This window comes from Hemitrygon akajei, chromosome 11 (assembly GCF_048418815.1).
Source record: "Hemitrygon akajei chromosome 11, sHemAka1.3, whole genome shotgun sequence".
NCBI classification, from domain to species: domain Eukaryota; kingdom Metazoa; phylum Chordata; class Chondrichthyes; order Myliobatiformes; family Dasyatidae; genus Hemitrygon; species Hemitrygon akajei.
In genome coordinates, this window is record NC_133134.1 from 113,590,220 (window position 1) to 113,662,308 (window position 72,089).

Below are 72,089 nucleotides of genomic sequence, written 5' to 3' on the forward strand. Positions count from 1 at the left end.
GAAACTCCAGCCATCACTGTTCTGCCAACATCCCTTTCCAATCAGCTTTGGCCGTGTCCTCCTTCATGCCCTCTGTAATTACCTTTATTCCACAGTAATACTGATATATCTGAATTTATCTTCTCCCTCTGAAGCTATAGAGTGAATTCTATCATATCATGATCACCGATTCCTAAGGGTTCCTTTACCTTAAGCTCCCTTTACCTTAATTCTTTAATCAATTCTGGTCCATTACTCAACACCCAATCTAGAATTGCCTTTCTCCTACTGGGCTCAACCATAAGCTGCTTAAAAAGCTATCTCGTACACATTCTACAAATACCGTCTCTTGAGATCAAGTACAACCTGATTTTCCCATCAACCTGCATATGGAAATCCCCCATGACCATTGTAGCATTCCCTTTTGATACGCCTTTTCTATCTCCCATTGTAATTCGTACCCCACATCCTGGCTGTATATAACTTCCATCAGGGTTTGTTTTATCCTTGCAGTTTCTTAACTCTACCTACAAGGATTCTACATCCTCTAATTTTATATCAATTCTTTCTAAGGATTTGATTTCATTTTTTACCAACAGAGCCAACATTTTTTACCCTCTGCCTACTTGCCTGTCCTTTGGATACAATCTGTATCCTTGGATGTTAAGCTCCCAGCTATGATCTTCTTTCAGCCACGACTCAGTGATGCCCACACGTCATACCAGCCAATCTCTAACTGTGCTACAGCACAAATCTACCTTATTCCCTATACTGTGTGCATTCAAATATGACACCTTCAGTCCTGTATCCATCAATCTTTTTGACTTAGCTCCCATGTTATGCTTTGACTCATCCCACTTACTGCAATGTTGCCCTATCATCTACCTGTTCTTCTTCCAGTCTCACTACAAACTGCATCTTCTTGTATACCAACAACCCCATCCTCAGACCTATCACTTCAGTTCCCATCTCCCTGCTAAATTAACTTAAACCCTTCCCAACATCTCTAGCAAATTTGCCTGAAAGGATATTGGTCCCCCTCGGGTTCAGGTATAACCCATCCATTTTGTACAGGTCATTCTTTCCTCAGAAGAGATCCCAATGATCTAGAAATTTGAAACCCTGCTCCTGCACCAATTCCTCAGCAACGGAATAATCTTCCAAAGCATCCTATTCTTACCCTCACTGGCACATGGTGTAGGCAATAATCTACAGATTGATACGCTGGAGACCATGTTTTTCAGCTTTCTGCCCAGCTCCCTATATTCTCTCTTCATGACCTCCTCCTTTTTCCTACCTATGTTGTTGATATCAATATGTACCATCCTTTGCCTTGAGTTGACAAGTTAATTTTGAATCCACGCAACCAAGTTTCACAAGATTACATACCTCCTAACTTTCTGAATGTGCCTGCTGTAGGAGCCATGTATCTATTTTCTGGCTGTATTGTATTTTGTGATGTGTTTATTATAGTAATCTGTCACATGGGTTGGGGCGAGGTAGAAGCAAATGAGTATAGTTAGGTATTCACACTTGGGGTTAATTAGTTGCTAGCCAGAGGGAGTGAGCCACGGGCAATGATTTTTTTTTGTAGAATGCTTAAATATACTAACTTCACTAAATAGAATGCTAATTTAGTTCAACCACTAATTACGCTGAGTATCGCTTAGTTATATTGCTATTTAGAATGTTTAGTTACGCTGATTTGAATGCTAAGATCACTATATAGCTTGTCTTTGCTGGTTTTGTAATAAAGGATTGAACACACCTTTTTCGATTTGTTATTTGGAAGCACACCGTACAGTGTGGATTGCCCTGAGTTAGTCTCTTAGCGGTTTTGGCTTGTTTTTCTGATAACCACTACAGCTACCATGGGGAGCTTTGTCAAACACCTTACTAACATCCATATACACCACATCCAATGCTGTAAACTCATCAACTTGTTTTGCCGCTTCTCAAAGAATCCAATCAGGCTTACGAAGGCATGCAAAACCATGCAGACTATGCTTCTCCAAATGCTTGTAAATCCTGTCGTTAAGATTCCTCTTCAATAATTTGCCCACCCTTGACAGTCATTGGTCTATAATTCCCAGGATTATCGCTATTCCGATTGTTGAGCAGAGGAATACCATTGGCCACCCTCCAGTCTTCTAATACAGTGAGGATACAAAGATCATTGCCAAAGTGCAGCAATCTCTTCACTCACTTCCTGTAGAAACCTGGGGTATATCCCGGCCGGCCCTAGAGAATTATCTATCCTAAAGTGTTTCAAAAGTTCCAGCACATCCTCTTTCTTAAAGTCAAGATGTTCCAGCCTATCAGCCTCTTTTACACTGTTCTCACATTTGCCAAGGTCCCTGACACAGGTGTATACTGAAGCAAGGTATTCATTATGGACATCCCCTACCTCCTCCAACTCCAGGCACATGTTTCCTTTTTTATCTCTGATTGGATCTACTCTCAGTCTAGTCATCTTCCTGTTCTTCACATACATGTAGAATGCCCCAGCATTTTCTTCAATCCTATTCACTGTCCTTCTCTTGCTGGCTTCTAGCTTTCCTAATCCCTTTCTTAAGCTCTTTTCTGGCTACCTTGTAACTCTCTAGAGGCTTGTCTGATCCTTGCTTCCTAAACCATATGTATGCTCTTTACTAGTCCTCGACATCTCTTATCAACCAATGTTCCTTTATTCTACTATCCTATCCCTGCCTCAAAACCACAAACCTATTAAGTACCCCATGCAAAAGCTCTCTCCACTGGGAATTTCCCTGAGTACATCTGTTCCCAATTTATGCTCCCAAGTTCCTGTCTAATAGCATCATAATTCACCCTTCCCAATTAAATACTTTCCTATACTCCCCGCTCCTATCCCTTTCCAAGGTAAAGGTAAGGAAGTTGTGGTCACTGTCTTCGAAATATTCACCCACTGAGAAGGCCAGTTTATTTTGGATCTGAGAGTTACTGTCAACACTCATATTGCCCATACCTAATTGTTGTTGAGACGGAGGTGGTTAGCTGTCCAATGCAGTTCTTCGTTGAAAGTGCCATTGAGATGGGAATTCCAGGATCTACACCCACCTGGTGATTTAGAAGGACCGCTAATATTTTTCCAAATTAGGATGGAAAGTAACTTGGAGAGGAACCTGTAGGCGGTGGTGTTCCCATGCACCTGCATTATCAGTAGGAGAGGTCATAGCATTGGACAGCACTATTGGAGTAGCACTCGAGGGCATTTTGTAGGTATAAACTGCAGCCACTGATGGCAGGTGGAATGAATACTGAGGTGCAAATCAAACAAGGTATTCTGTCCTGGTTGATGTTAAGCTTCTTGAGAGTTTACTCATCCTGGCAAGTGGAGGGGATTCCATTATGCACTGGAATAGATAGTGGAGTGTCAGGCAGCGGAGAAAACCCAGCCTCTGAGCTGCTTCTGTAGCCACTGTATTTACGTGGTTGGACTAACTGAGCTTCCATTCAGTGGTGGTTCTCCCCCAGGGTGTGAATGGTAAGTGGCTCAGTCATGACCACTGACACAGGTGTATACTGAAGCAAGGTATTCATTATGGACATCCCCTACCTCCTCCAACTCCAGGCACATGTTTTCTTTTTTATCCCTGATTGGATCTACCCTCAGTCTAGTCATCTTCCTGTTCTTCAAATACATGTAGAATGCCCCAGCATTTTCTTCAATCCTATTCACTGTCCTTCTCTTGCTGGCTTCTAGCTCTCCTAATCCCTTTCTTAAGCTCTTTTCTGGCTACCTTGTAACTCTCTAGAGGCTTGTCTGATCCTTGCTTCATTGATCATTGCGATTAAGGGAAGATGGCTGGCAGTGGTCATTGTGTGGGCCTTCTGTGTCATTCCTGTGAAGTTAACTCTCTGTTTCTGAGATTATGCTGAATGAGTTAAGACATTTGACATTTCAGGTTGATGGTCTTTCATCAGTAGCTTAAAGAAAGGTTCAAGCAAACGTCAAAGGCTTTCAGTTACTGTCAAGCTATTACCTCTTCTCCTCAGGAGGATGCAAGGGGCCACACCAAATATGATTATTTTAAAGCTGCACCTTAAACAGATCTCCTAAAGTTATGCCCCCTCAATACTACCTCTGACCGGCATTTATTGGGTGGATATGAGTTTCACCCACTGACTACACCCTTGGCCTGGACCATTCTTACTGGGAGTGAGTCAACACACTTACCACTCGCAGGTAAACAAGTTGAACAGCCCTCCTGTATCTTGGTCCCTCTCATACTAATGACAGAAGCAGGAACATTATTGCCCTAGGGATGGGCAATAAGTGCTGGCTTAGCTGGCGACGCCCACATCCTGTGAATAAATAAATAAATAAAATTTCCTCTTTGTGTATGGCTCTTCAAACCTCTGTGCCATCTTAAAGATATCTCTCAAGTCATCTGTCATCTTCTTCTTGAGCATGGAGGAGTGGCTCAGCTGAAAGAGCTGCAGCCTCACAAATCCAGCAGCCCTGTCTGATCCTGACCCCGGGTGCTGTCTGCATTCAGCTTGAACCTTCTCCCTGGGTTTCTCTGAATGCCCTGGTCTTCCTCCTCCACCCCTCAAATATTTTGAGCTGGTGGGTTAATTGAATTGCCCTTGGTGTGCATGTGAATGGTTATATCTCGGGGAGTTGATTGCAATGTGAGACGGATAAAATAGGATCTGTTCTGGCCTCTGGTGGCACAGTTCATTTCACATTCGGTTGGTTTGTCATAAATATTGCTTCCATAAGTAAGCTGCTTTGTACGTCATTAAGACGAGAAATTCTGCAGATGCTGGAAATCGTGAGCAGCACACACAATGCTGGAGGAACTCAGCAGATCAGGCAGTACCTTTGGGAATGGCTAAACACTCAACGTTTCTGGCTGAGGCCCTTCTCTCAGGATTGGAAAGGAAGGGGGAAAAATGCCCGAATAAAAAGGTGAGGGGTTGGGGGAGGGGAAGGAGGATAGCTAGAAGGTGATAGGTGAAGCCAGATGGGTAGGAAAGGGATAGGGCTGGAGAGGAAGGAATCCGCTTTGTCAAGCACATACACCCCATCCACTAAAAATGGAACTTCCCGTTCGCCAAACACTTTAATTCCTATTCCCATTCCCATTCCAACAAGTTGATCCATGGCCTCCTCTTGTGTCATGATGAGGCCCCCCCCCCCCTCAGGGGGGAAGATCAACACCTTATATTCTGTCTGGGTAGCCTCCAACCTGATGGCATGAATATTGATTTCTCCTTCTGGTAAAAAAAAGTTTCCCACCCCCTCCCCCTCTTACTCCATTCCTCACTCTGGCCTCTTACTGATGCACCATCAATAACTCACTCTGAGACGTAAGAAACGAGATATCGGCTTTTATTGACTGGAAGAATGAACAACACTACATCCTGGAGAATGAGGGCCGGGCTCAGGCCTCAATCGCCTTTATACAGGGGTCTGTGGGAGGAGCCACAGGAGCAGTCCAGACAGGTATATGTAGTTCACCACACTTACCTCTTCCTGTCTGCCTATCACCTCCCCCTGGTGCCCTTCCTCCTTCCCTTTCTCCTATGGTTCACTATCTTCTCCTATCAGATCCCTTCTTCTCCAGCCCTTTACCTTTCCTATCCAACAGGGACAAGTTGGAAAAATATGGTACAGTGTGAGAGAGTGTGAAAATGTGCAAATTAGCTTGGGATGAGTAGGACGATGTGGTCAATACTGGAAGTGTAAGATGGTGCTGAACAGGGTGGGACAGAGTTGGGACAGAGTGGCTCAGAACAGATAGTGTAATTTGAACGCGACAGTGTTGGTCAAAACAGAACAGTGTGAGGCAGTGTGACAATGTGGGTCAGTGTGGGATAGCACACAACCTGTCCAGGCAGAAGATGAGTTGCTGTTTCTCAGGCATATATTGAACGTTGTTTCAGCAGTAAAGGAAGGGTGGAGACAGAGAACAGAGAGGTAGGTGAAAATCCACAAACAATTTAGCTTCTGGAAATCTGAAACAAAAGCAGAATGGCTGGAAAAGCTCAGGAAGCCTGGCAGCACCGATGGAAGGAGAAACAGGCTGAAGATAAAGGGCCCATTGCATTTAGTGCTCAGGACGTGGTTTCCACAACAGCAGTGGTTGGGAGGGGAAGTCATTGTCCTGTCAAGTACCTTTCAATGCCCTTCTGTGAATCAGAATCAGGGTTTTATCACTGGCATATGTTGTGAAATTTGTTGGCAGGTCAGCGCAAGGCATAAAACATAACTGTGCTACAATACAATAAATAAATAGTGCAGAAGAGGAACAGTGAGGTGTGTTCATGGATCGTTCAGAAATCTGATGGCAGAGGGAGTAGATTCTTCCTGAAGCATTGGGTATGGGCCTTCAGGCGCCTGTATTTCCTCCCTGGTGGTAGTAATGAGAAGAGAGCACGTCATGGTTGGTGATGGTCCTTGATGGGGGCCTCCTTCTTGAAGCAGCACCTCTTGAAGATGTCCAGAATGTTGAGGAGGGTTGTGCCCGTGATGGAGCTGGCTGAGTTTACAACTCTCTGCAGCCTCTTTCGAACTCGTGCTATGGACCCGCCATACTAGGCAGTGGTGCCACCAGTCAGAATGCTCCCCACCTAAAACATCTGTAGAAATTTGCCAGTGTCTCTGATGATGTACCAAATTTCCTCAGCTCAAAGTTCAAAGTTCAAACTCTACCTTTTCACCTTCTAAACTCCTGGGAGTAGAGACTCAGCCCACTCAATCCTTGCTGCTAAAATAACCCCTCTATCCAGGGGTCATCCCACTGAATCAATTCTACATTGCTTCCAATACAATTGAATCTCATTAGAGAAGGGTGGGTGGAACAGCATCATTGCTAGGGATCTAAACATTAAAAATAATCCTTTGTTATTTCTCTTACCGATCTTGGCGTGGATTGGGCAGGTCAGCAGTATGGAGAGGGGCTGGGATGTCAGTCCTATCCTTGGCTGCCTGGGAAGTGAGCAACAAGTCTGGAGCTGTCCACTGTGATGGAAGGAATAACAAGCAGTTGTTAGTTCCCTGAGAGAAATTCCTGCAGAGCAGCAGGCTCTCACCCCTTGTAAATCCTTTCTCTTTTGGTAACAGGTGCTGAAAAAAGTGGACTCAGATTTGTAGATTCCCTGTCACTCAGAAGGGAAAGTCTCTGCGAATGTGTAGCTCCAAATCTGAAGTCTGTAGCTTTCATCTTTCATCTTGTGGATCTGGGCATCGCTGACAGTGCTGGCACTCTTGCTGATCTCTCATTGCCTCCGAGAAGGTGGTGGTGAGCTGAGTTCTTAAAACAAGCCAGTCCTCTGGGTGCTGTTGGGCAGGGAGTCTCGGGATTTAGGCTCCGTGTCGGGATGGTGTGCGACCTGCAGGAGGGCTCAGAGCTGGCCCCATGCAATGTTTGCCGATTGTCGTCACGGGACTGCTGGAGATACTAAGTATATGACTGGGTGGTAGCTGGCGGTGGAATTCAAGGACACGTATCTGTACATTTCTCCACACATTGATGCGTCTATGTGTGTTAGGGTATACGTGAATGAGTTGTGTGAATCTGCATGTGAACTGTGTTGGTGTGTGAAAATGCTAGTGTGTGTCAGAGTCAATATATGATTGTTAGTGTGTGACATTTCACACATTGTCAGTGTGAATATGGATTGAAATGTGTACTTGTGTGTAAGTATGAATGAGGGCTTGTAGAAGATCATATGTGAGTAGAACTCTTTAAAATTTATTTAGTGATACACCGCAGAACAACCCCTCTGGCTCAATGAACCTCACCACCCACATATTTAACCCTAGTCTAATCACAGGACAATTTACAATAACCAATTAACCTACTAGCTGCTACATCTTTGGACTCTGGGAGGAAACCGGAGGATGTGGAGGAAACCCCCATGGTCATGGGGAGAATGTAGAAACTCCTTACAGATGGCGTCGGATTTGAACTCCGAACTCTGATACGCCAAGCTGTAATAGTGCCACACTAGCTGTCACAATAGTGCCTGGGTGTGAGGGGTGTATGAGAGATACCGGCAGAGAACGATTGTGCATGTGTGGATATGTTCTGATGATTTTTGCCCACGGTACGATAAGCTCAGCCACACAGTAATAAGTAACATCACATACCTTGCACCAACACGAGAGATGTTGCTTTGAAACCAATAGTTGATGAGAGAACTTCGTAAGGTTGAAGACAGAGCAGTCAGGGTGGGACAGTGTATACCTAGGGGCTCCATTGATGTAACAATTTGCTGTCTGTATCTCTGGAATATTGAGTGTATAACCACATGGACCCAGACTGTGAAAGTTCTCCTTCAACAGCTTTTCTTTCCATTGTGTACTTGCAGTAAGTGATACTGTGGCGTATTTAATATTACAGTGATATTCAAGCAGTGTTGTAGATGTATTGTCTGATTACACATTCTCTGTTTGCTGACATAATTCATTATGGCTTATATGCACAAAGTACATTATTACACTATCGCGTCATATGCGCGGGCTTCACTTAAAGTAAAAACTAAACATACAGGTATTTCCTTCAATTAGGTTTAATGTTTTGGAATTGGCAGAAATATCAAAGTTCAAAGTAAATTTATTATTAAACTACATACATGTCACCATATACAACTCTAAGCTTCATTTTCTCGTGGGCATGCTCGATAAATACATAATAGGATAATAGCCGTATTAGAATCAGTGAAAGACCACAATAGCTTAGGTATTCAGCCAGTGTGCAAAAGACAACAGACTGTGGAACTACAAAAAGAAAGAAGTAATAATAAATAAAAAAAAAGCAATCAGTATTGAGAAGAGGAGATGAAGAATTCTCGAAAGCAAGTCCATAGGTTGTGGGAACATTGAAGTGATGGGGGAAGTGAAGTTGAATGACATTATCCCCTTTGGTTCAAGAGCCTGATAAATGAGAAGTAATAACTGTTCCTGAACCTGGTGGTGTGAGTCCTGAGGCTCCTGTACCTTCTTCCTGATGGCAGCACTGAGAAAAGAGCATGGCCTGGGTGATTGGGGTCCCTGATAATGGATGCTGCTTTCCTGCTGTCCTCAATAATGGGGAGGGCTTTACCCATGACGGACTCGGCCATATCCACCACTTTTTGTAGGATTTTCCATTCAAGGGCATTGGTGCTTCCATGCCAGGCTGTGTTGCATCCAGTCGATATACTCTCCACCACACATCTACAGATGTTTGCCAACGTTTTAGATATCACACTGAATCTTCATAAACTTCTAAAGAAGTAGAGGTGCTGCCATGCTTTCTTCAGAATTGCACTTACATGCAGTGGGAAGAGCATACAGTTTGCTTAGAAATTTGACTGCTCTAACCAAACCAGCCAAAATGAGTTTTGCTGATATCGTAATTGTAATGCAGGAACACTCAGGACCAAAACTATTGTTAATTACAGAACACTTTAGGCTTCATATACAGAATCAAAGGAAGAAGAGTCCGTACCAGCTTAAATGGCTGAGCTGAAGAGATTATCTGAGCAATGTCAGTTAGTGATGGGCTTAATGATACACTAAGAGATTGTTTAGTTTGTCGAATCTTACAAGAAAGCACTCAAAAACTACACCAAACTGAGGCACAACTAACATTTAAAAGAACAGTTGAAATTACTGTATCAATGGAAACAATAGCTAGAGACACAATTGAGTTACAGTCAGAAATGAAAATGAGCATGAACAACATTGAAACATCTACACAGAAACCTGCCTGGCTGAACAAATTGTGTTACTGTTGTGTCAGCGGCTCATTGGTATTCGCCAATGAAGGCTTAAAGGCGAAACTTGCAGAAAATACAACAAAGTAGGACACATACAAAGAGCATGGTGGGAAGACAGAAATAAATAAGCTGCAAAGGGATGATAAAAGATAAAAAGTTAAGTTGCAGTTTCAAAAAGAACTCTAATCTGCATGCTGTTGATGATGAGAGTGACACAGGACTGTGTAGCCTTAAGCTTCACGATGTGAAAACTAATAAGTAGCAAGTAATATGGTTACACCAGAAATGAATGGCAAAATAATCTGAATGGAATCAGACACTGTCTCGCTGTTTCAGTCATTCCGCAAAATGAGTTTGAATGACATTTCAAAGATACTGAACTGAAGCCTGCAGACATCCAACTAAGAATTTATACTGGAGCAAAGATAATTTCATAATTCATTGAAAGTGGTGTCACAGGTAGATAGGGCCGTAAAGAAAGCTTTTGGCTCGTTGGCCTTCATAAATCAAAGTACTGAGTACAGGAAGTGGGATGTTATGTTGAAGTTGTACAAGACGTTGGTGAGGCCTAATTTGGAGTATCGTATGCAATTTTGGTCACCTACCTACAGGAAAGATGTCAATAACATTGAAGGTGCAGAGAAAATTTACAAGGAGGTTGCCAGGACTGGAGGACCTGAATTGTAAGGAAAGGAAAGGTTAGGACTTTATTCCTTAGGACATGAATGATTGAGAGGAGATTTGATAGTATACAAAATTATAAGGGGTATAGATAGGGTAAATGCAAGCAAGCTTTTTCTATTGAGGTTGGGTGGGACTACAACTAGAGGTCATGGGTTAAGGGTGAAAGGTGAAAAGCTTAGGGGGAACATGAGGGAAAACTTCTTCACTCAGAGGGTTGTGAGAGTGTGGAATGAGCTGCCAGTGCAAGTGGTGGAGGCGATTTTGATTTCAACATTTAAGAGAAGTTTGGATAGATCCATGGATGGTAGGGGAATCGAGGGCTATGGTTCGGGTGCAGGTCGATGGGAGTAGGCAGCTTAAATGGCAGATTAGATAGGCCGCAGGGCCTGTTTCTGTGCTGAACTTTTTATTGACTCTATGACTCTATCCACTCAGTACTAAAAGTAGATCACTGCCCAGGATAGAGAATATCTTTGCAACCTTTCTGGAGGGAAAACTTTAGCAAAGTGAACATAGCTGAGGCCTTCCTGCAGATGGAGATGGAAGAAGAGTCCAAAATGTTTCTCACCATAAACACAAAGAGCTTTATCGCTATAATAGGCTTTTTTTTTTGAAATTGCACCTGCACTGCACTCTGGTAGAAAACTATGGACCAGGTGTGACAAGGCTGCCCAGGCACTCAGTGTTACCCAGATGACATCATTATAACCAGTAAGGAATGCGAGGAATATCTCCAGAACCTCAAGGCAATGTTAAAAATATTGGAAGATTATGGATTCAGAGCACAATGCATCAAGTGTGATTTCTTTAGCCCAAGCATCACTTTTTGTGGTCACACTATTGTCGCACAAGGATTACACAAGTGTGCTGAGAAAATTCAAGCAGTGGTGGATGCCCCACGGCCAAAGAACGTGTCAAAGATATGGTCCTTTTTAGGATTTGTCAATTACTATAACAGGTTCCTGCCAAACCGGGCTAATGTGCTCCACCCCTTTGAACTCATTACTACAGATCAGGAACAAATAGCAATTGACAAGGCAGTGTGAGGTAGCTTTTAAAAAGGTAAAGGAAATGGTAACTCATACACTGTACACACACACTATGATCCACATTGTTCAGTGAAGCTTCCCTGTGTGGTGTCTCACGTTATGGTATAGGAACCGTCATGTCATATGTTATGAGTGAAGGAAATGAACACCCCATAGCTTTTGCCCCACTTTCTCTCACAGCTGCAGAGAAAAATTAAGCACAGTTAGACAGAGCGGCCTTGAGCCTGCTTTGGGATGTAAAACATTTCAACCAGCACTTGTATGGGACAGAGTTTATCCTCATCAACCACTAGTGTCGAGTTTCAATCCACAGAAGGGTTTTCCATAACAGCACCAACATAAATGCAGAGACGGGCTCTGTTTCTTGGAGGACACAATTACAAGATTAAATTTAAGAGGACAACTGATCATAGAACTGTTGATGGATTGTCCCAGTTATCCATGGATAACCTGAAAATTTTAAAATAGGGGACACTCCTTTCAACGTATTATTCCTACTGCAAATTGAAAGTCTTATTATGGCAGAGACGATCCAAAGGGAAACCAGAAAAGACCCCACTCTGTCACAGGTCTACAGAGCAACACCATGCACTGTCTGAAGTGGATGAGCTACAACAGCAGAAGACCATGAACATGCACTCAGTGTCCACTTTATTAGGTACAGGAGGTAACTAATGAAGTTGCCACCGAGTGTAGGAACAAATTTACAAAACCCAAATTCCATAAAAGAAACAAAAAGTAAAAGCATGAAATTTAACAGAAGCTGAAAGATTAAGTCTAGAGACAAGAACATTTCACGTCCCATTTCCAAAAGAATTAAAAATAATTGCAGCCAAATAGATTCTGCAACAGCTAAACTGGGTGTTCATTTTCTATTGGTGGATTATTTTAGGGAAGTTACAGAGGCTTGAGTGTTTGCCACATCTTATTTCCTGGTTAGGTAAAAGAGCTGCATGGGCCAAGGCTTAAAATGATGGATGTGGTGAGAGATTCTTGTAGATAAGGACTCTATTTGAATATATTTGACTAAGTCAACAGTGCCTCGATCAGCAAAAGATGTCTCCAACTGCCAGGGAAATCATACCCAAATCAGCCTCTGACACCAGGGCAATAAAGAAACAGGTTCCAATGAATGAAAAGCAAACGTAGCAGCAATGGGAGACTTATTACATTCAGAGGGAAAACACAGCTCTGTATTTTTATTGCACTACCACTATTTCAGAATATTACATTAGCATGGTGGTACATTAGTTGGTGCTGCTGTGTCACAGCTGTTCTGGCCCTAGTCTCGACAGCTGCTTGCACGAGCCTGCATGTTCTCCCTGTGACAGCGTGGGCTCGCACTGGGTGCCCCAGTTCCCACCCACACTTAATGAAGGTACTGGAAGTGGCAGAAGAATTACAGAGATTTGGATGAACTTGTGTGAGAGAGAGTTAATAATAATAAAGACTTGCTTCTAGAGCACTTTTCATACAGACAACGTAGCTCAAAGTGCTTTAAAGGGACAAAGAACAAATATGAAAATAAAAGACAAAAAGATGCGAGGTTAAGTTAATAGGTTACACCAGCCGACACCAATGAGACCATACGTTGCAGGAACCATTTGACCCTTTGAATCAGCTCCGCCATTCAATCATGGCTGATTTTGTTTTTGTTTTCAACCTCATTTTCCCACCTTCCAATTTCATGACCCTCCATACCAATCAGGAACCTATTATTCTCTGCCTTAAATACACCCAATGACTTGTCTCCACAAGCCTCCATGGCAGTGAACTCCACAGATTCACTAACCTCTGGCTGGAGAAAGGTCTCCTCATCTCAGCTCTATTCTGAGGTTGTGCCCTTGGATGTTAGACTCTCTTACTGATGCAAACCTCACTGGAGGGCAGAGCTAAGGCGCCTAGTGGTGACTCCTCTGCTGGCATCTTTGGAAGCAGCTCTATTTATATCTTTAATATCTATTTTTCTCCTTTTCAAGGTTCTTTTGAAGACCCTGACCCGGAGTTACACGCTGACTCCAGTTCTTTGCAGAGACGGGACCCGTTCTCAGGGCCTCATGCCAGCCGCTTTTCGATATGCCAAGGACACGGCCTGGACTAGCGTGCCTTCAGGGTGCCGGATTTTCATGGCTCTGGAGGTGAGCGGACTCGAGGCTGGTGACACCGCTGCCTGATGCGTCGTGGGAGTACACGGAAGATTGAAAGCAGCAAGCTGGGTACTGGCTGGGTGCCCAGAGACCCGAGTTCTTAGGGCACAGAGCTCAGAAAGAGCGACGCAATGGACTTTTAACACCATAAATCAGAGTTGTTTGTTATGTCTCCCCTCTCGCTGTGAAATGGGGACATCTCATTTTCCCTTATCAGGGAGACAGAGAGCCTGTGGTATGTCGAATTACCGGGTGACCGAGTAGTCTTTGGGGTACCTCAAGTCTGTGTCTTTATTGATGCATTGCTACATGCTTGAGTGCGGTGGAGGGTGCCGATGTTTTTTTGCTGATGGGGGAAGGGGTGACAACACTTTACTGCTGCTTACGCGTGGGAGGGGGAGCTGGGGGCAGCTTTGGGTTTCTAACATTTAACTGTCATTCATTCTTTGGGGCACTCTTCTGTTTCCTTGGATGCTTGTGAAGAAAACGAATTTCAGACTATATATTGTATACGTTTCTCTGACATTAAGTGTAGCTATTGAAGCCTCCTCTCCATGTCCAGTCTATTCAGGCCTTTCAGAATTCAGTAGTAGAACCCTTCTGAACTCCGTCGAGTACAGGTCCAGAGCTATCAAATGGTCTTATCTTTCCTGAGATCATTCCTGTAAATGTGCCCTGGATCCTCTCCAGAGCCAGCACATTTTTCCTGAGACACCGAATCCAAATTTGCTCACAATATTCTAAATGTGGAGTGATTATTGTATTATAAACCCTCGACAGTTCATCCTTGCTTTTATATTCTAGTTCTCTCAAAATGAATGCTAACATTGCATTTGCCTTCCTTACTACCTGACTGCAAGCTGCAAGATACCCTTAAGAGAATCCCAACTCCCTTTGTACCTCTGGTTTCTGAACTTCCTCCCATTAGAAAACAGTCTACCTCTTTATTCTTCACCTTGCTATTCAATAGTTGACACTACATGTTTAAAAACAAGTCAAAGCACAGACTCTTCTGCCTCTGGCAACATTCCATGCAGGAATTTATTGGAGTATTTGATCTTCGTGGACAGGACAGAGTTTGCAAAGTTGGTTCCCATTGGATGGGATCAGTGCAATGGTATCAAACAATTTGCCACGGGTCTCACAGAGAAATGGGTCTTAACAAGAGGATCGAGAGCAGATATTGTGTTACTTAAAAGGGACCAGCCTGCCCCTTCACTGAGGGAGAGTTGCCCGCTTGGTGAGGACCTGCTTTCAGCTGTTAATTTTGCTCCCCAGTCCCCTCAATTTGTGGGTCTCCTGACTGTGGTGACTCCAATTCTCCTCCAAACCCCTTCCCCATTATGGAGCAGGACCCAATCACATCTCTGCCTCACCTCTCAGTGACCTCCCTCAGAATGGAGCCAGCAAAGAGAACACCTTTATGAGTCTACATTAGTTTATTGTCATATACACCAGGGGCCAAGGAAATTCCTTGCTTGTGTGAAGCTCACATCACAGAGTAAACAGTGTACAATCTCATAATAAATGCAACAATAAACACGACGATGACTTAAAAACAACAGAATGGTGCAAAGTGTAAGAGTGAAATCTGAAGTAGTGCAAAATGGTAGGCAGATAATCGAATAACCGAGAGAGGTAAAATTAAAAGTTTGAGAATATGTAGCACAGCCAGAAAGATGATGTGGAAGAGGTAACTGTTTCAGAAGTTTGATAGTGTAGGATGTGCCAGATCTTTCCATTACCACCGGGACCTCATGTAGTGGAATAGGGTTGCTGGAGAACTGCATACAAAATTGATATCAGCACTATGTGCATGAACCTAAATAAAACAATACATCCTACGCCTAATAACATAAGATACAGTGCCTATAAAAAGTTTCCATGTTTTATTGTTTTACAACATTGAACCACAGTGGATTTAATTTGGCTTTTTTTGACACTGATCAACAGAAAAAGACCCTTTAGTGCCAAAGTGAAAACAGATCTTACAGAGTGATCTAAATTAATTACAAATATAAAATACCAAATAATTGATTTGCATTAGCATTCACTCCCTTTAATATGACACACCAAATCATCACTGGTGCAGCCAGTTGGTTTTAGAAGTCACATAATTAGTTAAATGGAGATCACCTGTATGCAATCAAAGTGTTTAAATTGATTGTATAATTGTACACCTGTGTCTGGCAGGTCCAACTGCTGGTGAGCCAGTATCCTGGCAGAAACTACACCATGAAGACAAAAGAACACGCCAAGCAACTCAGTGAAAAAGTTATTGAAAAGCACGTCAGCAGATGGATACAAGAACATGTCAATGTCACTGAATATCCCCTGGAGTATAGTTCAGTCAATCATTAGGAAATGGATAGAATATGGCACAGCTGTAAATCTGCCTAGAGCAGGCTGTCCTCAAAAACTGAGTGACTGTGCAAGAAGGGTCTAGTGAGGGAGGCCACCAAGAAATCTACGATAACTCCGGAGCAGTCACAAGCTTCAGTAGCTGAGATGGGAGAGACTGCACAGACCACAACTGTTGCCCGGGCGCTTCGCCAGTCACAGCTTCATGGGAGAGTGGCAAAGAGAAAGCCACTGCTGAAAAAAACTCTCATGAAATCTCAGCAAGTGTTTGCCTGAAGGCATGAGGGAGACTCTGAAGTCAGCTGTGTTACGCCTGTGCGCCCCCCCCCCCTTTTTGAGAATCGCAAGATCGCTATTAAGTCAGGTCAGGAGACCCAGGAAATGAGAGAGAGACATTTGGAATGTCCTGGCCCCAGCGATACAAAGCCACGGAACAGGTCATTGTCTTTTGGAGACGGGATTGTGTATTGAGTATCAATGGAAAGCCCTCAGGCAAAGTGGGCTGGTTGGGGGGATGGCATCATTCCACCCTGATTGACATCTGAGACCCTGTGAGTCAGGAAAAAAGAGGGTCTGGGGAACAGCCCCTTTACACACACGCGCCAGGAGAAACGCTGGCAGTTCCGTGACAGTGTTTAATAGCAATAGCCGGTGGAGGGCCCACGTGTGTCCTTTCCCATTGCCCCGGGATTGAGGCCTTACCACGGAAGGCGGCTTAGCTAAGGAAGAGATCACCACCGATGCCATTTCGAAGGATCGACATCATAAAACGGAAAACCGGGCAAGTTCTAAAAACCTCGTCTCTCTCTCCAACCAAAAGCTACAGCCTGAATGAACTGAGTGACTTTTATATTTCCATCGGACAATACATTATCCCCTAGACAACAGTAGAGCTATTTCTTATTGATTATTATTATACCCGCGCTTTTAGATTTAGTATTGACGACGTAGATTATCTGTATGTTTGCATTGATATTATTTTTGTGTATTTCATCAATAAATATTGTTAAAAATAGTACCATCAGACTTCAACGGACCTCTCTATCTTTGCTGGTAAGTGACCCAGTTACGGGGTACGTAACAGCTGGAATAAGGTTTTAGGGTCTGATAAAAACCAAATTTGAGCTCTTTGGCCATCGCACCAAATGCCAAACACCATACATCATCAAAAACACACCATCCTTACCCAGGAAGCATGGTGGTGGCTGCATCATGCTGTGGGGATGCTTCGCTACAGCAGGCCCTGGAAGGCTTGTGAAGGTAGAGGCTAAAATGAATGCAGCAAAATACAGGGAAATCCTGGAGGAAAACCTGATGCAGTTCGCAAGGGAACTGTGACTTGGGAGAACATTTGTTTTCCAGCATGACAATGACCCCAAGAATAAAGCCAAAGCTACACAGGAATGTCTTAACGACAACAACGTTAATGTCCCGAAGTGGCCAAGTCAGAGACCAGACCGCAATCCAATTGAGAATTTGTGGCTTGACTTGAAAAGGGGTATTTACTCATGATCCCCATGCAATCTGACAGAGCTTGAGCAGTTTTGTAAAGAAGAATGGGGGAAAAACTGCAATGTTCAAATGTGCAAAGCTGATAGAAACCTATCCACACAGACTCAAGGCTGTAATTGCTGCCAAACATGTATCTGCTAAATACTGATTTGAAAGGGGTGAATACTTATGCAAACAATAAGTAAATAATCTGTAATTAATTTAATCACTTTGTAGAGATCTGCTTTCACTGTGACACAAAAGATCTGCTGATCAGTGTCAAAAAAGCCAATTTAAATCCACTGAGATATAATGTTGTAAGACAATAAAACATGAAAATTTCCAAGGGGGGTGAATACTTTTCCTAGGCACTGTATTTAATGTATGTTACCAATCTGCAGAGGTTCTTCAGCATTTTGGATGAGACCGGACGCCATAAGACATATGCCATTTGGCTTATCGAGTCTGCTCTGCCATTTGATTATGGTTGCTATGTGTGTGTTGAACAAATATGTTTACCTTGTTAATGCAACAGGCCATGACCATAATTTACATGAGACGTTAACTTATCCTCATCTTTGTGAATCTTCTGTGCACCCACTCCCATGGACCCATTTGCTTTACCTAGAACAGTCTTCTAAGAGGGGTGTAACTAAGGTTTGACAACTTCCCTACTTTTCAATTCAATCTCTCTTGAAATAAACTCTAGTGCTTGGTTTTCCCCTTTTATGGATATGCTGACCTGTGGTGGAGCATTTAGTGATTAGGATATATTTGTTCCCTCATCTCACTTAGGCTCACACTTCCCAGCAGATTGCAGAGATTTCCTCTTATCTGCCACTTCTGTGAGTGCATTAACGTCCTCTTGTAATTAGCTGGCAGTCCTGCGCAGTGCTGGAGGAACTCAGTGGGTTGAGCAGCATCTGTGGGAGGAGATTTCAAACTGATTCCTGCTGGGTTCCTGCAGCATCTCATTCGCTGTTCCATATTCCAGCACCTGCTGTCCCTTGTGTCTCCATTGTAAGGATCAGTGCTGATCTGGTATCAAATTTAGAAACTGTGTTTTTGTTTTCAAAAAGCCTAAAGCATGAATGTAGACTGTGAACAGTATCGATCAATGTGGGACATCACCACCCACCTCCTTCCACTATGAATAGTTACCCTTTACTCCCACTGCTTCCTGTCTCTGCAATTCATTTCTACAAGTCTACCCACCACCAGACTTAATTTGGCTTCAGGATGCTGGTATAATCCTTTATATTGAACAAGCATGCAACATTTGCCGTTTTCCAGCCTGTATCCAATACATTCCCCTTCTGTCTGCTTCCTTTGACACTCCAGATCTTTCTACTGTGGAAAGTCTCGGCAAATACAAAAAAAAACTGCGTCTGCATTGTCCACTCCCTCCGTTGTGTCCTTAAAATATTCAGTAAGGTTGGACACACAGAATTTTCCCTTCAGAAATCCATGCTGATGCCACTTTACATTCTGCTGGGATCTGAACGTCTTGCCTTCAGTAGAAAATACCATTTTTACTAATGGTTTGAAATGATCTGTATGGGTGGCCTGCAGAATTAAGTGTTTCACTGTAACTCAGTACGGGTGATGTTAATGATAAATCGGTATCAGCCTTTCCAACCACTGCTGTTAAAACGATTATTTGTTAGTTTCTTAACAATTTAATCCTGCATTTATATAAAATGCAGAGAAGTACAGCTTCACTAATCCCACTTTGCTGATAAGTGCCCGCTCCATGTTGAATCGCTTTCCCTATCACTCTCGTAGAGGTTACTGATGCACCATCAATAACTCTCTGAGACATGAGGCGAGATAGGCTTTTATTAGCTGGAAGAGAGCAGTCAGCAGCAAGAGACCATCACACAACATCCTGGAGACTGAGGGAGGAGCAGTGCCTCCAATCGTCTTTATACCGGGGTCTGTGGGAGGAGCCACAGGAGCAGTCAGCAGGGGGGCGTGTCCAGACAGGTATATGTAGTTCACCACAGTTACCCACTCCCCTCCAGTCTGGAAAACATCCCACTAACTACTCGCTGTTTTCTGTCACTTGCTGTGTGTTCTCCCTTTTATTCCACAGGCTTCCTAGAAACAAAATAAACACAGGAGTGGGTAATTTGGCCCCTCAAGGTTTCTCCCCATTTAATATGATTGTTACTAACATGGAACCTGGAACATGGAAGTGTATAGCACAGTGCAGACCCTTTGGCCCACGATGCTGTGCCAACCTTTTAACCTACTCCAAGAGCATTCTAATGCTCCCCTCTCACAGTGCCCTCAATTTTTCATTCATCCATGTGCCATTTTTAAAAGTTTCTATAATGTCCCTAATGCATCTGCCTCTACCACCACACCACCCCAGCAGTGTGCACCCACCACTCTCTGTGTAAAAAATACCCTGACATCCCCCCTATATTTTCATCAAATCAACGTAAAATCATGCCCTCCTGTATTAGTCATTTCCACCCTTGAGAAAAGAATGCACTGGCTGTCCGCTCCATCAATGCCTCTTATCATCTTATATACCTCTGTCAAGTCGCCCCTCATCCTCCTTCACTCCAAAGAGAAAAGCCCTAGCCCACTCAACTTTTCCTATAAGACCTGTTCTTTAATCCAGGCAGCATCCTGGTAAATAAGAGAAAATCTGCAGATGCTGGAAATCCAAGCAACACACGCAAAATGCTGGAGGAACTCAGCAGGCCAGGCAGCATCTATGGAGAAGAGTACAGTCAATGTTTCAGGCCGCGACCCTTCGGCAGGACTGGTAAATTTACCTTTCATCTTTCTAAGAGAGTTGTCCCACTTGGTGGCGCAATAATATCAGCACCGGACTCCGGAGCGAAGGTTCCGGAGTTCAGATCCAAGTCGGGTCGAACGTCGAGCTAGCAACTCGGCCTCATAAAAACAAGAATAGCTTGCTACAGAAACACCATCATGACGTTGTCCCGATAACTCCACCGTCGAGTTAAGGGCTATTCTTCTCTTCTTCTTCTTTCTAAGAGAATAACCTGTCTTTCCCCCCACAGCCCTCTACGCATATATGGTTTATTATTGTCACAGGTACCGAGGTACAGTGAAAAGCTTTCTTTTCCTGTGCCTTCCAGTTAGGTGATGCCATACATAATTATGTCAAGGTAGTAAAGAGAAACCAGAATGGAGAAGAGAATGTTGCAGTTCCAGAGAAAGAGCAGTGCAGGTCGACAAATGAAGCACAAGGGCAATGATAAAGAGGATTGGAAGATCTTGAGATCAAGAGTTTGTCTTATAGTGACAGAGATGTCTGTTCAACAGTCTGATAACAGCAGGAGTCCGGTCTTACACTTTCTCAAACCTTTGTATCTTTACCCTCCTCTGAGGGTAGCGATTTGTCTTACTCAATCCTAAATTTCTTGCCCATAAACTAAGACCAACCCTTCGTTCCAGACACCTGAGCCAAGGGAAATATCCTCCCCAGATCCACTCAGTCAGAAACACAAGATATTCTGCAGATGCTGGAAATCTTGAACAACACACAAAAAATGCTGGAGGAACTCAGCAAGTCAGGCAGCATCTATGGAGAGTAATAAACATCTGACTTTTCAGGCCGAGACCCTTTATCTGGACTGAGATGAAAGATCTCCACTCAAAATGTCAACTGTTCATGTCCCTTCATAGGTGCTGTCCAACTTGCTGACTTCCTCCAGCATCTTGTGTGTGTTGTTCCAGTCAGTCAAAATGGTGCATATTTCAAATAAATCCTCTAATTCCAAATTCTAGTGGATACAAACATGGTGAACACAATTTTTCACTATACAGCAGCTCTTCCATTCACTGACACATTCGCTCTCTGAAGTGGTTTCTTTACCCTCCTTTACTGAAATCTATATCATATCCAGTCCTCTGGTTTGCTGCTTTGTATGGCTTTTACATCTTCTGCCTGTGGTAAGAGGGGAGAAACGAAAATGTTCATCTTTGATTATGCTAGCTGCTCTACTGAAGCACCGAGAAGTGTAGACGGAGTTGATGGAAGAAGGGCGATGAATACAGGGCAGAAGGTGTTCTATTTGAATGCATGCATGCAATGAAAGTAGATGATCTTACAGATGAGATAGAAATTGTCAGGCGGGCCTCACTGAGCCACGGTTGAAAGATGATCACACTGGGAGGTAAACAGCAAAGGATGCACGTCAAACAACAGGCAGGTGGGCCAAGGAGGTGGGTGGCTTTGTAGGTTAAAATGAAATCAAATGCTTCGAAAGAAATGACATAGGATCAGAAGGTGTAGAATATTTGTGGAAACTGCAGATGTGCAAGACCCTGGTGGGCGTTATATACATGACTCCAAACAGTAGCCAGGATGTGGGGAGCAGGTTACAATGGGAGATAGAAAAGAAAATGTTACAATGGTCATGAGGTATTTTAATACACAGGTGGATTGGGAAAATTAGATTGGTGCTGGGTTCCAAAATGCTTCCGAGGTGGCTTTTTAGAGCAGCCCGTGGTCAAGACCACTAGGGAAAAGGCAATTCTGAGTTGAGCCAGATTTGATTAGGAAGCTTAAGGTAAAGGAACTCGTAGGAGGCAGTGAGATTATAATATGATAGAATTCATCTTGGAATTTGAGAGGGAGAAGATAAAGTCAGATTTATCGGTACTATAATGGAATAAAGGGAATTACAGAGGCATGAGAGAGGAGCTGCCTGAAGATGATTGGAAAGGGACACCAGCAGGGATGACAGCAGAACAGCAATGGCTGGAGTTTCTGGGAGTAATTCAACAGAAGACAACTAAAAACAACAAAGAGAGAAGAGATGAAATATAAGCTGGCCAGAAATATAAAAGAAGATACCAAAATAATTTTCAGATATATAAAGAGATATATAAAGAATTTTCAGATATATTCCTACAATCCTGATTGAGAAGTTACGAGACTGGCCTCTGTATCTCCCTCTGCAATTGAATCCTCGACTTCCTAATCGGAAGACCACAATCTGTGTGGATTGGTGATAGTATCTCCCTCTCACTGACACTTAACACTGGTGCATCTCAGGGGTGTGTGCTTAGCCCACTGCTCTACTCTCTCTATACTCATGACTGTGTGGCTAGGTATAGCTCAAATGCCATCTATAAATTTGCTGATGATACAACCATTGTTGGTAGAATCTTAGATGGAAATGAGAGGGCGTACAGGAGTGAGATATGCCAACTAGTGGAATGGTGTTGCAGCAACAACCTGGCACTCAACCTCAGTAAGACAAAAGAGATAATTGTGGACTTCAGGAACGGTAAGACAAAGGAACACATACCAGTCCTCACAGAGGGATCAGAAGTGGAGAAAGTGAGCAGTTTCAAGTTCCTCAGTGTCAAGATCCCTGAGGACCTAACCTGGTCCCAACATATTGATGCAGTTATAAAGAAGGCAGTGGCTGTTCTTCATTAAGAGTTTGAAGAGATTTGGTATGTCAACAAGTACACTCTATAGATGTGCAATGGAGAGCATTCTGACAGGCTGCATCATTGTCTGGTATGGAGGTGGGGTAGATTACTGCACAGGACTGGAAGAAGCTGCAGAGGATTGTAAATTTAGTTGGCTCCACCTTGGATACTAGCCTACAAAGTACCCAGGACATCTTCAAGGAGTGGTGTCTCAGAAAGGCAGTATCCATTATTAAGGACCTCCAGCACCCAGGACATGCCCTTTTCTCATCAGGTAGGAGGTACAGAAGCCTGAAGGCACACACTCAGTGATTCAGGAACAGTTTCTTCCCCTCTGCCATCCGATTCCTAAATGGACATTGAACCCCTGAACACTACCTCACTTTCTTAATATATATTATTTCGTCTTTTACATGATTTTTAATCTACTCAATATATGTATACTGTAATTGATTTACCTATTTATTTATTATTATTTTTTTATTTTGTTTTTTTCTTCCATATTATGTATTGCATTGAACAGCTGCTGCTAAGTTAACAAATTCCATGACACATTCCAATAATAGTAAACCTGATTCTGAGAAATAGAGAGTGGAAATCAAAGCATTGAAAATGACTCCCAAGAAATAGTAAAGGGGACCAAAGGAATGGCAGACAAGCTGAATGGTTCGTCACTGTGGAAGACAGCAGCAGCATGTCAGAAGTTCTGAAGTGGCAGGGGCAGAAGTCAGTGTAGTTGATATTGTTACAGAGAAGGTGAAGTTAGGAGATCAGAAGGTAGATTAATCACTTGGACCAGATGGACTACACCCCAGGGTTTTGAAAGACTTAACTGAAGAGATTGTGGACATATTAGTAGGAATCTATTAAGAAGCCAAGGGAAAGGATAAACAGTTAGAATTTTATTCCCTAGAATGTAAGAGAATGAGGGGAGATTTGATAGATGGATACAAAAATTATGAGGGATAATGACAGGCTAAATGCAAAAAGGCTTTTACCACTGTGGTTGAGTGAGACTAGAACTAGAGGTCATGGATTAAGGATGAAAGATGAAATGTTTAAGGAAAGCATGAGGGGGGAGCTTCTACACTCAGAGGATGGGGAGAGTGTGGAATGATCCACCAGCAGAAGTTTTGAATTTGGGTGTGATTTCAACATTTAAGAGAAGTTTGGATAGGTACATGGACGGGAGGGGTATGGGGTGCTGTGGTCCAGTGCAAGGTCGATGGGAGTACACAGATTAATAGTTTGGCACAGACTAGATGGGCCAAAGGGCCTGTTTCTGTAGTGTTCTATGAGTTTATGACTCTAAGAACCCCTAGATTCTGGAATTATTCCAGAGGACTGGGAAACTGCAAATGCCACTCCATTCTTTAAGAAGGGAGGGTGGCAAAAGGCAGGAAATTATAGGCTAGTTAGCCTGACTTCAATATGTCAGAGTCCATTATTATGGATGAGGTTTTGGGGTACTTGGAGCCACATGATAAAATAGGCTAAAGTCAGAATGGTTTCCTCGATCAGAAATCTTACCTGATGAATCTGCTGGAATTCTTTGAAGAAACAAGATAGACAAAGGCAAGTCAGTGGATGGTGTTTACTTGGATTTGCAGAAGGCTTTTGACAAGGTGCTACACTTGAGGCTGCTGGACGAGATAAGACCCCATGGTATTACAAGAAAGAATCTAACATGGACAGAAGATTGGCTAACTGGCAGAAGACAAAGAGTGGGAATAAAGGGAGCCTTTTCTGGTTGGCTGCCAGTGACTAGTAGTGTTCCACAGGGGTCTGTGTTGGATCAGCTACTTTTCATGTTATAGGTTAATGAACTGGATGATGGAATTAATAGCTTTGTGGCCAGATATGCAGATAGTGTAGGTGGAGGGTCAGGTAGTATTGAGGAAACAGAGAGTCTGCAGAAGGTCTTGGACAGATTAGGAGAATGAACAAAGAGGTGGCAGATGGAATAGAGCGTTGGGAAGTGTACGCACTTTGCCAGAAGGAATAAACGTGTAGACTATTTTCTAAGAAGAGTGCAAATTTAGAAATCAAAGGTGAAAATGGACTTTGGAGTTTCAGAGTAGGATTCCCTAAAGCTTAACTTGCAGGTTGAGTCTGTGGTAAGGAAGGCAAATGCAATGTTAGCATTCATTTCAAGAGGACTAGAGTATAAAAGCAAGGATGTATTGCTGAGGATATTTAAGGCACTGGTCAGGATATATTTGGAGTATTGTGAGCAGTTTTGGGCCATGTCATTGAAACCTATAGAATATTGAAAAGCCTGGATAGAGTGGACATGGAGAGGATGTTTGCAATAGTGGGAGAGTCTAGGACCAGAGGGCACAGGGTCAGAATAGAAGGACATCCCTTTAGGACAGTGATGAGTAGGAATTTCTTTAGCCAGAGGGTGGTGAATCAATGGAATTCCCTTGCTGTGTATGGCAGTGAAGGTCAAGTTATTGGGTATATTTAATAGTTTCTTGATTAGTAAGGGCGTCAGTGGTTTTGGGGGGGAAGGCAAGACAGTGGGATTGAGAGGGAAAGTAAATCAGCCACAATCAAATGGTGGAGTAAGTCCATGGGCCGAATGGCCAAGTTCTTCTGCTATGTCCTATGGTCGTCTACATTAGAACCATATCCCTCCATGTGTTACCATTCCAAGTGCCTGTCCTTTGCTCTTCAATGGTGGCTGATACCTATACACTACCTGTTGCAATTCATTCATTTGGGTTTACAGCCAGGACCTGTGTTTCAATACAGAATGCTTTACTTTCCATCTTAATGAATAATTTTACCACATTCAAATAGTCATTTGGTCAAAAAGACATTTGAATGTCATACAAGCCTGTAAAACAGTGTTTATCAAACTCCTTTGTTAACCTACATAAACCACATATTCCCCTGGGATTTTACATAGTACTGATTAAAGGAAACTGCAGATGTGACCAATATAAACGCACTGGGCGCAGGAACTTCTCTTTAATCAGTCACAGCAGGGTATTTGTGCAGATAATGTCCATTTTCTAGACAAAATATTAAGCTGAGACCCTACCCTCGCACTTAAATATATTCAAAGGACACAGCAGTTCTCTTCAGTATTCTGGCCAATATATACTTTATTGGTGTCAAAGTGGTTGTTGCTATGTATCTATTTGGAAGTGTAGAGGGTAGTGCTTGTCACTCCTACTTCCAGATTTCTCCATTAGCTAGCAGTGTTACGAGAATGAGAGCTGAGTGTGTAAGTCCCTCCAACAACAAGCCTTGTGCAGCACCTTCTTGCTGGTGACACACAGAAGCTGAAGTGTTTCAGACTCAGGCTGAACTACAGAGGACTGGGAGGAGGTCTGGCTCCTGCACACATAGCACGTAGGCCGACCGGTGTGTGGACACGCTCTGATGCTCATGAACCAGATCCCCAGCTATGGGTAAATAGCCTCACTGACATGGGCAGTCTCAGGAGGGAATAAACCCAGACAGCAAATCCGGAGTGAAGCCCCTAAGGCGGCTGGACCATCCTTCTGACAGCTCCTGAAGCCAAGCTGGTGCCAAAGGTATCACTTCATAAGCTTTCCTTTGGACTGCACTGGTGAGGCCGAGAGGGGCATCTTGACAAATGAGCATCTCAGGATCTCCATACCTTTTGCCCCAGGCTTGTGATGATTGTCATCATCAGCCATTGTCTTTCAGATGCCAACCATATAACGCTATTAATACCGAGAGACATATTATCTACGGTTATCACATTGCTCTTTGTGGGAGCATACTGCGCACAAATCAGCTGGTGTGTTTCCCGCCTTCCAAGGTTGTTCCTTGAGGCTGACGATGAGTTGATTTCACTCTTGTTTTGTGGGTTCTGAAGGGACTAGTGAGCCGAGCGTGGAACCACCCTGACCTCTTCACAGATGTGAAGGAGGGGCTGAGTTGCATTACCCACATCTTCTCCCTCGTCTGTATCATCATAGAATATCTTGAGATCTTCTGTGAGATTTTCATCCATTAAACAGAAAGACTGAGCAGGATTGTTGAGCTTAGTGAAGCTTGAGGAATAGGACCAGCTCACCGGCGCGGGGGTGGGGGGTGGGGCAAGGGGGTAATGTTAGGGCTGCTGGTGAAAGGCTATGGGTTAGATGGGAATGCAGAACTGAGGGTCATAGTCAAATAGCCATGAACTCATCAAATGTCAGTCTGAGCGTGAAGGGCCGAGTGGCCTACTCCTGCTCCTTATTCATGAGTTCATATGTAGGTTACTGTCTCCCTGGTCAAATCACCTCACTCTCTGGTCTTTTGTCTGTTTCTCTTACAGTGGCATCATCACGAGCACTGGCTTCCACCACTTCAATACCTGATGCCAAATAAAAGCAGAAAATAATGGAAAAACTCAGCAGGCCAGGAAGCATCTGCAGAGAGAGATAAACAGTTAACATGTCACGTCTGGGAGTCTTTATCAGACTCAGCAGAAGAATCCCCCTTTGCTCCACCCATCGTCCACCTAGACCAATATGCCTCTCCCTTTCTTAAATATCTGTTGAATTTTTCTACCATTTTCACGTTTCCAGTATTTGAAGTTCGTTTTTGATTTTCATTGAGCAGAATCGGGTTTATTAGCGCTGGCATCTGTCATGAAATCTGTTGTTTCATGGCAGCAGTGCGGCACAATGCATAGAGTAGCATCAGGCTGCTGTTTATTGATTACAGCTCAACGTTCAACACCATCATCACCTCAGTGCTAATGAACAAGGTCCAAAACCTGGACCTCCGTACCTCCATCTGCAATTGGATTCCTGACTTCCTCACCGGGAGACCACAGTGAGTGTGGATCAGAGACAAAATCTCTGATAAGCATTAGAGTGAAAGACATAAAAATACTGTGAGTTACAATAAAGAAATTAATTAAATAATACATTAGAGGAATTATGAGTCAGTGCTCCTGGGCTGTTCAGAAATACGATGGCAGAAGAGAAGAGTGGGCTTTCAACTCTTGTACCTCCTCCCTGATAGTAGAAATGAGGAGTGGCTTGTCCCAGGTGGTGAGTGTCCTTAATGAAAGATTCAAACCCCTCCACAGTCCTGTCCCTCCTTGCCCCTATCAATTTTGTCTCTGTGGTAGTCACTCTCTTACAGATCTGAACTGGAAAATTGAACTGTTCCATTTTATTTCAATTGATGTCCCGAGACACATTTAAGTTACTTTAGAAGTTTCATGTAGTATAATAGCTTTTCCAGTGAACCTGATAGTTTTGAAAATTCAGCCTTGGTGTGTTTCTGGGAGAATGGGAAACAAACGAACCAGGTGAATTTCAAAGGAGTCCAGGAACCACGGAAAGGAAGTGGGGACTAACTCTGCTGACATTGCAAAGCCTTTTGAACTTCTACAAGGCACAAGCCGGGAGTGTGACGGAATACTCACTACATCCCTGGAATACCGCTGCTCTAATAAATCACAAAACATAGAACAGTGCAGCTCAATACAAGCTCCAGCTGTACCCTGTACCTTTTCCACCTACCACCTTCCAGCTTCTCACTTCATCCCACCTCCCTTCCTCCTCACCTGGCTTCACCTATCACCGTCCAGCTTGTACTTTGTCCTCTTCCCTCAACTTCTGATTATCTGTCTTCTTCTTTGCTCCTTTCCAGTCCTGATGAAGAGTCTTAGCTCGAAACATTGGCTCTTTACTCCTCTCCCTAGATACTGCCTGACCTGCTGAGTTCCTCAGCATTTTGTGCATGTCACTCTGGATTTCCAGCATCTCCAGAATTTCTTGTGTTTATACCACACTACAAGCCCTTCAGCACATTAATCTTCTCCAAGGTCAATGTAACCCTTCATCCATGTGCCTATTTAAGAGTATCTTAAATGTCCATAATGTATATGCCTCTACCATCACCCTGTGTGGTTCCACGTACCAACCTCTCTCTGTGTCGAAGACCTACCCCTGACATCCCCCCTGTACTTTCCCCCAATCACCTTAAAATCATGCCCTCTTGTGTTAGTCATCTCTACCCTAGGGCTAGCTGTCCACTTTATCAATGCCTCTTATCACCTAATATACCTCTATCAAGTCACCTCTCATCCTCCTTCATTCCGAAGGGAAAAACCCTAGCTTCATCAATCTTTCCTCATGCCGTCTAATCAATGCAGCATCCATGTGAATTTTCTCTGCTCTCTTTCTGAACCTTGAAAATATCCTGGATAAACCAGCCCAGTTGATTTACCCACCCTAGAGAAGGGTAGTGGAGGGGGGATAGAAGCAACATCCACCCCCTAAAAATGTATCCCCTACACTACTGGTACAACAGCAATGTGCTCCACTTGCAACCTGTCCTGCCGTCACTCACTCAGTTCACTCCCACAGCAACTCCCAAACTCAGTCTCCCACCTTGGAAGACAAGGATAGCAGTGCTTGTGGTCGGTGAAATGCCCCACAGGACGAGCCTTCTCTCATCCTCACCTACCACCCCGTGAGCCTTCACATCCAACACATCATTCTCCGCACCGTCTGCCATTCTATCTCCAAGCATATCTTTGCCTTCCGCCACTCCACACTTTCCACGTGGGTCGTTCCCTCCATGGTTCCCTGGTCCACTCAATACCACCCCCGGCACTTAACCCTGCAAATGGACTAAGTACTAGATCTGCCCATTCACCTCCACACCTCCATTCAGGACCCTAAGCAGTACTTTCAGGTGAGGCAACCCTTCACCTGCAGATCTGCTGGGGATCGTCTACAGTGTGCATGCTTCCGCTGCAGCCTCCTCCGAGACCCGTCGTAAACTGGGGGGGCACCTCCGCTACACCCACCAAAAGTGGAACTTCCTGGTGGGCAAACATTTTAAATCTGATTCTCACTCCTGTCCTAGCATGTTGGTCCATGGCCTCCTCTCTGTCACAATGAGGCCACCCTCAGGGTAGAAGATCAACACTGTCTGGTGGCCTCCAACTTGATGGAATCAATATCAATTTCTCCTTACGGTAAAAAAAATCCCCTCTCCCTCCCCTCTTCTTCAATCACCCACTCAGGCCTCTTACCTCTTCTCATCTGTCTTACACCTCCCCCAGCAGCCCCTCCTCCTTCTCTTTCTCCTATCAGATTCTTTCCTCTCCAGCCCTTTACCTATCCAACCCACCTGACTTTACCTATCACCTTCTAGCAACCCTCCTTCTACCCCCCCCCCCCCCCCCACAACCTTTTTATTCTGGCATCTTCCCTTTTCCTTTTTGGTCCTGAAGAAGGGCCTTGGCCCGAAACGTTGAGTATTTATTCATTTCCACAGATGCGGTCTGACCTGCTGAGTTCCTTGTGTGTGTTGCTTTGGATTTCCACCATCAGCAGAATTTCTCATGTTTCTTGACACCGGCCTATCACTCCGGAAATCAGTTTGCAGATGCCTCCTTCCTTCCCGAGGAAGGTTGGATCATGGTGCTACACGATCAACAAGACCATCTGTGGCATCCACGTCATCCTCAGCCTTTCCTGTCTCAGAGCCAGAGTGACTACAGACTGAACGGGCAAGATGACGCTCTCAATGATTTGATAAGGTACCTCTTCAGCTCAGACTTGCCTCATTAGCTGACAGCCCGTCCCATCGCACACCTTCATACCCTGCCCAACACATCACCCACACCCACCCCCTACACCCACCCCACACCACTGCCCCACCCTACACCCACCCCACACCACTGCCCCACCATCGCACACCCACTGCTCACCACTACCCCACCTCCTCTACAGCCGTCCCCCACCATTACCACCATTCTCACCCAAGGGCTGCTCTAAGGAGTGTGGGTGCCAGTCGCAGCCCGTTATGTGGGTGCTGGGTGCGTTTGCGAGTGGAGGTGGGTGTTCTTCAGCTTGCTGCAGGGGTGTGAGAGCAAGCGGCTGTACAAAGGGGTCCTGCAGGATTCATTTCAGTTCACCAGACTTGGACTGACCCCAACATTCTGTCCTGGATGATCCTGAAGATTTTACTTTCATCTGATCGTTTTTTTTTGTGCAGGACATTGTCTGCCCCTGGTCTTAGTAAAAATCCCAGCGCTGTGTCACAGGATACTGCTGGCCTCACTTATCCACATTGCTCTCAGGGTCCTTGACTGACTGGAGCCCCAGGCAGCCATTTGTTCGTCAGCACCCGCCATCACATCTACAGGCTTCAGTGTGACAGAACATAGAATCTGGGCTACAGGGGGGAGAGAGCGAGAGAGAGAGAGAGAGAGAGAGAGAGAGAGAGAGAGAGAGAGAGAGAGAGAGAGAGAGAGAGAGAGAGAGAGAGAGAGAGAGAAGCAGCATCGATCGTCAAGAACCCCACTATCCAGGTCATGCTGTCCTCTCACCTCTGCCATCAGGAAGGAGGTACAGGAGCCCCAACAGGTTCAGGAACAGTTATTACCCCTCAGTCTCTTAAAGCTCTTGAACCAGAGGGGTTAACTTCACTCACCCCAATACTAAACTGATTCCACTATCTATGAATTCATTCTTAAGGACTCTATAACTCGTGTTCTCAATATTTATTAATTATTATTTTTTCTTTGTATTTGCAGAGTTTTTTCACATTGGCTGTTTGTCCAGTTTTACTGTGTGCGGTTTGCCATTGACTCTATTGAGCTTTTTGTTACCTACTGTGAATACACACAAGAAAATGAGCCTCAACGAAGTATATGGTCTGTACTTCGATAATAAATTCACTTTAAACTTTGAAATCGAGAAGGAGAGAGAAAAATAAAGAGGGGGAGAAAAAGAGAGGTGAAGAGAGATGAGAAAAGCAGAGAGAGAGGAATGGGTGGAGAGAGAGAGTGACAGCGAGAGGGAGAGAAGAATGGAAGACATTGAGGAGGAGAGAAAGAAGGGGAAGAGGGCAGAGCAAAGAGAGTGAGAGAGAGAATGAGAAAAGGTAAAAAGGCAGAGAGAGTAAGAGAAAGGAGAATCGGAAAGGGAACGGCAAAGCAACGGATAGGGATAGAGAGAGTTAGAGGTGAGAAGAGGGTCAGTCTTAGAGAAGGTGAGACAGCCAGAGAGCGAGCGATTGACGCGAGAGAGACAGACAGACAGAAAAGTTGTGAAGAGGGTCAGTGGTATGACTGAGAGACAGCCAGAGGTAGAGAGAGGGAGAGAGAAAGAGACAGAAGTATAAAGTAAGAGATGGAGAAAAAGAGGGAGCATCAAAGTCAAGGAAAGGGAGTGCTCAGTGGGATGTGTAGTTTAGCACAGGAGAATAGTAGTGATGAGGAGAGTGGAGCTACTGAAGGAATGTAAGTATAAATTGAAAACATTTGAGATGTCAAGGATATCGATAGAAGCTGAATCAGAGGGCACAGAGGTGAAGGAGGGGTTAGGTAATAACAGAGGATGGGGAAATCAATAAGGGAGAGCTGGGATGGAGAGTGGAATGGAGGGAGAGAGAGAGATGGTGGAAAAACTGGCAAGAGAGGAAGGAGAGAGAGGAGGGAGGGAGAGAAATATTGGGAGAGAAATATTGGGAGAGAGACAGAGGGAGAAGAGACTGGTGAATGCAAAAGTGTTCTGTCAGCTGAGAACTCAGGTAACGATGAGGACAGGTAACATTTCATGGGGGAAAGTGAGCAGTGAGTGAGAGGCTTGGTAGGACAAGCAGATCTCAGCAGGACTTGGGATTAAGTAGGACAATTGGTGACTGAGTTTTGGTCTGAGAATGGAGGTGCACTCTATAGGGGTGGACACGTCACCTGAAACTAAATGTGCTGTGTCCACGACAGTTCCTCCTCCACTCAACTGCAGACTCCATCAGGATGATAATCCAGCAACTAACTGAAGCCTCATTGTCACAAACACAAGAAAATCTGCAGAGGCTGAAGATCCAAAGCAATGCACTCAAGATGGTGGAGGAACTCAGCAGGTCAGGCAGCACCTATGGAAAAGAGTAAACAGTCGACAATTCAGGCCAAGACCCTTCATCAGAACTGGTCCTGGTGACAAAGGCAACAATTTCCTGATTATTGGTGGTATCTTCCTTTTCACCAAGTATGGCCATCACAAGTGCAGAAACCGTAGAGACGGTGTAGGAAGTTATTATATTCATGATTACATCATCGAATGTGCAGCTTATAAAAAACAAGCACAAGCACAGTTACAGCTGGACAGTAGTTGAGTGCAAACATACTACTGGGGAATACACAGGTAGGGTAGAGTAACTCCGACTGCAAGGGAAGACACTTTGTCCATATTGATCCAAGGACCTGAGTCCCCAGGGAAGTTCTGTGTCTTAGTTCATTGTCAGCTCAACGCGAACCGATGGCCAATAACCCCTCTGTTGTGCCAAAGCCTGGGGTGAAGGTGTCCCATTCTAAGCTTAGCCTTGCTGATCAGAGTTTCAAGGCCCCCCTCTACGGCAAATTCATCGAAGGAAGGGTGCAGAGACTCAATCACAATTGGTTGTGGCAGGAGGACCTCTGAACCAGAGAGAATTGAAACAGTTGATGGTTTAGTTTTTCCTTGTGTCAGAACCTCCTGCGCATTACTTGAGCCTGGGGAGGAGGCCAGTTGATGCTCCCATGTCCGAACAACAGATACCATTGTCAAGGAGTAACAGTGTGTACCACATCTGAGCAGACTGAGCTCCAGAACCACAGGATGATTACAGCATGCGAGGAGGCCATTTGGCCCCTTGTATCTGCACTGGCTCTTTGCCAGAATAACCTAATAGTCCCCAACCTGCTGTCCCTTCTCTGTAGCCTTACAAGCTCTTCCTCATCATATATTTATCTGATTCCCTGTTGAAGGCCACAGTGGAACCTACCTCCAACCACATCTGCAGGCAAGGCATTCCAGATTCCAACTACACATTGCATACAAAAGATTTTAATTCTCATGTTGCTCTTAATTTGTTTACAACAGGACGTAGGCAAAGATGCAGAGCTCAGCTGAGAAGAGGCAGACAGAGATCAATATGGAAAAGTGTGAAGTGAAAGACTGAGTGGAAGGCCCATGTCCATAGAGCCCTCAAAGTTGCCAAGCAAGTTGATAGGGTGGTTAAGAAGCTGTATGAGGTGTTGGCCTTCATTAGTCGGGGAGATTAAGTTCAAGAGCCATGAGGTAATATTGAAGCTCTGTAAAACTCCAGTCAGACCACACTGGAGTATTGTGTTCAGTTCTGGTTGTCTCATTATAGGAAGGATGTTGAAGCTTTAGAGAAGATTTACCAGGATGCTGCCTGGACCAGAGAACATGCCTTATGAAGAAAGGTTGACCAAGCTAGGGCTTTGCTCTTTAGAGTGAAGGGGGATGAGAGGCAATTTGACAAAGGCATACAAGATGATAAGAGGCACAGAAAAGAGTGGACAGACAATGTCTTTTCTAGGGTGGAAGTGGCTAATACCAGAGGACATCCTGATAACGTGAGTGGAGGAAAGTTTAGGGGAGATGTAAGAGGTGAGGTTTTTTTTTTACACAGAATGGGATAAGTACCTAGAATGCACTGCCAAGGGTCCTGGAAGAGGCTGATACAGACTAGATATTTACAATAAGATAAAAGAAAAATGGAGGGCTTTGGGCCATATATGAAGAAAGGGTTGGATTGATCATGAGGTAGGTTTATATAGGCTGGTACAACATCATAGGCCAAAGGGCCCATACTGTGCGCTACTGTTCTATTTAACTTCCCTTTTATCTTAGACCTCTTACCTTTGATCTTTCCTCCAATATCTACTCCCCCCAGACCCCTCATTGTTTTATATACTACTAACTTCTCAATCTTCCCTAAGGAAACTACCCAGTCTCTCTAATCTATCCATGTAACTGTAGTCCCTCATCCAAAGAACTAATCATGAATATTCTATCTCTTCTGGACCTTCCCTGAGGTCTTCTCACCTTGGGTATACTGTGGAGATCAGAACTGAACACGCCAGTTGAAGACGGCCAGTATTTTATAAAGTTTTAGCAAGACATCCATGCCTTTATACCCTGTCCCTGAATTGATAAAGTGCATTGTCGTACATAAATTGTAATCATTAACTGCTTTGTCAACCTGCTCTTTCAAGGATTTGTGAGCTCAGACCCTCAGGCCCTCTGCTCCTGCATCCATTTAAAGAGTATTATTCATTACCCATTGCCTCTCCTCACTGGTGTCTCATTCACTGGAGAACACAAGAGGTGGTCTTCGCACAGCCCTGCCTCCCATCTCCCACTGTACAAACCCAAACTCATGGTGAGACCTTGGAAAAATGGGATAATTTCACAGACCTTTGTTGCCTCACCAAGATGAAACCTCATCATCTGTTCAGGGGACATAAATGAGTCTTTTAAATTCAGGGAACTAATGGATAGGGGATTAGTGCAGGAAAGTGGTGCTGGGATACGATGGGCTGGCTGATTGAGTGCTGCATCAGCCCTGGGGTTTCTGGAGGGTCTCATTCTGCCTGTTTCCTGTGTTCTGGTGCACCGCTGTTGCGGAGAGTAGGAGGGTCTTCTTGGTATCCAGGCCGAATTTCACACCTCAAATAATATCACTACATTCAAAGTTCAAAGTAAATGTATTGTCAATGTATGTTTATGTCACCACATACTACCCTGAGATTCAATTTCTCGTGGCATTCACAGTAGAACACGGAAGTACATAGAATCATTGCAAAAACTACAAAGACAGAGACTGACAAGCAACCAGTGTGCAAGGGAAGACAATCGACGCAAATACAGAAAAATATAAATAATAATGATAAATAAAAAATGCTGAGGACATGAGTTGTCGAGGCTTTGAAATTGAGTCTGTGTTGTGGAGTCACTTCAGAGTTGAGGTGAGTGAAATTATCCAGGTTGGTTCAGGAGCCTGATGGTTCGACAGCAGTGGTGTTGTCAGCAAACTTAAACATGACGTTGGAGTAGTACTTTTCTACAAGCCATGAGCATAAAGCAAGTAAAGGACAGAGGACAAGCTCACACCCTTGTGGTGTGCCTGCGCCGATGGTGATTGTGGATGAGATGTTGTTGCCAGTTCATATTGACTGTACAACCAACAAGCCAAACAGCATGGACACAGTGTCTGAATCATAGAAACATAGAAAAGACTGCAGCACAATACAGTACAGGCCCTTCGGCCCACAATGCTGTGTCGAACATGTACATACTTCAGAAATTACCTAAAGTTACCCATAGCCCTCTATTTTTCTAAGCTCCACGTACCTATCCAGGAGTCTCTTAAAAGACCCTATCGTATCTGCCTCCACCACCGTCGCCGGCAGCCCATTCCACGCACTCACCACTCTGCGTAAAAGAACTTACTCCTGACATCTCCTCTGTGCCTACTTCCAAGCACCTTAAAACTGTGCCCTCTCATGTTAGCCATTTCAGCCCTGGGAAGAAGCCTCTGACTATCCACACGATCGATGGCAAACAGTAGTTTACACTAATCTTACCCAGGACTAATTTATTCTCCCCACATTCTTATCAATTTCCCCATCCCTGTAAGATTCTAGCTCTCACCTAAAATAGGGGGAAAATTACAGTAGCCAGTGGACCCACCAACCTTTACATCTTTGGGATGTTGGAGTTCCACAGGAAGAAGGTACAGATTTTCCACAGTCAACACCAGAGCTTCAAAGTGAGTCTGAGTCGGTGGAGCTAGAAGGCAGCTCCAGGGGCTGTGCTCTTGGCCATTTCTGAGACATGGCCTTATACTGCCTTCCCTGTTCCACAGAAGAACTCAGTTCAGAAGGAATTTGTCAGCTGGAATGTGCTTGTTGTTTTTTGATGGGAGCTGCCATGTGAACGTAAGTTGTCTCGGCCAGCAGGTTATCAGTGTCAGCTGCAGTTTCTATTGATAGGAGCGTAGGGTCTCCGGGGATTTCGGGTATCCGTCATTGACTTATCCAGGGTTATTTTGGAAAACTGAGACTGAAGCAATGCAGATCGTCTCAAAAAAGATTAGGTCTCACAAATGCTGATGGCTGAAGTGTGGCAATACTTCTAATCTGAGCAGTTTGGTAAAGTGCACACATTTCCTGGCTATTTAGCAGTTACTATCGAAGCACAGTCACTGCACTGAACAAATTCACAGCCTGTCTGCCGCCTGTTGTACTCGACAGTGGAATGTGTATGGTTCTAATCTGTGGCCAAAATATACTTCATTCATTAAAACCTTTGGAAATACAGTCAGGACAAGTTGTTACCTTCATTCATTGTAGGAAACAATGAACACTTTCACTTACCTCTTCAACCCAAGCTTTCAGGTTGAGAAATGCCTGAAGACTTTTCCACAGAGCACCCCCCCCCCCCCCCCCGCCTCAGTGTCCATTGGTGACAGGACCCCAGACTCTGATCCTTCTCCCCTTGGTGGGGTGGAACCAGTGTGTCCCTCAGCACATACCCTGGAATGTGCCAGTCCATCTCTCCCTGCACGGAAGACCAACGTGGTTCAGGCAGACCCGAGTGCTTCTTTCACCGAGCTAATGACCTTCTGGCAGCGGTCAGTTTGTGTCCCTGGGAACAGCCCACAGATCAGCGAGTCCTGTGTTACACAGCCACACGGGATGACCATCGACAAGACGCCCAGCATCCCTCTGCACACCTTCTCTGCAAGCGCACTGCCTCCACAACAGTGCAGCCACCTCAAGGACAACGTGTGGTGGGAGGGTGGGTGTCTGTCAGTGTAGGAAGGATCTGGCAGGGTGTGGGGAAGGGAGGGGGTGTTCTCACCACCAGCCAAACGAAGTCTTGATGCTTGTTGGAGAGCTCGGGGCATCGGAACATTCTGTAAAATGATGCTGGCAGTCTCCTCGGGCAACCATCCCACAGGATGCACCATGTCCTTCGTCTGCAGGGCTACTGGGATCCCCTCACTGACCACCATCTGATGGGTTTGTGGTCAAAAGCGTTTCTCTGCATGGGCAGCTCTGTGGCATTCCTGATAAAGGGTCTTGGCCCAAAATGTTGACGCTGCATTCAGCTCCATAGATGCTGCCTGACCTGCTGAGATACTCCAGCATTTTGTGTGTGTTGCTCAAGATTTACACCATCTGCAGAATCTCTAGTGTCAGTGTGGGTTCTGCTGCTTTTAATGACAGAGCCTTACTTACATAAAATCACATAGTACTACAGTACAGAGACCATGCCGACCTGATCTGCCTACTGCATCTACCTGCCCCTGGACCATAGCCCTCCAAAGCCCTCCCATCAGGAACCTATCCAAATTTCACTTAAATGTTTCAGTTGAAGCTACATCTACCACTTCCACCAGCAGCTCATTCCACACGTGCACCACCCTCAGGCTCTCCTTAAATATTTCACCTTTCACCCTTAATCTATGACCTTGTTCTCATCTCACCTAACCTGAGGTGTAAAAGCCTGCAAACGTCAACCCCGTCTATACCCCTCATAATTTTTATATACCTCTATAAACTACCACATTCAACAAATACTAAAAACAAATCAATAATGAATGAACTCTTCTCAGGCTTCTGCCAGGTACAGGTATCAATTATAACCAATATTTCAATGACAGTCTCTGCCATCTGCATCAGGAATGATGCACTAGTTCCCTGATCAAATCAATAATTATAAATATTAATGTAAATACTAAAAAAAGGTAAACTATCACCCTCTTAACCCAAACCCTAGGGCTGCCAGTGAAATCACTATCATCCTGCATTCGATCTGACCTGGCCCAGGATACAAGGGGTGTCTCTCGAACCTAATGAAGGATATTATCAGTATGACAGGGATTTGATGTGCTAATTCTGTCTGTAAGTCTGGCTTAAATGCAGAAATCCTTGACTTTCATTCACTTATGTAAAGGTTCTTAGTGGGGCTACTGAACAGGTGTGTTAGCAGTAACCAATGAGTTCTGAATCAATGCTCTCAGAACTTTTTCCTGAAGTCCCTCCCCTTCTTGAGTCACAGAGTGATAGAGAGAGTATGAGAGAGATAGTGAGAGTGAGGTAGTGAGAGTGTGAGAGAGAAGTGAGAGTGAGAGATAGAGAGAGTGAGTGATACCGTGAGTGATAGAGAGTGAGAGATAGAGAGTGGGAGAGTGAGTGATAGAGAGAGTGTGAGAGAGAGTGAGAGTGTGAGAGAGTGTATGAGAGTGTGAGAGTGTATGAGAATGTGGGTGACTGAGATAGTGAGTGAGAGAGTGAGAAGAGAAGAAGAGAGACACACAGACAGAGAGGAAGACAGAGAGGGAGAGAGAATTGTGTGTGCGAGCAAGACAGGCAGACTGAAAGAGACCATTAAACAAATTTTTCAGCCCTCTTAGTCTACACTGACCATCAACTATCCATTCACAACAATCCTATTTTATTTTCCTGTCAATTTATTTCCCATCAATTCTGAATCAGAATCACGTTTATTATCACTGAAGAATGCGACATGAAATTTGTGTTTTGCAGCGGCAGTACAGTGCAAACATATAATATTGTTATAAATTATAAAGATAAATAACTAGAGCAAAAAGAACAAGAATAATAAGGTAGTGTTCATGGAATTATGGGCCACTCAGAAATCTGATGAAAAGGGGGAAAAGCTGTTCCTAGAACACTGACTGTGCATTTTCAGGTTCCTGTATCTCCTCCCTGATGGTAGTAATGAGAAGAGGGCACGTCCTATGGTCAGGATCCTTAATGATGGACATCACCTTTTTCGGGCATCACAATTCTTCTTGACTATGTCCTCAATGGGGAAGCTTGCAGGTTCCTGCCACTGCTTGACTAGGCAGGGGTTACCCTCTGGTTACACATCCAGTGGCCAAGACCATCTCCGCCTGCCCAACCTCCACCTTTGGGGAACATCCAGCAAAAGACCGCTGGGCAGTGTCCAGGAGTAGGGGGCGTCAGTGTCAACTTTTGCCATTCCCAGGTGTTATATTCTATAACTCCAAAACATAAAAGCTAATTGAAAGAAAACAAGGAGAGACCAGGAGTTTACGTATGCTTCATTTTTGTTTTAAGTCAAATGTCTCCAGGTGACATCAGACACAATCTCTGCTGGGTAAGAGAATGGTCTAGTTCTGTCCTGAATCTTTCTGGATACCCACTTGTGGTCACCTCTGTAGTCCCTTGCCAGAACTGCTTGTCCAGGAGTGAAACACCAAACCTCCTTGTTTGAGGAGCCCTCAGTTTGTCTCAGCTGTTTGCCCTGCGTACTCCTTGTGAGATTGGGTTTGAGGAGACCCACGTGTGAGCACAAGGGCCGACCCAGGAACAGCACAGCTGGTGGTGGAGTGTGCTGCATTGCGATATACAAGGAGGAGACTGGCAAGCTTCTGGTTCAGTATCAATGTAGTCTGTTTCACTACACTGCTCACCCTGTGTTCTTTCGACTCTGGGAAAACCTTTCTACCAAGCCATTTGTAGCTGGGTGCAGATGTAATATGTCCGATTCCATTCAGTTTCAGGAATGACTGAAATTGTTCTGCATCAAACTGTGTTCTGTTGTCACTGACCGAGTGTTTCTTGAACACACATCCTTGCAAAGAGGCTTCTCAACACATCGACAGTGTGAGGCTGTGGGGGAGACTATTGGGGGCACTCCTGGCCACTACATACCTGCATCCACTGTTACCAAGAAATCTGTCCCCATGAATGGTCCAGCACAATCCACATAATTCCTCTGCCAAGGCCATTGCCAGGAATGGAGAGGCACTGCTCTTGGCATCTTCTGGACAGGTTGGCATCACAAGCAGTGCATGGCAAACTGCTCAATCTGCTGATCTATCCCACACACCAGACAAAGCTCCGGGCCAATGCTTTCATTTTGCCCACTCCTAGAATACCGGCACGTAGCACCTCAAGCACTTTGGCTCTCAGCTTGGATGGTGTAAGGCAAGTCCTGTCAAGGGCGATTCCACCCCGGCACCGGTAAAAATCAGGAACTCCAATTTCCTTTGCACATTCCAGCCATTTTGGATGTCCATGCAGACCTGAGACAGTGTACGGTCTTGTCCGGTTTCCCTTTGGATCACCTCTGCCACAATAGGGAGACTTTCGATTTGCATTAGAGATAATTTGTCAAGAGGAGTATCCTCTTTTATACATTTTTCAGTTATTTCCTCTTCCAAGGGTAAACAGAATAATCCATTAACATTTCCATGATTAGTCATCTTCTTAAATTCAATGTTGTAATAGTGTCCTCCAAGAAACAGAGCCCATCTTTCCATTTGTGCTGCTGCGGTTAGTGGAACATCCCTCTGTGGACCTCAGCATGAGAATCGTGCTCGTTCCAGAAGGGAAACAATTAGAATCAGAATCAGGTTTATTCTCACTGGATTCTGAATTTATTTAAATCTTACATCCATCCCACAACATGAGGCAGTAAAAACCTTTGCGTTATGACTCCATTTTAATGTACAGGCATGTGAATTTAAAAGTCTAATGGCTTGTAGGAAAAAGCTGTCCCATAGCTGTTGGTCCTGCCTTAATGCTGTGGTACCGCTTGCTTATGATTGGGGTGACTGACGTCCTCAATAAACTTCCAGGCCTTCTTTATGCACCTGCTGCTGTAAGTGTCCTCAGTGGAGGGAAGTTCACATCCACAGATGCGCTGGGCTGTCCGTACCACTCTCTGCCATGCCCAGCGATCAAGGTTGGTGCAGATCCTGTGCCAGCCAGTGATGCAGCCAGTTGGGATGCTCTCAATGGTGCCCCTGTAGAAGGGCTTGAGGAATTAGGGGCCCATGCTGAACCTTTTCAGTCGCCTGAGGTGGAAGAGATGCTGTTGGCCTTTTTTGGCACAAAGCTGGTGTGTACAGTCCAGGAGAGATCATCGGTGATATGTGTACTTGAAATTACTCACCCTCTCAACTGCAGTCCCAATGACGATGATTGGGGCAAGCTTGTCTCCGTTCCTCCTGTAATCCACAATCAGCTCTTTTGTTTTTTGGACATTGAGGGAGAGGTTGTTATCCTGGCACCACTGTGTCAGGGTGTCAAACTCTCCTCTGTAGGCTGCCTCAATTCCACTAGAAATAAGGCCAATCAATGTCGTGACATCTGTGAATTTGATCAGCAGATCAGCATTTGGACAAGGAAGTCGGAGGAGCAGAACGGGAGTGCGGCGGGAGCCATTTTGATTTTTTCTTATTCTCATCGGAGTTAAGAGAGGCGGGACTGCGCAGGCGTGTGACGGCGGGCAGAGAAGCGGGGAAGATTTAAAAAAGACACAGCCTTAAACAGTGGGCAATGTCGTTTGTGGGCAGTGGAGTGAGCCTGGAGCAGAGTGAAGGCTTAAGGGCTTGGGCTCAACGGGCTTAGGCAGAAGCGGGCAAGGCAAGGTAGGTTGAGGTTTCAGTTTTTTCCTGTTATTTGAGGAAAGGGGAAGTATGAGTGCGAGGGCAGCTTGTTGTTCTCGGTGTCGGATGTGGGAGGTCCTGGAGTCTCCTAGCCTCCCAGAAGTCCACATCTGCACCAGGTATGCTGAGCTGCAGCTCCTAAGGGACCGTGTTAGGGAACTGGAGCTGCAGCTCGATGACCTTCGTCTGGTCAGGGAGAGTGAAGAGGTGATAGAGAGGAGTTACAGGCAGGTGGTCACACTGGGGCTATGGGAGGCAGACAGGTGGATCACGGTTAGGAGGGGTAAGGGGAAGAGTCAGGTACTAGAGAGTACCCCAGTGGCTGTACTCCTTGACAATAAGTACTCCTGTTTGAGTACTGTTGGGGGGGAGTCAGCCTACCTGGGGGAAGCAACAGTGGCCGCGCCTCTGGCACAGAGTCTGGCCCTGTGGCTCAGAAGGGTAGGGAAATGAAGAGGAAGGCAGTAGTAATAGGGGACTCGATAGTTAGGGGGTCAGATAGGCGATTCTGTGGATGCGATCAGGAGACTCGGATGGTAGTTTGCCTCCCTGGTGCCAGGGTTCGGGATGTTTCTGATCGCGTCCGAGATATCCTGAAGTGGGAGGGTGAGGTGCCAGAGGTCGTGGTACATATAGGTATCAATGACATAGGAAGGAAAAGGGAAGAGGTCCTGAAAGGAGAATATAAGGAGTTAGGAAGGCAGTTGAGAATAAGGACCACAAAGGTAGTAATCTCAGGATTACTGCCTGTGCCACGCGACAGTGAGAGTAGGAATAGAATGAGGTGGAGGATAAATGCGTGGCTGAGGGATTGGAGCAGGGGGCAGGGATTCAAGTTTCTGGATCATTGGGACCTCTTTTGGGGCAGGTGTGACCTATACAAAAAGAACGGGTTACACTTGAATCCTAGGGGGACCAATATCCTGGCGGGAAGGTTTAATAGAGCTGTTAGGGAGGGTTTAGCCTAATTTGGCAGGGGGGATGGGAACTGGAATGATGGAGCAGAGGAGAGGGAAAACAGAAATAGATCTAACGTAGTGAGCAGTAAGGATGTCAGGAAGGACAGGCAGGTGATGGAGCAAATTTGCAGCCATTGGGATGAGTTGCAGTGCAATAAAGTTGCAGTGCAATCAATGCAAAAAGTACCAAATACTGGACTTAAGGTGTTATACTTAAACGCACTCAGCATAAGGAATAATGTGGATGATCTTGTTGTACAGTTACAGATTGGCAGGTATGATATTGTGACCATCACTGAGACGTGGCTAAATGATGCATGTCTCTGGGAGCTGAACGTCCAAGGATACACGGTGTATCGGAAGGATAGGCAGGTAGGTAGAGGGTGTGGCGTGGCCTTAATGGTAAGAAATTATATTAAATCATTAGAAAAAGTTGACATAGGATCGGAAGGTACAGAATCTTTATGGGTTGAGCTAAGAAATTGCAGGGGTAAAAGGACACTGATGACAGTTATCTACAGGCCTCCAAACAGCTGCAGTGATGTGGACTACAAATTACAACAGGAAATAGAAAAGGCTTGCCAGAAGGGCAGTGTTATGATAATTGTAGGGGATTTTAACATGCGATAGATTGGGAAAGTCAGGTCGGTACTGGATCTCAAGAGAATTTGTAGAATGTCTACGAGATGGCTTTTTAGAACAGCTTGTTGTTGAGCCCCCTTGGGGATCAGCTGTACTGGATTGGGTATTGTGTAATGAACCAGAGGTGATTAGAGAGATGGAAGTGAAGGAACCCTTAGGAGGCAGTGATCATAACATGATTGAGCTCACTGTGAAATTTGAGAAAGAGAAGTCGAAATCCGATGTGTCGGTATTTCAGTGGAGTAAAGGAAATTACAGTGGCAAGAGAGAGGAACTGGCCAAGGTTGACTGGAAAGGGACACTAGTGAGAAGGACAGCAGAGCAGCAGTGGCTGGAGTTTATGCGAGAAGTGAGGAAGGTGCAAGACAGATATATTCCAAAGAAGAAGAAATTTTCGAATGGAAAAAGGATGCGACCGTGGCTGACAAGAGAAGTCAAAGCCAAAGTAAAAGCAAAGCAGAGGGCATACAAGGAAGCAAAAATTAGTGGGAAGACAGAGGATTGGGAAGTTTTTAAAAGCTTACAAAAGGAAACTAAGAAGGTCATTAAGAGGAAAAAGATGAACTATGAAAGGAAGCTAGCAAATAATATCAAAGAGGATACGAAAAGCTTTTTTTTCAAGTATATAAAGAGTAAAAAACAGGTGAGAGTAGATATAGGACTGATAGAAAATGATGCTGGATAAATTGTAATGGGAGATAAGGAGATGGTGGAGGAACTGAACGAGTATTTTGCATCAGTCTTCACTGAGGAAGACATCAGCAGTATACCGGACATTCAAGGGTGTCAGGGAAGAGAAATATGCGCAGTCACAATTACGACAGAGAAAGTACTCAGGAAGCTAAATAGTCTAAGGGTAGATAAGTCTCCTGGACCAGATGGAATGCACCCTCGTGTTCTGAAGGAAGTAGCAGTGGAGATTGTGGAGGCATTAGCAATGATCTTTTAAAAGTCGATAGATTCTGGCTGGGTTCCGGAGGACTGGAAGATTGCAAATGTCATTCTGCTATTTAAAAAGGGAGCAAGGAAGCAAAAAGGAAATTATAGACCTGTTAGCTTGACATCGGTGGTTGGGAAGTTGTTGGAGTCAATTGTCAAGGATGAGGTTACGGAGTACCTGGAGGCATATGACAAGATAAGCAGAACTCAGCATGGTTTCCTTAAAGGAAAATCCTGCCTGAAAAACCTAGTGCAATTTTTTGAGGAAATTACAAGTAGGCTAGACAAGGGAGATGCAGTGGATATTGTGTATTTGGATTTTCAGAAGGCCTTTGACAAGGTGCCATACATGAGGCTGCTAAGTAAGATAAGAGCCCATGGAATTACGGGAAAGTTACATACATGGATAGAGTGTTGGTTGATTGGCAGGAAACAGAGAGTGGGAATAAAGGGATCCCATTCTGGTTGGCTGCTGGTTACCAGTGGTGTTCCTTAGGGGTCCATGTTGGGGCTGCTTCTTTTTACGTTCTGTATCAATGATTTGGATTATGGAATAGATGGCTTTGTGGCTAAGTTTTCTGATGATACAAAGATAGGTGGAGGGTATGGTAGTGCTGAGGAAACAGAGAGTCTGCAGAGAGACTTGGATAGATTGGGGGAATGGGCAAAGAAGTGGCAAATGTATTACAATGTTGGAAAGTGTACGGTCATGCACTTTGGTAGAAGTAATAAACGGGCAGACTATTACTTAAATGGAGAGAATTCAAAGTTCTGAGATGCAACAAGACTTGGGAGTCCTCGTGCAGGATACCCTTAAGGTTAACCTCCAGGGTGAGTCAGTGGTGAAGAAGGTGAATGCGATGTTGTCATTCATTTCTAGAGGAATAGAGTATAGGAGCAGGGATGTGATGTTGAGGCTCTATAAGGCACTGGTAAGACCTCACTTGGAATACTGTGTGCAGTTTTGGGCTCCTTATTTAAGAAAGGATGTGCTGACATTGGAGAGGGTTCAGAGAAGATTCACTAGAATGATTCTGGGAATGAGAGGGTTAACATATGAGAAAGTTTGACTGCTCTTGGACTGTTATCCTTGGAGTTTAGAAGAATGAGGGGGGACCTCATAGAAACATTTTGAATGTTGAAAGGCATGGACAGAGTGGATGTGGCAAAGTTGTTTCCCATGATGGGGGAGTCTAGTACGAGAGGACATGACTCGAGGATTGAAGGGCGCCCATTCAGAACAGAGATGCAAAAAAATTTTTTTTTAGCCAGAGGGTGGTGAATCTATGGAATTTGTTGCCATGGGCAGCAGTGGAGGCCAAGTCATTGGGTGTATTTAAGGCAGAGATTGATAGGTATCTGAGTAGTCAGGGCATCAAAGATTATGATGAGAAGGTGGGGGAATGGGACTAAAAGGGAGGTTGGATCAGCTCATGATGAAATGGTGGAGCAGACTCGATGGGCCGAATGGCTGGCTTCTGCTCCTTTGTCTTATGGTCTTATATGTTTGGAGATTGGAGCTGTGCGTGGCAGCACAGTCGTGGGTGTAAAGGGAGTAGAGGAGGGGACTCAGGACACAACCCTGACAGACAGTATGTTGTGAACTTTGTTGCTTTGTGGCAGCTGTACAGTGAAGGAGAGAAAAGAAACCACTGTAAGCTGCAATAAAAATAAAAAATAATGCAAGAGAGGAACAGTGAGGTGATGTTCAGGGTTTCATGGATTGTTCAGCAATCTGATGGCACAGGGAAAGAAGCTGATCCTAAAACATTGAGTGTGGGTCTTCAGGCTGCTGTACATCTTCCCTGATGGTAGTAGTGAAAAGAGGGCATGTCCCAGATGGTGAGAGTTCTTAGTGATGGATGTCACCTTTTTAAGGCACCACCTTCTGAAGATGTCTTCGGTGGTGTCTGCAAATGAACTGGGTGAGTCTACGATCCTTTGCAGCCTCTTTCGATCTGATGCATTCTCATCTGGTCAATTGTTTTTGATGCTGACGGTGGTGAAGTAGACCTTTATTCCCACAAGGTTGTGCAGACACAGGCCCTTCGGACCATCATTGTGTGTACTGTATCTACATTGGTCCACTGCTTGCTTTGCTATGGCGATTCAAGTGCTTGTCTAGATGGTCGTGAGGGTCTCTACCCACATCACCTCTTCAGACTGCAAGGTTCATCCTCTGGGTGAAAAACAATCTTCCTCAGAACCCCTTTGAACCTCCTGCCCCTCACTTTATAACTCTGCCCTCTTGCCTTGAAGTCCTTACCGAGGAAAAAGGACCCTATCATCTACTCCCCACAAAATTTGGTAAATCTTTATCAGGTCACCCCTCAGCATCCTGCACTCCAGAGAAATTAAACCCACTTGTTCAGTCTTCCCGATTTTAAATGAACTCATCTGGACGATGGGGTGGTAAATTGGATTAGTAAGTATGCAGATGATACTAAGATAGGTGGTGTTGTGGATAATGAAGTAGGCTTTCAAAGCTTGCAGAGAGAATAAGGCCAGTTAGAAGAGCAGGCTGAAAAATGGCAGATGGAGTTTAATGCTGATAAGTGTGAGGTGGTACATTTTGGTAGGAATAATCCAAATAGGACATACATGGTAAATGGTAAGGCATTGAGGAATGCAGTAGAACAGAGTGATCTAGGAATAATGGTGCAAAGTTCCCTGAAGGTGGAATCTCATGTGGATAGGGTGGTGAAGAAAGCTTTTGGTATGCTGGCCTTTATAAATCAGAGCATTGAGTATAGGAGTTGGGATGAAATGTTAAAATTATACAAGGTATTGGTAAGGCCAAATTTGGAGTATTGCATAGAGTTCTGGTCATCGAATTATAGGAAAGATGTCAACAAAATAGAGAGAGTACAGGGAAGATTTACTAGAATGTTACCTGGGTTTCAGCACCTAAGTTACAGGGAAAGGCTGAACAAGTTAGGTCTTTATTCTTTGGAGCGTAGAAGGTTGAGGGGGGACTTGATAGAGGTATTTAAAATTATGAGAGGGATAGATAGAGTTGACGTTGATAGGCTTTTTCCATTGAGAGTAGGGGAGATTCAAACAAGAGGATGTGAGTTGAGAGTTTGGGGGCAAAAGTTTAGGGGTAACACGAGGGAGAATTTCTTTACTCAGAGAGTGGTAGCTGTGTGGAACGAGCTTCCAGTAGAAGTGGTAGAGGCAGGTTCGATATTGCCATTTAAAGTAAAATTGGATAGGTATATGGACAGGAAAGGAATGGAGGGTTATGGGCTGAGTGCAGGTCAGTGGGACTAGGGCAGAGCAAGCCTTTGGCATGGACTAGAAGGGCCGCGATGGCCTGTTTCTGTGCTGTAATTGTTATATGGTTAACACAATTTTAAGTTACAAGGTTTGCTTTGATTTGCTTTGACAATATGAATAGGTACAAACAATCAAGTGACTCATGTACAGCAGGAAAGTCGTGACCTTTCCCCAACACAGTGAGACAGGCTACAGCTAACCAGGCATAAAACCCACAGCATGGGTCCACAAATGCTTTGGATCAGTGTTTCACTAACCATTGGAGAAGATCCCTTGGTGAGGAGACCTCATTGAAACCTATCAAATGTTGAAAGGACTAGATAGAGTGGATGTGGAGAGGATGCTTCCTTTGGTGGGGGTATCCAGGACTAGAGGGCACAGCCTCAAAATTGAGAGGTGACTTTTTAGAACAGAAGGAAAAAGTTTTTTAGTCAGAGGGTGGTGAATCTGTGGAATGCTGTGCCACAGACCACAGTGGAGGCCAAGTACGTGGGGATATTTAAGGCAGAAATTGATTGCTCCCTGACCGGTCAGGACATTAAAGGTTATGGTGCAGGTGTATGGGGTTGAGTAGGATCTGGGATCAGCCATGATGGAATGGCGGGTCAGAATCGATGGACTGAATGGCCTAATTCTGCTCCTATATCTTATGGTCTTGTGGTCTAAGTCAGCAGGAGAAATGTCCTCTTGTTTTAGAGAGTGAAGCATAGAACAGTACAAGACCTTTGGCCAACGATATCTGCACCGATCGTGATGCCAATTTAAATGAATCCCAACTGCCTGCACATGGTCCATATCCCTCCATTTCCTCCCTGTTCACATGTTTGTCGAAATGCTTCTCAAACTTTACTACAGTATCTGCTTCTACCATTTCCCCTGGCACCAGCACACCCTGTGTGTAAAATACTTGTGCCCCATGTCTCCTTTAACTTTTCCCCATCTCACCCTCAAGAATTTGACATCTCCACCCTGGAAAAAGGACTCTGATCAACTACCAGATCTCTGCCTCTCATAAGTGTATCTCTGTGGGCACCCGGGGATTTTTGACTTTTGCCAAGTTTTAAATTGCAGGGATCCAGAGGAAGGGAAGTCAAAACCGTGCACTTGTGAGGAATGTGAGGAATAGAGAGTTATGGTGGGAGTACAGGAATTCTAGGGAGCAAGGCCCAACATCCCTTTTGCCTGGTCTCACCCATCACCTGCCAGCTTGTAGTCCTCCCCTCCCCATCCCTTATTCTGGTGTCTGCCCTCTTCCTTGCCAATCCTGATGAAGGGTCTTGGCCTGAAACGTTGACTGTGTATTTTCCTCCCACAGGTGCTGCCTGACCGGCTGAGATCCTCCTGATCTGCTGTGTGTGTTTCTCTCGGTTCAATGCCTCAAGCTGGATCATCCCAAGGCAACGGTGTACAGCAGGGATGAGATGTCGAAGTGCTGTAATTGTGACCCAGACTTGTATCTTGATACCGAGGCAAACTGTCTGCATTGATTGGCATGGAGAACTCCCATTCAGAGTTAATTTGAGGCAGGGTCACTGAGGGCTGTATCTCACCCTGTAACTACTTTTCCCTTAATATCACAGCAATAGGTCATTTGGTCAACAGAATCCACTCTCCAAGCAACCCCACCCCAGGTCACATCCCCTCTCATTTGCCCATCAACTCCCCAAGGATCCTCCCCAGCTCCACCATGTGTAGTTTAGAGCAGCCATTAAACTACCAACATGGCCTTAGGACTTGGCTGGAAGCCAGGGGAAGAGAGGAACAAGCAAGCTCTACTCACGCAGCTCCAGAGATCAGGACTGAACCGGGAGCTGTGAGGCAGAAGTAACTTCCTATTGTGCCTCTGTGCTGCCAAACGCAGGCTTACATTGGACTCCTCACTTCCTTCTGGGAATGGGTCAGCGATTATCGACCATTATGAGCCTCACAAGACTCCCACTGTTAGATGACGAGACCATCCCCCCCCCCCCCCCCCACCATACTGTTTCCCTCAGGGACTCCTTTCCTAGATTTCCAGCTCCTTTCTGCTGATGATGCTTCCTACCTCAGGGTTTCCAAGCTGCGTTACTTTTCCCTAAGAACATAGGCAACAGTAAAGCACATTGCAGGCCCTTTGGCCCATGAAGTTTAACCTGTTCTAAGATCAATCCATCTCACAGAGCCCTCCATTTTTCATTCATCCATGTGTCTGTCTAAGAGTCTCTTAAATATTCTTGAGATGTCTGTCTCTACTATCACCCTGGCAGGGCATTCCACACACCCACCACTCTCTGTGTTTTTTTAAAAAAACCTCTGATTTCCCCATTATACTTTCTTCCAATCACCTTAAAATTATGCCCCTCATATTAGCTATTTGCACCCTAGGCCATCCACTCGACCTATGCCATCTTATACACCTCTATCAAGTCACCTCTCATCCTCCTTTGTTCCAAAGATAAAAACCCTAGCGCACTCAACTTATAAGACATTCTCTCTCCTTAACCACGGCTTTATCCAAGCTCCTGGCTTTCGCGAGGAAGGGGTTTTGGATAAGGTGCACATTTCCACACTGAAGCTGGCTGAAGAGGACAAGCTTTGCCTTTTTGCTCAGCGTTTATCTGAAACACTCGGCCGTCACTGTGGATTAGGAGTGTCTGTAAAATCTGTGGCCCAGCCTGTCACTCACAAGTGGCTTTTTCTGGCTGTTCATTGTAGTTGAAGTTAAGGTTAGACATTCCCCTTAAATCTCATTTAATACGTTTCAGAAACAGCTGTTTCTCTAAATAGGCCACTGTCCTTTCAAACCCAATGAAGCTGCGCCCCAGACTGAGCAGCTGTCCGGCAAAGGGACATGGTCCAGCTTCCAAGAACAAGAATCCACCCCTCCCTCCTTCAGCTGACAGGCACCTCCCCTCTCCCCAAGTTACACGGAGTGATGAAAGTTCTCAGCCCGAAACGGCGACTGCTCATTTTCTTCTGTAGATGTTGCTTGACCTGCTGAGTTCCTCCAGCATTTTGTGTGACTGCCCTGTTGAGGACGGTCCAGTGTAGATAGGCTGAAGGAGAACGGCTCTTTCCGTGAAGGGGTGGACCAAAGTCCACATTACCCCTGTTGGATTAAGGTGTAAATTGTCATTTTTCTTGTGGTTTAACCATCTTGATTATATGTTTGCATAAACACCTGTTCATCCATAAATGTTCACTGGATTTTCAGTAATTCGTAGTAGAGCTGGTCCTGTATTTGACGTAGTTACTTTGTCATGCCAGTGTACTCAAACTATCACATCAAAAGAATTCCCTTACCTAACTGAGCTAGTTTTTCAGAAGAACAACAACCATGAGAGAAGGTCTTTTTTGTTCTTTTTTACTTACAGTAAAACCATAAACCATAAGACATAGGAGCTGAATTAGGCCATTCAGCTCATTGAGGCTCCTCTGATATTCCATCAAGGCAGATACATTTCCCCCTTTTCAACCCCATTCTCCTGTCTTCTCCCATAACCTTTGATCCCTTACTTATTCAGTACCTATCAAACTCTGCTATATATATCTCCACAGCTATCTGTGGCAATGAATTCCACGGATTCACTACTGTCGAGCTAAAGGAATTCCTCCTCCACTCTGTTCTAAAGGGATGTCCTTGAATTCTGAGGTTGTGCCCTCTGGTCATAGACTCTCCCACACTAGATCCACTCTATCTAGACCTTTCAATATTCTGTAGATTTCAATGAGATTCCTCCTCACTCTTCTAACCTCCAGCAAGTACAGTCCCAGTACTCCTCATACATTAACCCATTCATTCCAAAGATTGTTCTTATAAACCTCCGCTGGACCCTCTCTACTGCCAGCAAATCCTTTCTTAGATATGGAGCCCAAAACTGCTCACAATACTCCAGATGTGGTCTGACCAATGCCTTATCAAGCCTCAGCAGAGTGAGTTGATTGCTGTTACTACTTTGTTTTGAGGAAGGGTGAGAGTTTGATTTCCTCTGATTGGTTATCATCATTGCCTGGCATTACACGATGCAAGTGTTACTTGCTACGAGGCTGGATATCAGGATACAGAATGGAACAGACTGTCACTGATAATGTCACCAGGTTTACTCTATCCGCTTGTTACTAGAACGTCTGATCTGAAAAGTTCCTTCCCATCCACCCCAGTGATAATGAGGTCCTCCTGCCATACTCAACCTCAATTAAGTGTCCATCATTGGAGGGGGTTTGAACCCATGAACTATTGGCCCAGAAGCTAAGAACAGTGATGAGCACTACAGAGTGTTGCCAAGACAGAATGCTGAGATATAAAGTGAAAAGAACACCTTGATTTGCAGAGGATGTTACTCCACTTTTGATTTCTGCATACATTTGTGTGTGGTAACCATTGCCACAGTAGGCAATGTCCATCTCCTGATATATCTGCTGATACACAGTGACCATCCCCTAACGCACATGATTTTGCTCCATTTGGGATTTCTGCACACATTAACACAGTAGACAATGTCCATCTCCTGATACAATGATGATCACCTGATGTGTTATCATCCTGTGATAAACATTAGCCATCTCTTGCTGTACCTTGTCCTGTGACTGTCACACCTCAGTGTACAATGATGGCTGTATGCTCGAGTATTTTTTGCTACCTTCTGACCTCCTCATCATACTTTGGCAGCCTTGCTCATAGAGAAACGAAGAGCTGGAAATGCAAAATGAATGCTGGAAATAATGGAAATACCTAACAACTCACAGAGATAATATTGCAGTTGAATGAAGGGTCATTAATTTAGAGTGTTAAACCTGTTTCTCATTCCTTAATATATAATACTTTCTCACTCCCAGATGTAGAATACCAGCAGCTGGAATAAGATTTTGACAATGCAGGAAATGCTTATATTACACAAACGTGGCAGTGGACGAACCCAAGTGCAGAACACGGGCACGAAGGCAGAGTCGGGAGGCGTTATTAACATAGTGAGCGTGGAATCGGTATTCAGGAGCGATGCCAGACTTAGACCTGGCAGTCCTAAGAACCACGAAACAAGGTTACTCACACCCAAGTCAACCAATGAACTGGCAGTTCCTTGCTGTGTTTCCAGGGTTTTTATCCTGCGGTTACTGATGGGAAGCAGGTGTGTGTAATTTGCTGAATTGGGGACGATTGGAAATCAGGAAAGGGGGTTAGGGCCCAATTAAAGAAGTAATGGAGAATTGCCGGACGGGACCATGACAACTTAACTGGTTGGCGAATGTCCACACCGACGTGAGATGTAATCGCTTTGGCCGAGTCCGTAACAGGCACTGTACAAGTCTCGGGTGTAGATGAGGCAAGAGCATTGGAACAGTAAGCAATCTGCCAGAGGATCTCAGTGGTAGAGCAGCATCTGTGGTTTGGGCGGAAGGAACCATCGATGTTTAGTTCAACAGCCTGAAAGCAGAGAGGGAGATGAGTGGCATAAAATGAAGATGGCGAAGTAATAAGAACAAGGCCAAAAGTGATTGGTGGACTGAGGAAGGTTGTTGGATGATGGGCCTATTGAGTGAGCTAGGGGAGGGGAAAGGTGGATGATAGACAAAGGTAGGCAGATGAAAGAGGATGGTAGATCCAGGGTGAGAGAGAGTGAGGCTAAGGTGGAGACAGCTGATGGGGCTCTGTCTTCCCATGCAGGGTTTCAACCTGAACCATTGAAAATTCCTTCCCCTGCCCCCAATGATGCTGCCTGACCTACTGAGTTCCTCCAGTGATTTATTTGTTGCCGCAGATCGCAGCTTCTTCTGCAGTCTCTGGTATCAACACTGGAACAATAAACAGTTACACCACTTGGGAAGCTCAGCTGAGGAATGTTTGCTGCGAGTGTGTAGGAGTTACGTGGGATTGTTTTGCGGGATTGCTTCATGGAACTGGCATTTGTATTTCCAACAGTGTGATATTGTTTGGGCTTCAGAAGTGATTGTCAAGCCTCTTTTACTCAATACTGGCTCAGTATTGTCCTGTTGTCACTCGAAAGCTTTCGAGGATAGTCATTGGCATATTGCTTTACCATTGCATCATATTGGCATTGGAACTGGTTCATCATTGGCACATGTATTGAGATATGGTGAAAATTTTCTCTTGTCTTACTATTCATAATACACAGTGCATTGAGGTAGAACAAGGTCAAACAATAACAATGTGGAATGAAGTGTAACAGCTACAGAGAAAGTGCAGTGAAGGCGAACAATAAACTATGGGGCCATAACAAAGTAGATCGTGAGGTCAAGACTCTACTTTATCAGACAAGAAGACCGTTCAGGGGCCTGATAATCGCAGCTGACCTTGAACCTGCTTTCAGGCTTGTGCATTCTTCTGTCCGATGGCAGAGGGGTCTTCCATTATGCTTTACTGAGGCAGAGAGAAGTATTGACAGAGCCCTTGGAGGGGAGAGTGGTTCCTGTAATTCCGAGACAGTGAAAAATATTTGCTTGCATGCCTTCCAGCGGGATCATGTCACTGAAGTAGTGAATAAAATGGAATGCAGAATATAGTGTAGTAACTTCAGAGAAGGCGCAGTGCGGACAGGCTAACAGCGTGCACTGCTAAGTGATTACAAGGACACTGAAAGCCGTGTACAATAGGTACAATAATTAAGACAGGAGATGCTGGATACACTCAGCCTCTCGGTGGACCTGCTGAGTACTTGTAGCATCTTCTGTTTTTATTTCAGATTTCCATAATCTGTGGCTGTTTAATTTTCACTTACAATCTGCTGTTTTAACAACCCTGACCCGCGCTTCCCTTCTTCTGCCCCCATCCCACTGCTGCCCAAGGTGGACACAGTGACCCTCCCCGCACAAGCCCAAATTCCCAGACCTTGGTAGAAGAGATCCAGGGGTCCCAGCTCCTCGTCGAGCCTCGGAAGCTGACAGCCTCTTCCAAATGAACCAGGTGCAAGAGGATTGTGATAGCTTGCGGATTACTGCCAAGTGGCTTTATAGGAGGATAAAGCTGAACTTGACCTTGCTAATCAGATTAGGACTCTGGTGATAAATGAGTGTAATTAGATGATGAATTTCCAACCGTATTGGCAAGTCTTCCTACTCCTGCTACAACCAGGCCATGCTCTCTTCTCACTGTTGCCATCAGAAAGGAGGTGGCCACCCATTTTAATTCCACTTTTCATTCCCATTCCGATATGTCCATCCATGGTCTCCTCCACTGTCGTGATGAGGCCGCACATAATCCATTTGGGCAGCCACCAACCTGATGGCATGAACATCGATTTCTCAAACTTCCGGCGTGCCTCCTACCCCACCCCCCCGCCCCCTTCACCATTTCCCATCCCCTTTTTCCTCTCTCTCACCTTATCTCCTTGCTCACCCATCACTTCCTTCTGGCCTCCTCCCCTCATTTCTTTCTTCCATGGACTTCTGTCTCTTTCCCCAATCAACTTCCCAGCTCTTTTCTTCACCCCTGTCCCTCCAGGTTTCACCTATCACCTTGTGTTTCTCTCACCCCACCCCCACAATAGACAATAGACAATAGACAGTAGGTGCAGGAGTAGGCCATTCGGCCCTTCTAGCCAGCACCGCCATTCACTGTGATCATGGCTTATCATACACAAACAGTACCCCGTTCCTGCCTTCTCCCCATATCCCTTGACCCCGCCATCTATAATCTATAAGAGCTCTATCTAACTACTCACAACTACTCACATCTACTCCTCAGCTTTTTTCCCCCAGTCCTGCTGAGGGGTTTTGGCCCAAAACGTCGACTGTACTCTTTTCCTAGATGCTGCCTGGCCTGCTGAGTTCCTCCAGCATTTTGTGTGTGTTGACAGGAGCCTTAGGTCCCACAGCACCAGGTGCAGGAACGGTTATTTCACCTCAATCATCAGGTTTGTGAACCATCATGGATAACACACTCACCTTAACTCTGAACTCAACTTCAAGGACTCTACAACTCATGTTTATTTATTGGCTTTTTTGCTATTTGCTGTTTGTATTCATTTGCACACTGGCTGTTTGTGTGTAGTTTCTTTATTGATTGCATTTATTTCTTTATTTCAAGTGAAAGCCTGCAAGAAAATTAATCTCAGGTTACTATATGGTGACATATGCATCTCTCTATTCTTTCAAGAAAGTCGTTAATCCCACAGGACCACAGAATTAGAAATCTTACAGAATGCAAACGGCCCTTTGCCCTTCCAAGTCTATACAGACCGTAGGGCACTCTAGATCTAAATATTTATTTATTGACTTACAGCACAGAACGGGCCCTTCTGGCCCTTCGAGCTGTGCTGCTCAGCAACCCTGATTTAGTTCCAGCCTAATCACAGGGCAATCTACAATGACCAATTCACCTACCAATCAGTACGTCTTTGGACTGTTGGAGAAAACCAAAGCACCCAAAGGAAACGCATGTGGCCATGGGGAGAACATACAAACTTCTTATAGGCAGCGGTGGGAATTGAACCCAGTCAGTGGTATTGTAAAGCATTGTGCTAACCACTATGCTACTGTGTCGCTCAAGCCTACCCTAACCCATTTTATTTTCCCATATTCCCGTAAAATTCCCCCTCTCCCACCCCTGCCTCCGAAGTTTCTATCACTCATCCATACAACAATGTCAATTTACGGTGGCCAATTAACCTACCAACTCACACATCACTGGGACTTGGGAGGAAACCAGACCGCCTCGAGGAAACGAAGATTGAGCCAACTCCACACAGAGAGTTCTAGAGATCAGGAGTGAAACTGAGTCACTGGAGGCAATTGGTTTATTATTGTCACATGTACTGAGATACAATAAAAATCTTGTCCTGCGTACTATTCCTACAGATCAGACCATGACACAGTGCATTGACTGAAAACCCAGAAGACCCAACCACTGATCTCAACTGGCACTCACCCTTGGCCACACTACAACAGAATATGTTCATCCAAGATCGGCCTCTACAGTCTCCCGAGGACCCACCAATGGACAACCCCTCAGCTTGAGTGATTACACTACTGCTGGCAAATCCAGTCCTGTCCGGATACTTAACAGCTTGAAATGGCAACTGCTCTGCACGTGGCCACAAGAAACTGCAGAGTGTTGTGGACGCGGCTCAGCTCATCACACCAGTCTACCCTCTGTGGGCTCTGTCTACACTTTTCACTGCGTCAGTAATGCAGTCAGCATAACCAAACACCCTACCCACCCCGGACGTGCTCTCTCCTCCCCACTGGGCAAAAAATACAACAGCCTGAAAGCACATACCACCAGGCTGAAGAACAGCTTTTAATCCACTGCTTCAGACTCTTGGACGTATCTCGTGAATGATAAGAGGGACTCTTGACCTCACAATCTACCTCATTATGATCTCACACTTTGTTATTTATTTGCACTGCACTCTTTGGTAACTGCTACACTTTATTCTGCATTGTTTGTGTTTTACCTTGTTCTAGCTCAGTGCACCGTGTACTGGTCTGATCTGTAGGAACAGTACGCAGGACAAGATTTTTATTGTATCTCAATACCTGTGACAATAATATTCCAATTCCAATACAAGGGCCTCGAGTGACTCAGTTTCACTCCTGACCTCTAGAAGTGGAGTTGGCTCATTCTCCCTGTTTCCTGGAGGTGGTCTGGTTGCCTCGCAAATCCCAGTGATGTGTGAGTTGGCCTTGCGTATGGTTATTTTGAAGATGGGGCAACTGGAGATTAAGACAACGGATACAGGAATGTGGGAAGGTATGAGGTACAGCTCCATCTCCCTCACTATCCCAATCAGATCCTTCCCCTTCACCCACTACTTCCCTCTGTTTCTCTGCAGCATTTTGAGTCAAGTTGAGTCTGCTGTCATCTCCACAAGTACACGCTTGCGCAGGTACAATGAAAAACGTACTTGCAACGGCATCACGGGCACATAGGATTAAAGACACAGCATTCACAAGCGAAAGCATAAATTAAACAGAATTTATGAAATAAGGAACACAATTAAAGTAAAGAAAAGCAAAGGTCAGTGTGGTGCGAAGGGGTCATGGTGTTGCTAAACTAGTGATTAGGTTGGCTCAAGAACACATGGTTGAAGGTAAGTAGTTGTTCTTGAACCTGCTGGAGTGGGACTGGTGATAGCTTCCAGACGATGCGTGACCAGGACTTGTTTCTCAATGCTTTTTCTGTTCCTCTATCTCTCTGCAGATGCTGCCCGGCCCCCTGAGTATCTCTGCTAGTTTCTGGTTCTACTTCAGTGCGGCCCTCTTTGGCTATGTGGATGTTAAATCGGTGCTGTGGGAGGGCGGGCATTTCTGCACGCCTCCAGTAGGGGTGGCAGTGCCACACACTCTACGTAGGGCTCCTCCCAAACAGCTGCTGGCACACAGAGAGGGTCGACAGTGCCACACTGCCCGAACAGGATACAAACTGGACCTCCAGCATTCAAAGAGTCGACACAATACAGCCAAGTATTATAGTCCTGGGCTTAATCTTCTGGAGAACATGGGTTTATCAAGTTACACTCCTTTTAGATGAGGCTGGCAATGAAATACAGTGAAGGAGATTAGAAAGGACACATGAAGTTCTGACCAAGCCGTTCTTTCCAGTTAACTCATTCATTACCTGGCTCTCAGAACGGGAGCGCTCCTTCACAGGTGAAAGTGAACAGCGTGGAATCTGAAGTCTCAGTTGCTGTATCAGCTCAACAAAGTGGTTACCAGCTTCGAGCTGCAGTGACGTTAATTCTACAACTAACTGTGAGGAGTCGCACTGCACTTTTAATTCTTTCTCTCCACTTTTAACTCTTGCATTTCCTACCAAACTGTTACATCTTTACACATAGTTGTTGAATCTGGTGATTGTGCATTCAAAGTTCAAATTTAATTCATTATCAAAGTGCATATATGTCACCATACACAATCCTAAATTGCATTTTTTTGCAGGCATTCACAGTAAATATATGAAAGACTGCCCCCAACAGGATGGACAATCAATCAATGTGCAAAAAAACAAACTGTGCAAATACAAAAAGTAGAAATAACAATAATAATAAATAAGCAATAAATACCAAGAACATGAGATGAAGAGACCTTCAAAGTGAGACCATAGTTTGTGGGAACAGTTCAGTGATGGGACGAGTGAAGTTATCTTCTCTTGTTCAAGAGTCTGATGGTTGAGGGACCCAGGACAGATCCTCTCCACCTCTGATCCTCTGAGGACTGGCTCATGGACCTTTGGTTCCCTCCTCCGGAAATCAATAGTCAGCTCCTTGGTCTTGCTGACATTGAGTGTGAGTGAGGTTGTTGTTGTAGCACCACTCAGCCAGATTTTCAGTCTCCCTCCCATATGATGATTCATCACCTCCTTTGATGCTGCCAGCGACAAATTTGAATGTGGCTTTGGAGCTGTGCTTAGCCTCACAGTCATGACTATAAAGTGAGTAGATCAAGGGGTGGACCTATGTTGTTGTCAATCCAAACTGACTAGGGTCTGCAAGTGAAGCTCCAATTGTACAAGGAGGTATTGAGGCCAAGGTCTTGAAGCTTATTGATTAGTTTTAGGAGATGATAGCATTGAATGCCGAGCTGTAATCAATGAAGATTACTCTGCTGTATGCTGTCCAAATGCTCCAGGGTTGAGCGAAGAGCCAATGAAATGATATCTGTTATTGACCTGTTGTGACTGTAGGCCAGTTGTAGCGGATTATTATACTTAATAAATGGCTGTAACAACAAGCTTTATGACTCATTCTTGACTCTGAAGAAACTCTGGATGGCACCATTGCCAGATCCAGTGTCAATATGGCACTGAACGAACAGCAAGGGGGTAATTACAAATGCAAAGCAGTACAGGCTCACAAAAGGCAAACCCTTTGTTACATGACTCATATTTCTAAAGCACCTTTAGCTTGTTCAGTCTTTCCCAGCACCCTTACAGCCAATGCAGACTTCATGTTGTTTTTCCTTCCACTTCTCTGTCTTAACCTTGACCTTGACTTTGCCAAGAATCCCTGTTTATGTTTCACTGTCCAGGTGATGTAATGGTTTGTTCCCTGTTTCAGGCTGGTAGGACTGGGGCTGATCAGATCAGATCAGTCTAGTTGACTGGGTTGGCGTGGAAACATAAAAGCACAGAACACTGGAGCGGAGGGTGGGTGTGGGGGGGGTCAGAAGTTCGGCCCTTCAGTCCTGCCCTACCTCTCAACACCGGCTTGGCTAGTTATTCATATTGGCACCCTCGTTCTGCCTTCTCTGTCCCCGAAATAAATCTGTCCCTTTCGTGAAGATACTTGATAACTTAGCTTTCTGCAGTAAGGGTTTTACCCCCCCAACCCCACGGATACTGCTTGACCCGCTGAGTTCCTGCTGTGAGTTGCGGGTTGCTTGTTCCTCCAGTGTCCAGCACCTGCAGCTCTTGGTCCAACTCAGCCTCTCCTCTTACTCAACCTGTCCAACTTCTCCTCCTACTCCACTTCTGCGATCCCACGAATCATAGAAGCCTGACACCAGAATCCAGTTAAAGACAGTGTAACCACACACGAGACTCCAGCTGTGGTCTGGCTGGTTAACAACTTCTCATCAGACCTGATATGCTCTCTGCTTCTCTGTCTAGACACTACCTGACTGCTGAGGATATCCAGCATATTATGCACTTTGACATCTCTTCCACTCCCTCCACCATCAGCCATACCCAGCTCCGCACCAAGTTCCCTCAGGCCCCGACAGACCATATCCCCTCCACTCCCCACTGGGTAGGTGAACGGTCGGTGCCGTTGTCGCTAACTGCTACGCCAGCGTGCCAGAGGGTAGCAGTTCACGCAATCACTTTACAGTGCCAGCATTCACCGATCAGAGTTTTATCCCCACTGCTGTCTGGAAGGTGTTTGTACGTCCTCCCCATGAACGCATGGCTTTCCTCCAGGTGCTCTGATTTCCTCCCATATTCCGAAGATGTGTGGTCAGGGTTAGTGAGGTAAGGGCATGCTGGAAGCACGGCAACACTGCGGCCTGCACCCGGCATCATCCTTTCTGAGTTCATCCGATTTGATTTCACTGTATGTTTCAATGTTTCATTGTACAAATAAAACGACAAATATCATATCATATTTCAGACTCCTAACCTCTGTAGGTTCTTGATTGTCATTTAGCAATCTCTGAGTTAATCAATAAAACCAGTAAAAGGAGCTGTGGTTTATGAATTAACTAGTTTCTTGTCTGTTGACTGTCTATCACTGTAAAACGTGCCCCTTTTCCCCCTTGTGACTGGATTTCAGATCAGCTTTGTTACCAGTGGAAGCAAACAGGCTGGAAACATAAATGTCAAATACATTTATCAATTTGAAAATGAATGCATTAATCTTCCTTTAATCCCGGTCGTTAGAACATGCTCAGGCTAGCCCTGGGTATCTGGTTGCAACAGAATTTTCTTGAATTTCCATTCACACTTTGTTTAAGGAGCCCAGGCTGAGCCAAAAGATCTCAGTCTCGGCACACGCGCAGGAAACTTGGTGAATCGCACAACAGTGAGCTGGCCGTATTAATATCAACAATGCCGACCTTTCACCTCAATGGGGAACTGAAGGGAGCGCGGTCTGTTGGAGCCTGAGTGAACTTGCTGCAGAGATGGGTGTGGCTGAGGACTGAGTAACTGGTAGCAGGGGAGAGGCAGGGAGTGGAAAAGATGTCAAAAAGCTCTCGTGCTCTCTTCACTCCTCCTTCTGCAGCCTAAAATACTCAGTGTCTGCTCTTTAATTGGGGGCAAGGTTCACAGATACGAGATAGGAAGGGAGAGGTTTAAGAGAGACCTGAGAGGTAACGTCTTTACACAGAGGGAGGTGAGAGGTCAAGGTGCATACAAATGCAACATTCAAGAGGCATTTGAATGTTTACATGGAGGAGAGAGGCTTGGAGGATTATGGTCTGCACACAGACAACTGGGTCTAGCAGGGAGGATGCCTTGGTCCAGTTGGGCTGAAAAACCTATTTCTGTTTTACTCTATGAAATTTAATTTTTTCACCTTACCCAGTTCTACCACAGGGTCTTCGACCTCTTGCTGTAGCTGCTGTCCAGCTTGCTGGCCGTATACACCAGACTCAGATTTACTCATGAATTCATATAGTACTTCAACATCTTTTGAGGCAAATGGAATTAGTATAGATAGGCACAAAGGTTTCACCCTCCCTCTCACTGGCTATTTTCTCTCTACCCTTGATTTTAGGCCTGGTAGTGGTATATGTTCATCTGGAACCCAAACTGCTTATACAAGTGAGGTTGCCAAGGAAAAACAACTTGGATCCACTCCAATTTTCCTACCAGCTCAACAGGTCAACAGCATTAAGCCATTTCAGTGGCTCTTCACTCAACCCTGGACATCTGTACAGCAAAGATGCATATATCAGGATGCTCTTTATTGCCTACAGCTCGGCATACAATATTATCATTCCCTCAAAACTAATCAATAAGCTCCAAGACCTAGACCTCAATACCTTCTGGTACAATTGGATCCTCGATTTCCTCACTTGCAGGCCCTAGTTGGTTCTGATTGGCAGCCGCATCTCCTCCAAAATCTCCACCAGTGCAGGTACACCACCAGGCTGTGTGTTTAATCCCCTGCTCTACTCAATTTATACTTACAACTCCAACACCATATTCAAGTTTGCTGACAACACCACTGTCATTGGCCGAATCAAAGGTGGTGACAAATCAGCATACAGGAGGGAGATTGAAAATCTGGCTGAGTGGTGTCACAACAACAATCACTCACTCAATGTCAGCAAGACCAAGGAGCTGATTAATGACTTCAGGAGAAGGAAACTGAAGAGTTGTGAGCCAGTTGTCATCGGGGGATCAGAGGTGGAGAGGGTCAGCAACTTTAAATCCATGGTGTTCTCATTCCTAGCTCCGCCAGTTAAGTCTCATTACAAAGAAACCACAGCAGCACCTTTACTTCCTTAGAAGATTGCAAAGATTTGGCATGACATCTAAAATTTTGAGCAACTTCTATAGATGTGTGGTGAGGAGTCAATTGCATGGCGGCATTATTGCCTGGTATGGAAACACCAAGGCCTTTGAATGGAAAATTCTACAAAAGGTAGTCAATACAACCCAGTCCATCACGGGTAAATCTCTCCCCACTATTGACTATATATACACGAAGCACTGTTGCAAGAAGGTAGCATCTATCATCAAGGACCTCCACCACCTAAGTCATGCTCTCTTCCTGCTACTGCTATCAGGAAGAAAGTACAGGAGTCTCAGGACCCATACCACCAGGTTCAGGAACAATTATTACCCCTCAACCATTAGGCTCCACAATCAGTGGGGATAACTTCACTCAACTTTACTCGCTCCATCACTGAACTGTTCCACAACTTATGGACAATTCCAAGGGTTCTCAATCTCACACTTTCAATATTTATTGTTTTTTTTAATGTTTCTTTTGTATTTGCACAGTTTCTTGTCTTTTGTATGTTGGCTGTTTGTCCATCCTGTTGGGTGCAGTTTCTCATTGATTCTATTATGTTTCTTGGATTTATTGAGTATGCCCACAAGAAAATGAATCTCAGGGCTGTATACGGTGACATATATGTACTTGGATAATAACTTCACTTTGAATTTTGAGAAGGTCATGGGCATATTAAAGTGTTTGATGGCTCTGGGCCTATAGTTGCTGGAGTTTACAAGAATGAGGGGGGTACCTCATTGAAATCTATTGAATATTGAAAGGCCTAGATAGAGTGGACATGGAGTGGTTGGTTCCGATAATGGGAGAGTTTCAAAATATAAAGACATGCCTTTAGAACAGGGATTTTTTTTAGCCAGCAGGCTGTGAATCTGTGGGATTCATTGCCACAGGCAGCTGTGGAGGCCAAGTCATTGGGTATACTTACAGAGATTAATAGGTTCTTGATTAGTAACCAAGAGAATGGGGTTGAAAGGGATAATAAATCAGCCATGATGGAATGGCGGAGTAGACTCGATAGGCCAAATGGCCTAATTCTACCTCCAGTTCTTATGGAGAAGAACGTGAAGGTGGCTGAGATCAGACTCAGGAGAAGGCACGGAGAACAAGATCCTCAGCCACTGAATTTAGGTTCCCTTTACACAGCATGGGACCAGAGCCATTTGGAATATCAAGACAGCATACGAGGGATTCTAGCATGACGCTCTTGGATAGCTACTTAACTAATTATGAAGTATTAATGGTTTTTAGCGTGCAGATCCTAATGATTAGTAATACCTGTATTATCATAGTGTGATTAAAAAAATAAGGACCAAGGATTATGGATCAACTTTATTTGCTATATACCTTTATATGTATTAGGAATTTGCTGTGGTGTGTTGGTCAGCGCACAACATGCAATAGAAAATAACATTCAACAATTATAAAGAATAAAGAATTATTGTGAAAAAATAAATTTAGAGGTTAAAGTATAGACATAGAATAAAATGTACATATAAATACATAAATACCAACATCCACAAGATTACCAATTGTTCAATGCCTCTATCCAACTAGTCAATTTCTGTATGCAAATTGCATTTCTTTGCTCAAACTTTACAACAGTTTGGTGGTTGTGACCAGGCTGTTCTTGTGCACAAGTAAATAAAGTGTGATTGAGGGACAAGTGCAAGTTTCAGAGTCCACTTAATTAGCAACTGTGGATACTGAGGGGATGATGGAAAAGCAGGTTTGAGGAGTCAGACATTCTCTGGTGCAGCTGGGGAGGAAGGTCTAGGACTTAGATCAGTGACAATGATAAACTTTTGGTGTTTTCAGGGGCGGATGGTGACTGTTATTGGAATAGGGACCAACTGATGTTTTTCTTGTTTCTTTTTTTTGTAGTTTTAATTTCCTTTACACTTGCTTATATGTTTGTATAATCACCTGTTTGTCTGTAAACTTTCAGGTGCTGGTAGTACGTTTGGTTCTTTATTTCTGTAGTTTCTTTGTCTGCAAACCTGAAGTATGACTCAGACAGTATCTGTTCACAGAATGTTATCAAAAGATTCCCTTATCTGGCCAGTTAAAAAGGAGATCACGCCATCAAGGTAATCTGTTAGCTTTTTTAACTTGCCTGCTTGCTGACTCCACCTGACCTGGACAGTGACGAACACTTAACCAAACAACTGTAACTATAACATTTGCTCCTTATTCATGACTTCGGAAGAGCGTTCTGAACAACATCATCTCCAGATCTAACAATGATCGGGAGTTTTGTTCCACAACAGCTGAAGAATTTGGAGCGGGGTAAGAAGGTTGGACTACTAAGAGCGGCCTTACTGAAATTCCCTCAGTCAATGATTAACTGGACTTGGAAAACTTGCACTTGAAACACTCTGGTTTCCTCGGCTGTGTAAGTCTGGGGAAGACGATCTCCGGCCCCGCCAAACGTGTGAGATTGAGGTGAGCCCCCCCTCCCCAAGCCCCCGTCTGTGTGGATGCTGTGTAATTCACTACCCTGCTACAAATTAATGCCACAAAATAATAGTACACTGCATGCAATTAAACTAATTATATTTATGAATCTTAACTAAAGGATTAGCAAAGAATAACAAAAACAAAAGGTCCCATTCTAATTAAACAGTCAAATGTGCACAAATTGGAGCTCATCTTGAACTTCTCTGTCACTCACACGCTGGGCCCTCGGTCAACGTGAAAGCACACACCACCTTCCGATCGTCGCTTGGAATCCATCTTGAACAAACGGGTCTCCCACTGATCGTATACTACGACCGGTTCTCCTCAGTGTCTTCTCTCTTCATCTCCTCTCGAGCAAAAGCCCAAGATCAACCTTGTTGTATCTCACCAAGAGAAACTTCCCGCTAATTGGATGGCACACATTCCTTATCTTCATCAATAACCCAAACAGGCTGAACGCAGAACAAACAGCTCTTCAGAGCTGCTGAATGAAACACCTTCAACATAACAGTAAAGATGTGAACCAGGGTATTACACACTCTTTCCTCAATCACACCTAACTTACTGTGCAACACATTCAATATTCTGAATGATTTCAGCAAGTCAGCCAGCATCTATCAAGGGGAAAAAACATATGACTTTTCAGGCTGAGACCCTTCATTAGGACTGGAAAGGAATGGCAAAGAAGCAGGGGATTAAAAAGGTGCACAAGCTAGAAGATGGTAGGTGAAGCCGGGTGAGGCGGAAGGAAGGTGGGTAGGCTGAAGAAGAAGGAATATGATTGGAGAGGAGAGTGGACCATGAGAGAAGGGGAAAGAGGAGGAAGTGATAGGCAAGTGAGGAGAAGAGAAGAAGGGAGCCAGAGTGGGAATGAAAGAAGAGGAAAGGGGCAGGAGGGAAATTAACCAGAAGTTCGAGAAACCAAACTAACTCCATGCTATACAAAGGGGTGCTATGCTCTTTACTGGGTTGACTGCACGTTGTCTGTAAACTATCCTTGCCTGGACGTTATATTAACTCTTGCCTTGCCACAATTATCACAAAATCCATAATTCCCTTAATATCAGAAACCTGCCAATCCATTAGAATGAACTCAGTGACAGAAACTCGACATCCCTCATGGGCAGAGAATTTCATAGATTCACCACCTCCCAACTCTATGAAGGAAGACATTTCTTCTGAGCTTAGTCCTAAATGCTTCACCCTCAATTCTGATATTGTGACTTCAGGTTCAAGATTCCTCAGCCAGCGGTAGCATCTTGCCTGGATCCAGGCCAGGGAAAATTCTCAGCGCCTCCTTCCTTGGTTGTTTCTGCTGGAAGATGTGGTGAGCTGAGATGTCCTGTATCTGTAGAAGATGTTATAAGTAAAGTACATCTGTGGGTTGAAGAGAGAGAGTCCACTCAGACAGTACAGGGGAAAGACAGGTGTGGTGCAGAAAGGAGTAACTCAGTTTTAGGTTCAGTATCAGTGACTTATGTCATGACATTTATAGTTTTGTGGCAGCAGTACAGTGCAAGACATAAGCATTTACTTTAAGTTAGGATAGATAAATAGTGCAAAAGCAAAATAGCAAATTAGTGTTCATGGGTTCGTAGACCATTCATAAATCTGGCGGCAGAATGGAAGAAGCTGTTCCTAAAACATTGAGTGTGAGTCTTCAGGCTCCTGTGCCTCCTCCCTGATGGTAGTAGTGAGAAGGAAGCATGTTCCAGATACTGGGGGTTCTTAACGATGGATTCTTCTTGAGTCACTGCTCCTTGAAGATCTCCTCGATGGTCGGGAGGGTTGTACCCATGATGGAGCTGGCTGAGACAACGAACCTCCACAGTTACAGAATATTAAAAAAATGTCCCTTCAGAGATATTGATTCCGAATTGTCCCATTCACACACTTTGTTTACGGGTTGCTGATAAGCAGGCTGGCCTCAGGCTCTGGGGTGAGATGTAGTAGGTTGTGGGGTGAGATTGCTGCACCGCAAGAAGGTTGCTGAACTCATGCACGAGCCTCACAAAACGCCATGGGCCAGGTGGAGGAGGTGTGACTGTCACACTATAGACACAGTGAGATCCCCCATCCCAAGTTCTTCAGACAGTGAAACAGTGCACAGATAGAGAGCATTTCAACAAACTGACAAGATCTGACAGAGATCTGCCATTCTGAAACTAGTCACACAATTTTCCTGGAGGCGAAATAGACAGTAATTGTCTACAATACCTCCAGGCTTCAGTTACCTGTCCTGAGACTTTTCAGCAGAACAGTGTAGAGGGAGCTTTACTCTAACGTACCGCACAGAAACATGCCACCCAGCCTATCTGTGCATCAAACAACAGTCAAATTAAAAGTCAAAGTTGGTTGAGCAAGCTGGGAGCAAAAGAGGATTAGAGGCCACTTGACTGAGATATGTAAGACTGAAAGAGGCACAGGTAGAGAGGACAGCCAATGCCTTTTCCCTAGGGCAGCAAAGGCCAGTACCAGAGGATACCCATTTAAGGTGAGTGGAGCAAAGTTTAGGGGAGTTGTCAGAGGCAGGGTTTTTTACTCAGAGAGTGGTAAATACCTGGAATGCATTTCAGGGAATGGGGGTCGAGGCTGATATGCGAGGATATTTAAGAGACCTTTAGATAGCCACATAGAGGAAAGAAAAATGTAAGGTTATGGACCGTGTTGGAGGAGGGGGTTAAATTAATTGTAGAGTAGGTTAAAAAGTCAGCACAGCAATGTGGGCCAAAGGGCCTGCACTGTGCTATATTGTTCTTAAACATTACCCTCTGTGTCCAGGGTGCAATCCAGCTCACCTGTCCCAGGAGGTTTTCTGAAAGTAGGTGCTGTCTCTGCTCTGGGACTCTCCAATTGGATTTCAGAGGGAGCTTGACTCTGTGGTTCCTAACAATGCTGTTTCTGCTCTGGGAGTGTTTGTCAGAACAGTACAGAGATGATTGAAGCAGTGCAGAGGGACCTTCACACTACAGAAGATATCATACTCAATTTAATCATAAGCCAAATAAAAACATTTCTTCTCTATAACCCTTTATTTCATCAGCTTGTCCTCATTATTCAAAAAAGTCAAAGATACCTGGTAACTGATTAATAAATAAAGCACACACAGCATTCTTACTTTTCCAAATTGGGTTTAGGACTGAGCTTGCAGGTGGTAACTTTCTAAATCAAGGTTTGTAAATCACAGCCCTGGATCTTGGCCAGGGACTAACGCCATGCCCCACTGGTGGACTGTGTCAAAGAGGAAACAAATGAACTTCAGACCTAACTCATACCCAAGAGACCAAACCCTACAGAGAGAAGCCAAAATGACTTTCATGTAACAGATGGAAAGATAGACTCAGGGGTAGCGAAATGCTCTCATTTGCCACCTTATTTGGTACCTCCTGTACGTGTATGTTCACTGTCTTCTGCTGCTGTAGCCCATCCACTTCAAGGTTCACCATGTTGTGCATTCAGAAATGCTCTTCTGCACACCACTGTTGTAATGCATGATTATTTGAGTTACTGTCGCCGTCCTGTCAGTTTGAAAAGATTCTGGTTCTCGACCCCTGACCTCTCTCATTAACAAGGCATTTTCTCCCACAGAACTATCACTAACTGGATGTTTCTCCTTTGCTTTTAGCACCACTCTCTGTAAACTCTACAGACTGGTGTCTGTGAAAATCCCAGGAGATCAGCAGTTTCTGAGATACTCAAACCAGCCCATCTAGCACCAACAATCATTCCACGGTCAAAGTCACTTAGATCACATTTCTTCCCCATTCCAATGTTTGGTCTGAACAACAACTGAACCTCTTCTTCTTTCTGGAAAGTTTAATGGCAGACCAACGTAAGGTCCATTAATGGAAGTGGAGTGTGGAGGAAAGGGACAGTTTAAACCCATTAAGTTACACTCTCAAAAACTCAAATAGTATCAAAAAGTCTAATGTTTTTCAGAAAGTCAAATATATTACGATGGCTGTGATAGCCTAACAAACTCCATGTTAAACTGTGTCTATCCTAAGGGTCTCAGTATAGCAATTAAATGTTTCAATTGCACCTCATAGGAACTGCTTTCAAACAATATATACGGCACCAATTCTTGACAAGTGCACTCCCTACGAATGCCTATATCATGCATACAGTATTAATTCTGAACAAGGAATTATTCAACCTAGCACGTCCAATACATAAACACGTAAGTATAAATTCTTCCATCCCCCCTCGTTCTCTGAATTTCTTATAAATGCTTCCCTTTCTTTTCCTTATCCCAACTTTGTTGCCACAGTGACCAAATAGATTAATTATGACTTTCACTTCTCCTTTATCCAAATGAACCACTACAGTTACATCCTAATTTGAAGTGATTCACTGAACCTGTTGACCATGTCTGCATGCTTTCATGCAGCGAGTTGTTGCCACATGATTGGCTAATTAGATATTTGCATTATCGAGCATGTGTACGGGTGTGCCTAATAAAGTGGCCGCTGAGTAGAGAAACACACAAAAAAACATCGCACTAACTGATATGCACAAGATGCACAGAAAGGGACGTGCATCTAAAGTGTAACCTCACTGTATGCAGTGGGCCACTGTCGATACTTGGTCCTCAGTTGTTCACAATTAGCACCAACTGTTGGCCTGAGGGGTCAGCACAGTACATTTCCACATTCCTTCAGTTGACAGCAGGTGTACAACATAAAAGGGGTTTGAAGTGAAAGAGGCAGCCTGCTGGCTGGAGGGAAGCACTCTAAACAGGATATCATGTGGGAAAACGTGAGGTCAGCTACCTTCATGCAAAAGGTTTACGTGAATCTAGTACTAGACAATGAACCTGATTGGGTGACAGATCTCTTGGTGGCTGACCATTTCAGAGACCGTGACCACAACTCCCCGACCTTTAGCATAGCCTTGCAGAGGGATAGGAGCAGACAGTATAGGAAAGTATTTAATTGGGAGAGGGGGAATTATGATGCTGTTAGGCAGGAACTTGGGAGCATAAATTGGGAAGAACTCTACTCAGGGAAATGCACAACGGAAATGTGGAGGTTGTTTGAGGAGCACTTGCATGGGGTTCTGGAAAGGTTTGTCCTTCTGAGGCAAGGAGAGGCTGGTAGGATGATAGACAAGGGATGTAGACATCTTGTCAAGAGGAAGGAGGGACCATACTTAAGATTTAGGAAGCAAGGATCAGACAAGGCTCTCAGGAGTTGTAAGGTACCAGGAAGGAGTTTAAGAAATGGATTTAGGACATCTAGGGGGATATGAAAAGGTGTTGGTGAGTAGGATTAAGGACATCTCAAAGTGAGATTACAGGATATGTAATCCTGTACTGTAAATACACATATGTAGATTACAGGTGGATGACAAGAGTGAGGGTAGAACTGATCAGGAATAAAAAAGGAAACGAGTTGCAGTAGGGAATGTCCTTAATGAATACTTTGCTTCAGTATACACCAGTGAGAGGCACACAGACCACCACACACACACTCACACACACACACACTCTCACACACACACACACTCACACACACACACACTCTCACACACACACACACACACACACACACACACAGCTCTCACACTCTCTCACACACACACACACACTCTCACACTCACACACACACACTTACACACACACACTCACACTCACACACCCCTCTGTCTCCACCTGCTACAACACCACAGTGTGAACTCCAGCTGGCCAGCTGTCAAGTTAGTGTCGGCAGGATGTCTCAGTGCAGGGATCTCGGATACTGGCCCCTGCGTTTACTGAAGATGGGGCCCACACAGATGGCAAGTGAACACAATTATCCTGTGTATATTTGCAAAGCTGGTCTTGCATACAGTTCATACAAGTCAAATCATTCCACAGAGCTTTGAGGTAGAACAATAACCATGCAGAACAAAGTGTAGCAGCTGCAAAGAGCAGTGCAGGTAAACAATAAGCTGCAAGATCATAACGAGGTTGATTATGAGATTAGAGTCCATCTTGTTGTTCAAGAGTCTGATAACAGTGGGGTAGAAGCTGTCCTTGAGCCTGGCATTACGTGCTTTCAGGCTTTTGTAGTTTCTGCCCGAGGGGAGAGGGGAGAAGAGCGAATGACCAGGGGCTGTGGGGTCTTTGATTATGTTGGCTCTTCTACTGAGGCAGTGGGAAGTGTGAACAGAGTCCATGGAGGACAACACGAGGAAATCTGCAGACGCTGGAAATTCAAGCAACACACACAAAATGCTGGTGGAACGCAGCAGGCCGGGCAGCATCTATAGGGAGAAGCACAGCCGACGTTTCGGGCCGAGACCCTTCGTCAGGACTCACTGAAAGGAAAGATAGTAAGAGATTTGTAAGTAGGAGGGGGAGGGGAAAATACGAAATAATAGGAGAAGACCGGAGGGGGTGGGGTGAAGCTGAGAGCTGGAAAGGTGATTGGCAAAAGGGGTACAGAGCTGGAGAAGGGAAAGGATCATGGGATGGGAGGCCTAGGGAGAAAGAAAGGGGGAGGGGAGCACCAAAGGGAGATGGAGAACAAGCAGAGTGATGGGCAGAGAGAGAAAGAAAAAAAAAGGGAGGGGGAAAAAAACTAAATCTATTAGGGATGGGGTAAGAAGGGGAGGAGGGGCATTAACAGAAGTTAGAGAATTCAATGTTCCTGCCATCAGGTTGGAGGCTACCCAGTCGGTATATAAGGTGATATGTCTATCTATGGCCTCCTCTACTGTCAATCTTTCTGCTTACCGCAGGGATCGCTCTCTATGCGACTCCCTTGTCCATTCATCCCCCCCATCCCTTCCCACCGATCTCTCTCCTGGCACTTATCC

General features: G+C 44.7%; 1 long non-coding RNA gene across 1 annotated transcript; it reads right to left on the bottom strand.

The window, feature by feature from the left end:
* Nucleotides 1-19,271: 19,271 nt before the first annotated feature.
* On the bottom strand, nucleotides 19,272-36,477 carry LOC140735172 (uncharacterized). Its single transcript, XR_012100708.1, has 2 exons — nucleotides 36,362-36,477; nucleotides 19,272-19,546 (listed from the first exon to the last, which is right to left on the bottom strand). It is a non-coding gene; the product is annotated as an uncharacterized lncRNA (long non-coding RNA).
* Between the last annotated feature and the right edge of the window lie 35,612 nt (nucleotides 36,478-72,089).